Source organism: Crocuta crocuta, unplaced genomic scaffold (genome assembly GCF_008692635.1).
Source record: "Crocuta crocuta isolate KB4526 unplaced genomic scaffold, BGI_CrCroc_1.0 scaffold44, whole genome shotgun sequence".
Classification (NCBI taxonomy): Eukaryota; Metazoa; Chordata; class Mammalia; order Carnivora; family Hyaenidae; genus Crocuta; species Crocuta crocuta.
In genome coordinates this window covers 7,393,164-7,463,009 of record NW_027530179.1, presented here as the reverse complement: position 1 = coordinate 7,463,009, position 69,846 = coordinate 7,393,164, and the positions used below count along the sequence as shown (strand labels likewise).

At 48.7% G+C, this 69,846-nt stretch overlaps 4 protein-coding genes across 10 annotated transcripts in view; 2 read left to right on the top strand and 2 right to left on the bottom strand.

Moving 5' to 3' along the window:
* Positions 1-25,660: 25,660 nt before the first annotated feature.
* On the bottom strand, positions 25,661-31,809 carry UNC5CL (unc-5 family C-terminal like). Its single transcript, XM_077764807.1, has 8 exons — positions 31,410-31,809; positions 30,586-30,886; positions 29,626-29,888; positions 28,900-29,001; positions 28,545-28,612; positions 27,622-27,722; positions 27,334-27,447; positions 25,661-25,865 (listed from the first exon to the last, which is right to left on the bottom strand). The coding sequence occupies exons 1-8, from the start codon at positions 31,804-31,806 to the stop codon at positions 25,661-25,663; spliced, it is 1,551 nt and encodes a 516-aa protein (XP_077620933.1). The 5' UTR covers positions 31,807-31,809.
* Positions 31,810-39,305: 7,496 nt separating this feature from the next.
* On the top strand, positions 39,306-40,434 carry TSPO2 (translocator protein 2). The gene is made up of 3 exons (XM_077764806.1): positions 39,306-39,475; positions 39,847-39,988; positions 40,234-40,434. Exons 1-3 carry the CDS (start codon positions 39,306-39,308, stop codon positions 40,432-40,434), a joined length of 513 nt encoding a protein of 170 aa, XP_077620932.1.
* Positions 40,435-50,149: 9,715 nt separating this feature from the next.
* Positions 50,150-61,391, top strand: APOBEC2 (apolipoprotein B mRNA editing enzyme catalytic subunit 2). The gene is made up of 3 exons (XM_077764805.1): positions 50,150-50,289; positions 58,058-58,618; positions 61,022-61,391. The coding sequence occupies exons 1-2, from the start codon at positions 50,150-50,152 to the stop codon at positions 58,596-58,598; spliced, it is 681 nt and encodes a 226-aa protein (XP_077620931.1). The 3' UTR covers positions 58,599-58,618; positions 61,022-61,391.
* Positions 61,392-63,613: 2,222 nt separating this feature from the next.
* The window catches only part of OARD1 (O-acyl-ADP-ribose deacylase 1), a 6,958-nt gene continuing 725 nt past the window's right edge, over positions 63,614-69,846 (bottom strand). The window contains exons 1-7 of one of the 7 annotated variants that reach the window (XR_013335336.1): positions 69,130-69,605; positions 68,419-68,498; positions 67,781-67,925; positions 66,797-66,855; positions 65,639-65,751; positions 65,018-65,085; positions 64,215-64,276 (exon numbers count right to left, since the gene is read on the bottom strand). Coding sequence is in view for 6 of the 7 variants with exons in the window: in XM_077764999.1 (XP_077621125.1) it covers positions 64,174-64,276; positions 65,639-65,751; positions 66,797-66,855; positions 67,781-67,925; positions 68,419-68,457 (459 nt within the window). In the remaining variant the exon portion in view is untranslated. Of the gene's footprint in view, positions 64,277-65,017; positions 65,086-65,638; positions 65,752-66,796; positions 66,856-67,780; positions 67,926-68,418; positions 68,499-68,591; positions 68,734-69,129; positions 69,622-69,846 lie in introns of those variants that run through there. The other 6 variants (XM_077764999.1, XM_077765003.1, XM_077764998.1 and 3 more) reach the window with 6 other exon arrangements.

Genomic DNA, 69,846 nt, shown 5'->3' with positions numbered 1-69,846 from the left:
ATGAGTTCTCCCTACCAGGAGGGTGAATGGGCTGCCTGTGGTTGTGGCCCAGAAACATCCCTGGAGGCAGAATAAAAGCCTCCTTCCAGGAAAGGGGTCTCATCTTTGCGGTGAGGGGCCTTAGAGACAGAGAAGGCACTGGCCCCCACAGGAGCAGGCCAGACACTTTAGGGTCCAACCTGGGCATAAATCAAGGGTGAGCATCAGCTGAGCTCATAAATGGAAGGAACAAAAAAAAAAAAGTACCAAACAGGTCCCAGGTATTTATTTTATTAAGGTGCTTTCGTAGCTTGGGTTTTTAATCATTTCTTTTCTAGCCAGATGATTTAATAAATATTAAAATTCTTTATTTTTTTTTAATTTTTTTAAATGTTTTTTATTTATCTCTAGGAGAGAGAGACAGCGTGAGCAGGGGAGGGTCAGAGAGAGAGGGAGTCACAGACTGGAACAGGCTCCAGGCTCTGAGCTGGCAGTCAGCACAGAGCCCGTCACGGGGCTCGAACCCATGAACTGCGAGATCATGACCTAAGCGAAAGTCGGACGCTTAACCGACTAAGCCACCCAGGCGCCCCTAAAATTCTTTTGAATGATGAGAAAAAAGCATGCTAACCTCTCTCAGCGAATCACATTTATGGTGGACATTCAGCTCCTCAAACAGAAGGACCTCCTAAGATCCCATGGCTTTGCTCGGCAAACTGTAGGAAAGTGCCGGGAGTGGAAATGACCAGCCTCTTGAGAGAGTTTGTAAATCCTCAGTGACCACAGAAGAGTCACTGTCATCTGGACTTCGAAGCTCAGAGAAGTAATGAAGTGAGTGAAAAATAAGGGTTGTGGGAGCTGGGGGGAGGCATCAGGGAGACAGAAATTGGGAGAAAACTCAGCCAGCCAGTAGGTGCGTGTCAGCGAGTTGTGCAGTGATGAGACTCGTAGCTGTGTGCCTGGACAGCTTCCCTTATCAGTACTTGCTGGACAGCGAAAGAATTTCAGAAGATGATGGATCGAACAAGATGGAATCATCTTTGGGGAAAAAATGCAATTCCCCACATGGCAGCTTCTATCACATCTCCTCTGACGATCTTGTTTGTCAGACATCAAACAGCATTCAACTGCTGTGACTTAGCCTCCCATGAAAGACTGCCGTGTTGTCCTCAGGATCCAGAGTCCCTCCCTGTGGGAGCAATATACGCCGCCATTCTGGCCTCCACGTAGCCATTGCCATATGATTCAATTTGGCCCATGAAATGTGAGCAGAAGTCACACATGTCATTTTCAGGCAAAAGTTCTAAGAACCAGTAGTGGTTTTCTGGCTTTTCCTCACCCTGCTGTCATGAGGCCCAGGAATGTTTTAGTTTAATGCCTTATCCCATAGATGTGGTCCCCAAAAGAAGCGCAAACATGGAGCAGAGCTTCAACTGGACTTCAGTGGACACACAGCAAGGGTAGGAAAGAAAGCTCTGAGGAAACCATAGAACATAACCTATGGGACTAATTAACGGCCTTCTCATGGAACTAAAACATGGCGGGAGCTGTCCTTACCCAACCTTTCTCACTACCTGGCCACAGGCTCACCATTAGAGAAAAGTCATTATGTCTCAGACAGCCCACTCAGAATTCAGACATGTCACCCTGTGGATTCCCTTTTCTAGGAAATGGGGGCTGGGGGCTCTGAGGCCCTGTTGCTCAGTGTGCTTCAGAAACCACAGAGCCTCGGGGTGCCTGGGTGGCTCAGTCAGTTGAGTGTCTGACTCTTGATTTCAGCTCAGGTCATGATCTCACCGTTCGTAGAATCAAGCCCCATGTCAGGCTCTGTGTTGGTGGTGCAGAGCCTGCTTGGGATTCTGTCCCCCTCTCTCTCTGCCCCTCATTTGCTCATGCTCTCTCTCGCTCTCTCTCTCATAACTAAATAAATACATAAATAAATAGATTAAATGAAACCACAGAACCTAAAAACAGACACAGACTGTGTCTCTCTTTGTCTCCTTCCTCCAAGCTCCAGCCCACACCTCTTATCCCACCACCTACTCTCCCATATCCTTTCTCCCCAATTCTCTTTCATGAGCCCCCAGATTCAGCTCATTCCCATTCTCCTTCTTACTCATCATCCCAACCAGCAGAGGAGGTCAACCGAGCTGCTAGGCCAATCTCAAGGAGGAAGAAAGCCTCTCAATTCTCCCCTATTTTGTTCCTAACAAGCTTGGTGTGCACAGCAAAGTGAGGGAGCTCCTGTTACCAGTGGCAGAAGGAAGTGAGGAGAGATACTTTCTGGGAAATTGTGGAAAGGTGCAGTCTAGAGCAATCCCTGAGCCCACAACCTGTGACCACTTGAAGGGATTGCCCTGAGCCAGAGGTTAAACAAGCTTGGCAAGCAGGTCTCTGGAAAGAGGCCCAGCCGACGAGGAAGTTTGAACACTCAGTGGGGTATTGGATGGGACTTTTCCAGTCTCAAAATTTCTGCCTCTGCTTCCAAAGTGGAGGACAGTAGGCAAAAGTGCCCCCCACACTCTAAAGAGGAAGAAATCAGAACATGCTTGTAGGATTTATTCAAAGGTGTATGATTCAGACCTACCACTCCACTTCCAGCAACACAAAAGAACATGAGAAGTTCAGAGAGCATCCAGTGAAGTCAGAGCGTTTCTTTCTTTCTTTTTTTAATGTATTTATTTATTTCTGAGAGCAAGCATGAGCACAAGTGGGGGAGGAACAGAGAGAGAGAGAGAATCCCAAGCAGGCTCCACACTCATAGCACAGAGCCTGATATGTGGCTTGAACTCATGAGCCATGAGATCACAACCTGAGCCCAAATCAAAAGTTGGACACTCAACCAACTGAGCCACCCAGGTGCCTTGAAGTGGGGGCATTTCTAGTAGAGAGTTGTCAGTCTAGTGAGAAAGGCTGGGATATTTCTCCAGCCCTCCTTTTGCCATGAAGGAAGGGAAGGGATGCTTCTTCCAGCCCTCAAGCAAAGCACAGTAATCTAGGTGAAGTGCTTGGAGGATGGCAGGTCTCAAAAGGGGAAAGTGAATCCAATGCCCAGCTGGATGCTGGTTGAGCCACAGAAACCAGTAGGCCAACGGGTGTTCCCACTGGACAGCAGCTTGGGGAGCATCCCTGTCCTTGCCCCCAGGCTCTGGAATAGGGAGGCTAATGCCTGCTTCTTGCCCAGGGAACTATAAAGGTGTGTGGGAAGCCAGTTGGAGAGGCCAGCAGCAGCAGAGGAACAGAGAGGACATGGGGGTGGCTTCCCTCTCATCATGTGGTGTGATGACATGGCAGCAAGCCCTCCACAGAATGTACCCTTCCTCCAGGGGAGTCCTCCACCCAAAAGGGAAGCCCAGAAGGACAGGCAAGATGGGAGAGAAGGTGGTAAAAAATAAACAATGTCCCCTCCCCAGGGAAGGTCCCTACCTCAGGCAGGAGGTGAGGCATGGGGTGGGGAGAAGCCTGGGGTTGGGTGTGAGATTGAAGTTTTGATTTAGTCTGAGCTAGACCTTTCGATGTCTGAAGGAAAGTTGAAGCAGCCAAAATAAGGCTAGTTATTATACCTGATGGTATATAGAGATGGTATATGTCAGAGCTATAGAGGCTCTGAATGAGACAGTGTCAAAGTGTGAGGAAGAGAACTCCAACAGAGAGCTTGAAAACAAGAGACGGAGAAAAATAAAGCCAGTTCCCAGTTGTGCAGCAATGTATCAAATTGGTTAAAAACAAAACAAAACAAACAACAACAAAAGCTACATCAGGAGGGGCAGTTCAACGAATACAGAAACACTCTCTAGAGAGCGCGCACCTTGAGCATCTGTTGAGTGTTGAAGAGGACTGTCAATGACAAGTGGTCCTTCATCCTTGTAGAATGTGCATTCTCAAGGACAGTAGGGTCCCAAGGGGGTGAAAATTGGGGGTTGGGGAGGGCAGCAAAAAATCTTAGCTATTTCAAAGATTTATGATCCTAAGCTCAACTCTCCCCAGTAAATGTTATACTTAGCGTTTAATTTATGTAGGGGAGGGAGAAATGAAATGAGATGAAGTGAGATTGCCACCCACCCCCACCTCCCCGGGGAGAGATAGTGAGGACAAGTTCAGAAACACTGAGTTAGAGAGGTAGACACTGTTCTAGGTCTGGTGCTGAGACATTTTTCTGGCTCCAAGGAGAATTACTTTCACTGTTGCTTTGATATACTGCCTTTTGAGGACTCCATCCACTGCCTCACAAGGTATTCTTTTTATAAGCACCCAGAAGAGAGATCTTTCTCTCAGCTCTGACTATATAGAAAAGCAATGCTTCTACTGGATAAATGGTTTGTTTGTCTTTTATGTGTGCTAGAAAACCTCAAACAAATCAAGTTTCCCTTTTTGCCTCAGCCACAGGAGAGCCCTCGCACGACTTGTCACATCTATAGGATGTGGTGATGTGCATGTCTGGGGATTGGTCTTAACTGTGCTTTTAGTATTTTGCTACTTCTAACTCTTCCTGCAATTCTCTCAACTATGTTTTAGCTGTTTTCCATTCCGTGTAGTTTTACAAGTTCCCTAAGATCCTTTGTGGAATAAGTGGGGTGTAAATATGTAAAGAGGAATACTTCCTCCTTCTCCTTCTGAAATTTTTTCTCCACCTACCATTTTCAAGTATCATTATGCAGTTGCTTTTTTTTTTTTTTTTTTTTGGTCTTAACTCAGTACAGAACTAATGCATATTCAATTAAGTTTTATTTTCAATCCTAGTTTTCTAGGATATCAAGATCATCTTGAAAACTGATTCTGGGACCTGACGCTTCTTCCAGTTCTCTTAGCTTTGTGTTACTTGTAGTGTCGGTATCCAAGGTTGGTATCCAATGTTGACTGGACGGGACTAACAGAGATCCCTGTGGTATATACCACTAGAGACCTCTTTCCAGCCAGTATTGACATATTAGCCACCTTTTCCCTTTGCTATGGTTGAACTAGGGATTAGTCTAGCATTTTTCCACCATCTATCCACAGGGATGGCCAGGAGACTTGGTCAAAAGTCTCTCTGGACTCCAAGGATCCAATGCCCATGACTTTCCTCAGTCTGTCACACTTAATGCCTCCCCCCTAAAAAAGAAGTAGCTTGGCACTAGATACGAGGAACTCAACCCCTCTGAAGCTATGCTTCTCCCACCTCTATGTCAGGAATTTACCATAATATCTACAAAATAAGAAGCCTGGGCTGCTAGCAGCACCAGTAAAAGGATACCCCATGTTTTGCTCCCATACAGAAGTACCATATAGGTTCTCTCACCTAGTACAGCCTGAGTCCTATGGCTGGTCCCAGCTACAAAGGATGCTCAAATCTTCAGCTCTCTGGGTTCTGCCTTGGGCCAACAGCTCCTATACATCAAGAATTCCAGCGAGCTTTAGAACAGTATTCAAAGGGTACTGAACAGTCAGACTCTATGACAAATGTCCCTGGAGCCCCAGTGATGGAGCATGGCTGCCCCCCAAAGCCCAGACTCCACCCTGCAGATCTTGTGTCCTGCTCCACGCTCTCAGGAGATGGAACCTGATTGGCTGACCTTAGAGAGGGTGCTGTCCCCAGGCTCTGCTAGCTGGGGCAGGGCTGTGGTAAATCAGGTATCACTATCCAAGGGGCCATGAGAACATCCCCAAACTGCCTCTTTTCTCCCTGATTTGACCCTTTGCAGACCACCCAGGTCCTGAAAATGGGGAGCTAAACTCCAAATTTCTGCCCTGGTCCCATCCCAGTCCAGGATTGGAGCTGGGACTCAAAACCAACTTTCCTGAAGATGCACACACCTTCTTGTAACTGTACTGGTGAGAACAGCCCAGCACACCTCACTGTAACTTCCAGAACCTACTCTTTGCCCTTTTTTGAATGTCAAGAGCACATGTGCCCATCTCTTGTCTCTGAGCACAATTCCCCTCCTCTATAATTTATCAAAGATTAATGACAGTGGCTTTGAAATCACATGTCAAATCCCTCCAGGACTGCAGGATGTAATTCATCAGGCTTAGGGCTCCAAGTTCATTACAGCTGCTTAGGCTGACTTTCCTGTTTCCTCACCTGTCCTTGACTTCAATTTCCTCTTTGTAATGTTTACCCTACCCTTTCCAAGTGGAAGACCACTTTCCTCACTGGAGAAGAAGGAGGTAAAATAGTCATTAGGAAAGCACTGCCCTCAGAGTGACTTCAGCCTTGAACATTAGATCATTTTCTCTAAGCAATGTTTGCCCTTAATCCTTACATATGCTCAACAGATAAACAGGATTCCTCTTAGTGTTCAGAACCCATCACTCATTCAATACATTGGACCCCCCCACCTTTGTTCTTACAAACAAGGACACACTACTGGATTCAGCTCTTGCCCCAGGTCATACAGGGGACCCGGCAGGGGAGGGGCATCCTTTTACACAAACCTAACCTCCACAGATGTTTCTGAATCCCAGGCCAGCTCTTTTGGGACCCAGCCTGCTGTTTTTCTTGTTGACAGCTATCCCTCCTTTATCCCTGTCACCTCCCTCTCTAAGAGGCTGACTGAAATGTCCTTATCCTTGGCTCATACTTCCAATCCCCTTTGCTTTTATTCCTGAGGGCAGGGCTCAGGGAATCACCTGCTTCCATCACTTTGAGGGGAGGCACCCCTGACTCAGGAAGTACTCACATCCTACAAGATTAGCCCCCAGGTGATTGTCTTTAGGATCTTCTGACTCTTTGAGACTCTAGCCTGAGCTACTCCCTGCTTCCTTGACTTCTCTCTTGTACACCTACCCTCCACCACCCCTCCCCCTACTCCCATTTTCCTGCCAGACTATAAGGGAGATTCACCTGGTTTCTTTAGCTAAAATCCCCTTTTCCTCTGCAGCTGGATCAATGCTATTTTGAAATAGCAACAACAATGTCAGGAAGAGGAAATGAGAACCTAATGAAAGCGGTTATCTGCAGGAGGTGGTGGAAATGCAGTGGAAGTGTTAAGAATGAGACTTCCCCATGCATATATGCCTTTTACTATACTTTTTGTTTTTCAACCATTTAAATATTTTACATGTTCCAAAACTAAATTAAATCAACAACTAACTCTATATAAAATCACATGGGAAAAAACCATTCAAGTAACTTGGGCCACAGTACCCTGACTATACACCCTTAATGGGATATATTCGAGAGAAAGAAATGAACTACACAGAACGCTCATATGTGACTTAGCAGGCTTGTTGTTAGTAGCATTTCTGGTGCAGTAATTCTTTTTATTTTTTAATGTTTATTTATTTTTGAGAGAGAGAGAGGGGCAGAGAGAAAGGGACAGAGGATCCAAGGGAGCTCTGTGCTGACAACAGTCAGCCCAATGAGGGGCTCAAACTCACAAACCATGAGATCATGATCTGATTCAAAGTCGGACAATTAACCCATTGAATCACCCAGTTGCCCCTCTGGTGCAATAATTCTAAAATTACTTTGTGAGCATTGCAGGATAGAGACAATTAGTAAGTACAGTGACATTGTTGAGAAGAAAGTTCTCGCTGTGTAAGAAAAGAAATGTCAATATGGAATGTGGGAAGAAGACGAAGGAAGAGCCTCTGGTGTTCAATTAGAATTGGAAGTACCAAAGTGAACTCAAGGTTTGGGTTTTTGTTTTGTTTTGTTTTGTTTTTTAAGTACATTTAGAGGCATCTGGGTGGCTCAGTCGGTTAAGCATCTGATTCTTGATTTTGGCTCAGGTCATGATCTCAACATTTGTGGGATCAAGCCCCACATTGGGATCTACGCTGACAATGTGGAGTCTGCTTAGGATTTTTTCTCCCTCTAGCTCTCTCCCTGCCCTTCCCCCCTCAAAATAAATAAATAAATACATATTAAAAACAAAATAAAACTCAAGGGGTGCCTGGGTGGTTCAGTCAGTTAAGTGTTCAACTTCGTCACAGGTCATGATCTCGCGGTTCATGAGTTCCATTCCTGTGTCAGGCTCTGTGCTGACAGCTCAGTGCCTAGAGCCTGCTTTGGATTCTATGTCCCCCTCTCTCTCTCTCTGCCCATTTCCCACTCATGCTATGCCTCTTTCTCAAAAATAAACATTTTTAAAAAGCTTAAAAAATAAAAATAAACACAAGCATTTCCATGCCCAGTCCACTGAAAAGACTTAGAAATAACAATATCCCAACAATAATGAGCACACTGAGTCCCCAGATCTTGGTTTTTAAAAACCATTCTCCTTTAAAAGGAACCAGGCAGGGCTCCTGGAAAAAATGCCTGATTCAGTGCTACAGCAGAGAAAGTACAAGGTGAGCTTAGAACCTCAGGTTATGCTAAAAATTCAGAAAGTGCTTAACCTCTAATGAAGATACATCAAAGGAACCCAGGGGCCAGCTTTAAGGAGCTCCCCCTGGCCAAATTTGGGACAATTTGAGCTTCAATATTTGTAATGAATTATGAGATATACAATTTAAAAAATCTTTGAATTCATGATGATACTCAGAAGGTGCAGAAACTCTAAAAACACAAAGTCTGTCCACGAAGTATAAGGAAAGATAGAATTAGAAAATTATCATTTACAGTGTTATCATCTGTTTGACCAAGGATCATCAATGTACTATCTTACCATTGGGTAAGAGGTTGGTAAGATATTCATACAATCAAAATATAATCCCCTCAGATTACTTGTTAATTTCAAAGGTACACTGGAGAATTATGGTGGACACCACTTAAACAAACGATAAATTTAGCATGACTCATAGCAGGACAAACCGGCATGAAATGGTTCCCAATAAGAAGTCCACTCCACCCATGTAGTGATCTTACCAAAGTGTATAGCCTGAATTCAATCCGAGGAAACTAATCAGAGAGATTGTGGAATACAGAAGGTGCCACAACAGAAATGGCAGAGATTCTTCAGAAATGTCAATGTCAAGAAAGACAAAAAAATTGGAAAGAACTATTCCAGATTCAGACAACGTTGTCTCTTCGTCAGTCAATGTTGTCTCTTCAGACAAAGAAGAGACTTGCAATGAACAATCCTTGAATGAGGGGTGGAGGGAGCTACAAAGGACATTCTGGATGGTATGTATATTACATAAATCCATTTGAATATGGATGGTATGTATATTACATAATATTTCACTACTATATTTCTCAGGTAAGATATGGTATTATAGTTATGTAGAAAAATATCTTTGTGGAAGTATTGCACAGGTATGGAAGTATTTAAGGGGAAGTCTTATGATGTCTACAACTTATATTCCAGTGATCCAGATTATTTTAAAGTGCATATATGCATATATATAAAGTGCATATATATATGTGTATACCCATACACACACACACACACACACACACACATCACACATATGCATATAAGGTAAGAGAGAGATTGGTAAGTGTGGCAAATACAAGTGAAAGGCACTAGATGTTCTTTACTCTTCTTTAACTTACCTGTAGATTTGAATTTTCTCTACATTAAAAGCTAAAGTAGGAAATGCTTAGGCCCCACTTAGTTCTCCAGAAGCATTTAATGTGCAGCCAGGATTGAGAACCACTGACCTTACATTATTCATGATGACATCTTTCACCCCCACCATCTGCCCTCAGCCTCTGGAAATAAATCCCTCAAAAGCCTCAGATGCTCAGGCAGAGGAGGAGAGCATGAATGCCCTTGTAGAAGTTTCTACGTCGCACAGGAACCCTGGCCACTTTTAGGTCCTTCTGGTTTCCTGTAGGTGAAGGCATCTCCTCTCAGGGAGCACCCTCTCCAGCACCTCTGTCCTCTGAGGGCCCCTCATGCTGCCCCTCAAGGCTGCTTTTGAGAACCCCAAGGCTCCTGTGCTCCTGTGGCCTCCGGCAAGGGCCTTGCCTGGCACACCTTCAGTAAATGTGTACTAGGCAGGCCCCCTCTCACTGCATCCCCCAAGTGTCACACTTGCTGGAGTGCAGTGAGAAGCACATTAAAGGCTTTTGCCTTGTTGGGAAAAACCCAGAGGCAGAGGGTCAAAGGAGGTAAGAGGGGAGGGAGGGTGGGAAAGAAGAGGGTCTTCTAGAGTGCAGAGTCACACTGGCTCACTGTGGGCCCTTTATAGATGAAGACCCTGCTGTAAAGCTGTACCCAGGGTGCCTCATGAAATCCATCTAACAGCCCAGCCCCATGAGGTGTGTACTACTGTCATCCTCACTTTATGCCACCAACTATGAGGCCCAGAAAGGTTGATTGCCTTGCACAGCAGCACACAGCTCCAACCCTAGCAATCTGGGACCAAAGCCCACAGCCTTCACCACTGTGCTGTGCCTTACTGCCCACACAAGGAGTTGTAAAGGAAGGGAAGGCAAGCAAGAGCTCGTGCTTATCACGCACCTGCTAACACATTATCTTGTTGAATCCTCTCTGCAGCTCATTGAAGTAGGTCTTATCTTCTTTTGATGAAGCTGAGGAAACAGACTCTGAGATAAAGCGATTCATATCAGTCCTGTTGCACAAGCTGAAAGGCACCACCATTTGCACTGCACACTTTGCAAATGGCACTCAGATTCCGTTGAGGACCAGACACCCGCTGGAGGTGTGTAGGACCCAGGGCGAAGGGAAGGGAGAAACGGAGAGAGTGAATGGAGGCAGCTCCCGGTTCTGGGGTCGTTTACCTCGGCCCCAGTGAGAACCCCCAGCTGGCATGTCTGTGTTCCTTTCATCTCTGGATCTCCCCAGCACATAGCTGGTTCTCAGCTAAAATCCACTGACTTGAAATAGGTCGAAATGCCCATCTGTTTATGGCTGAGGCAAGGGCTGGGGATTTCCTGGCTCCTCAGTCCCTGGCTCGGGACTCCACAGACTCCAGCCGCGGCGAGCCTAGCATCCCGAATCCTTCTCTCTCACAGTGTCAGTGTCCAGCAAGGTTTCTGATGGCTTCACCCGACAGGAGGGTCAGCTGGGCATTCCAGGGTCCCCTGTTAACCAAAGGAAAGGAAAGAAGATGTAAACGTCCGGGGGCAGGAGAAGGACGTGGCTCAAACCCGGGAAGGAATTGAAGCCACTGGACCATAACAAGGTGACAACAAATATAACAGCAACCGTGATCACGACACTTACTGAGCCCCTGTGCTTACTGGGCCGTGTGCTGACATTGTCTCTTGGCTCAGCGCAGCTCAGTCCACCCTCCGTCATCCTGTGGGGACGGCACCTCAGACCCCACTTACAGTGAGCACCCCGTCTGCTGGACGTCGTACAGTAAGTTCCAGAGCTGGCCTTTCTCAGCCACCACGCAAGGCTTTCTCATGGGTGGGAGGGCAGGACGGGCGGGGGGATGTTAGAAGCACCCCAGCACCACCTTCTCCTTCCATGCCTCCCACTTCTCTGCCACGAGGCTGACCTGGGCCTTCCCCTCCGCCCCTCCCAAATCGCCTTTGCTGGCCGCTGGGATGCTCAGGCCAGAGGGTGGAGGGCTGTAGCCAGCAACCAGAACACTCTCTCCCTTAGCCTGCGCTGCTACAGAGTCAGAAGTTCCTGAGCTAACTCCTGACCCTGTCGGCAGCCTCTCAGCCAACCTTCTCCCAGAGGCAGCTGCTCATGCAATGTGATGTTCGAGCACAGAAGGCACACATATGCACACACACATACACACATGCTCATATCCACACATACATACATGCCCATATGTACGCACACATGTACACACATGCCCGTGTGCACACGCACATACACACATGCCCATATGTGCACACACACATGCCCGTATGCGCGCACACACATGCTCATATCCACACACACACAAGCCCATATGCACACACACATGCCCATATACACACATACACATGTGCACACACACACACACACACACACACATACACATCCCATCTCTAAAAGATCACCCCCACTGGCTCACCTCAGCACCTGAAAGTCCAGTGGAAGTCCGGGTTAAGGTCCAGTGGAAACCTGTATAGTTGTTACTGTTTATTAATATCAACACTGCACCGGTGGGAAGCTGGGATCTAAAAGCTGGGATACTGGAGCAATGGAGGGATCAAATGTGCTGGTGGAGGGAGAAGGGGCTAGGGCAAGCTGAGTCCTTCCAGAAAAAAGCATAGTCCCGGAGAGTGGGCCAGGGGAAAGGTGGAGGATCTCTTGAAAGGGTGGAAGTCAAGCATGGGAGAAGGGAGGAGTCAGGATGATTGTTCTCGGCTCTCCTAAGAGCTGTGGTTCAGTGTAGTGATTGAGTGTGAAATCAAACAATGAGGGCTCAAATCCCAGCGGTGCCATTTGCTAATTATGTGGTCTTACAAAACTTACTCAATCCCATTAGCTCCATTTCTGTATCCTTAAAACGGGTAGAATGACAGTACCTGTTGTCTGGAGGCTTCAACAAGGTAATCCATGTAAGGTGCTTAGCACAGTTCCCAGCACTGAAAAAAATGCACAGTAAATGTTTAACATTATTAATATTTAACTGAAGCCTGCTGCCTGCCTCCAGCACCACCGCCATCTGTGAGCTTCCCATGGGGTCTGCCAAGTATCTTAGGGTTCATTGATGCTCTGGGCGTGAGTCACTTATAAACAGATACACTTGTGTCTTCTGTTTGAAGGAAATATCTCCCCTCTTCCCAGTGGCAATATCTAGTGACCCTCTGAGAGAGGGAAGGGTGGGGTGCAAGAAGACCTGAAGCCTAGTTATGCCTGCGGCACGCAGGGCAGAACAAATGTATCCCAGCAGCACACCTGGCTTTCCGAGTTTCACACCTATTCTGAGATGGTGTCATGCAGAGGAAGGAGCCCTGGGGAAATGTAAATCGATGCAACCATTACAGAGAGCAAAGTGCTCTAATAACTCAAATTTTTAAATACACATCCCCTTGACCCCAAATCTTGGCTTCAGTGATTTTTATTTTTACAGATATGCTCACATATGTGCAAAATGACCTAAGTGTAAGGTTATTCGCCACACAACAGAAATTGGAAACAATCTAAATATCCATTCATCTGTTCAAGAAATTATGGTCCATCCACACCACAGAATATTAGGCAACTATAGAAACAGATGAAGATGTTTCTATAAACTAATTATGAAAACACCTCAAGGTCGATTGTTAAGTGAAGGCAGCAGAGTACAGAAGACTGTGGGGAAAGTGAGGAAAAGCCATCTACTCCCATATCTAGTTGAAATGCTTGGAATAACTCTGGAAGAACACTGAAGAAATGATAATATTGTCTCTGAGGAAGAGAACCAAGAAGCCAAAAGACAAGACAGTCACCACTGACTTCCTTTTTATATATTTTGAATCTTAAAATGTTGAAAATATACAGACTTTTGTTTAATAGCACTGGACCTGGAGTCAGACCTGGGTTCAAAACCCAAATCTGCCAGTTGTGAGATGTTAGGCAGGTCACTTTACTCTCTTTGAGCCTTGGTTTTTCCATACATGAAATAAGTATGAGAATAACACCAATATCATAAGGTTAGTGTGAGCATTCACTGAGACTGTGTTTAAAATTAAATGCCCTGTGTGGCTGCAACTAAGACAGTTCTCGACAAGGTCAATATGAATATATTTCCTCCTATTTGCCAAGAGAGCATTGCAGGATGGGGTTAGGGACTGACAGCATGTGGGATAAAAGAGAAGTAAAAGTCAAAGGTGTCTATCTCACAAGGAGTGGAGGGTGGCAGTTCTCTTCACATGTGTTTGCTGTTTACAGTGCATTGGGGGCAGTGGGCAGTCCCCATCAGTGGGTCATTGGATCCTCAGTAAAAAATCCTGTGATGTGAACAAGACAGAGGTGCATAACATTATTTTATATTATCCCATGGAGCAGGATAAAGGGTTTCATGTTATTAATCAAGCAGATGTGAGTGGAGAGGCCACATGTCACAGTGAGAGCGCACAGTTCTGGGAAGAACACAGACCTGGTTCTTGCTGGTCATTTAATCATGCTGAACCTCACCTTCTGCATCCATGAAATGGAGATCATCCTAATACTTACGGGGCAGGACATTAAATGAATTTGGGTTTTAAGTACTGTGACAAGGACACAGGAGACATGCAATCAATGGAAGCTGTCATTATTTGTGTGGAAGATTAGCATGGGTGGGTGCCCAAAATGTGCCTCAAGAATTTAAAGAATCTTTGCCCTCAAAGAACTTACAGTCTGATAAGACAGACCAACAGGGACAGAGAAATAGATGTCCATATGGGTACAGTTATCTCTCTCCAACCAAGTTCCTCTTAAATAAAATCCTGGTTTGCACATATATACTTCCATATATTATGGTCTCATTATACACACAGCATGAGTTGCTTCCATTGACTATAATTTAAAAAATAAGGGGGAAGGTAGTAGAGCTGATATACAAGGCAGGGGAGAGTTTTTGCAAAGATCCTTGGAAAGATAAGGGAAGTTGAGGCAGAGTCACATGGTGCCTCTGAGGCGCTCCCCTTCCATGGCCTCTCTTTGGAGGGGCACAGTGGAACATGAGTCAGCGATGCCGATGGCAGGGACATTGACGTGGAGCTATCACAGGCAAGTGTCCTAGGGAGGGGAGCTGAGAAGGATAGCTGCGTACCTCACGTGCAAGTTCCCCTACTTTTTTTCTTTATTAATTATTACAGAAGCTGAGTCAACAATCCTGAGTTGTAAAGTCAAAAGGCACCGACACGAGGATACTGATCATGGCAGAACATAGTACACGTACTCTGCTAGGAATGAGCTCATCTAATCTTTAAGACAATCCAGGGAGCAGGTAATATTTTTATCAGCCCCATTCTACAGATGGGGAAACTGGCTCAGAAGGATGAAGACATTATTCCTGCCTGGAGTCACGTAGCTCCTCAGTGCAGAAGCCAGGATTTGCAACCAGGTCTTTCTGAAGACAGGCCTCACGCTCTTCCTCACTGCATGGTAGGTTTTAAACCTTCTCATGCCTGCTATGAGGCAAAAGATATTTAGATGAGGTGGGGGTGGCATAGAAATCTATACGTGGGATAAAATATCATTGAGTTATGCACAAAGACATACCAAAAATAAGTATTTGCACAAACAGTTGAAATCCAAGGAAGGTCCATGGTGTGGTTGATTGTATCGGGCCAATGTGAATTTTCTGATTTTGATGATACCCTATAGTCAGTAAGGTGCCATGACTGGAGGCAGTGAATCTGTTGTAGTTCTCTGGATTCTTTATGCAACTTCTTATGTCTATAGTTTGTTCAAAGTGAAAAACTGAAAATATATGCATGCATGCATACATACATATGTATGCACATACATGTATATAGAAATATCCTCTTNTGACAATAAACTATTTGTAAAAAAATAAATAAATAAATAAAAGCAGAGACTCAAACAAAAAAAAAAAAGAAAGAAAGAAAGAAATATCCTCTTGAGAGGCACCTAGGTGGCTCAGTCAGTTAAGTGACTGACTGTTGATTTCAGTACAGGGTCATGATCTCACAGCTTGTGAGTTCGAGCCCCACATGGGGCTCTGCACTGACAGTGCAGAGCTTTCTTGGGATTCTCTCTCTCTGCCCCTCCCCCACTCATGCTCACTCTTGTTCTCTCACTCTCTCTCAAAATAAATAAATGAACTTTTTAAAAAAAGAAGTATACTGTTGAAAATATGGGTGGGAGGAGACTCTAGATAGTTCCATGCCAGTAAGGAACGGCACAAGAACGTTAAGAGCACAGTAGTAGCCTTCCTCCCAAACATAAGATGGGTAAAATACCATAGCTGCCCCTTACATAGGAGACTTTTACTTTGGGGTAACTTTGTTTTAAGGAAAGCCAAGTTTTTCAGCCTTACTTGTCTATAGAGGGGCTCACAACTACAGGTGTCACCCATATTTCACCAGTGTTTGCCCCCACTAGCTATTACAGTGCTTCTTACCCAACCCAGAGTCCTACCGAGTGATTGCTGGGGACCCCTAGAGGCTTCTCGCACAAGCCCCCTTGTGTTGTCCACTGGGTTCTGCTCACTGTCCTCCCATCTGCCTCACAGGGGCCCCTCCACCAGGTGTGAAGGTCTCCAGAAGCTGCCTCCTGATATCAGCAAACCCAACCAAGTCCTCCAGACTCCCCTGGCCTGAAGACTCTCAGCGTTTCATGAAGTAGTGGGGCAGGTGCCTGCTCCTGGTCTCACTTGGTCACCTGGGCACCAGAACAGGACAGCTCATGCCCAGTAGAGCCCTTCTGAAAATCACTCCTGAGTTCCCCACTGAGAGAGTCAGAGAAGAATGCAGGGTTCTGAGACACAAATACAGTCCTAGTAGGGACTAACATTTACTGAACATTTACCATGTGCCAGGCCCTGTGCTGAGCAGTTCCTGTGGGCAGACTCATTTAATTCTAACAGCTAGGTTGGCTGCTGTAACAAAGAGACCCCACAGTAACCCAGTGGCTTGAAGAAGTTCCAAGTTTCTTTCTTTCTCATAAAACATTGGAGACAGGCTTCCTGGTCAGGAGATAGCTCTGCTTCGGGCAGAGAGTCAGTGACCCAGGCTCCCTCCATCCCTCAAGACATGGCCCTCATTCTCATGGGGGCAGCTGTTGCTGTGTCTGTTTGCAGCCAATAAAAAGGAGGGTAGGAGGGGCGACTGGGTGGCTTAGTCGGTTAAGCGTCTGACTTTCGCTTAGGTCATGATCTCGCGGTTCGTGGGTTCGAGCCCCGCGTCGGGCTCTGTGCTGACTGCCAGCTCAGAGCCTGGAGCCTATTTCAGAGTCTGTGTCTCCCTCTCTCTCTGACCCTCCCCTGCTCACGCTGTCTCTCTCTCTCTCCTAGAAATAAAGAAATAAATAAAATATTAAAAAAAAGAAAAGGAGGGTGGGAGCATTGAGGTGACATGCTCATCGCCCTCAGGTGGCCCTGGGCTTGGAAGTCCCCTACGTCACTCTACCCACATTCAGATGGTAGGAACTTCATCACCCTGTCTCAGCTAACACGAGGGAGCCTAGGAAACAAATGGGTGCCCAATACAACTCTTTTAGAGTGAAAAAGGAGGAAATATATTCTGGTGGACAGCTGTCAGCCTGCTCTACCCTCCCTCACACTTACACCCAAAGATGCTCATATAGATAAATGCTCACCCTTAGGTAACAGCTATCTTATCTACAAACTAATTTTAGCCATTAAGTCAGAGGTGAATCCCTTTCAGATAAAATGTGTATTTCGCATGTTTTATTAACAGGGATCTAATGGAGTGGCAAGACTTAACCCAGACTTATAGCTCTAACTAGGGTGGCAATTTGGACAGATCTTTTCAAGTGGCAACACAATGCAGGTTTTAGAACAAACAGCTTCGATGTGAGTCCATCCAGGGCCTTCACTTAGGAAGAAGATCACTGAACCTCGCAGCCCTCAGTTCTCTGCAGAAGAGAATCCAGGAAGACAATGAACGTGGCATGGCCAATTGAGCTGAGAGGGGCTGCTGTGTCTAGGATTATTTTAGTCTGAGGGGACCTGCACATCTTACCACCAAAGCTGTTCTTTGGGAAGGCCACAGGTGTCCTTAAGGTCTCAAGGTCTGGACTTAGGATGAATAGGTATCCAAAGGTAAGCCTGAAGGAGTTTAGCAGTATTGCTCCCCTGAGTGTGCGTGTGTGTGTGGCTGCTTCAGCCAGCTGGGCGGCTAGTCATTTATCCAATTGGATGACTTGATTTTTGATTGAGTTAAGAAGTACTTACTGAACACAATTTCCTGAAGGCCTGCAGTAAATTGGATGCTATATAGGTATATGGGAACCCTATAAATTTTTACAACCCCGCATTCTTCAAATATTGGGATAGTATAAGATAGCTGAGGAGGAAGGGGAGGGAAGAGCAAACACTTGAGATAGAAGGGCTGTGGGGAGGCGGGCAGGAGGAGAGGGAAGGTTGGCCGGTTCTTCTTGTTTCCAAGCACCAATGTGTGTGTTCACCAATGAGAATGAGCCAGCCCATTGTGCAAATTACAAAGATACATAACCTGGCCTCGCCTGAGTGCTTCTTAAGTACTAGGCACTATATCAAGTGTTTTCTCTACACTATCTCATTTAACCCTGACAACCCTGAAGACGGACATAATTATTGTGGCACTATTGCTAGCCCATTTTACGGATGCAGAAATAGAGGCAGACAGATGTTATGCAACTCACTCAAGATCACACAGCCAGTAAATGGCAGGCTCAGGTTTGCAACCCAGGCCTGTCTGATTCCTGATACTGTACCCTAACCACTGTGGCTGACTTCTGCTTATCAGGAAGCCTCGGTCTTCTCATTGGTGAAATAGGACCCCTGCATCCAGCTCTGTTTGCCTTACAGTGTTGTTGTAAGGATCCATTGAAAATGATTGCCAAAGAGTTCTGTAAATTTACAGAGCCTTATGAAAAAGGATTAACCAGTATTGCTCCAAGTTTTGCTAAGATTATTTTACTACAGAGAACAAAACAGTCAGGAGTAGCAAGATTAAAATAAGCCTCCTGTACTCAGAAACAACTTTGGAGGACAGATGTTGTTGACTTGCCTGGCAGAGAACAGTTCCAAGCCCTGAGAGCTCAGAGTTGTTTTCAACCCCAAAAACCTCATCAGAAAATCTAGGAATCAGTGATACAGCCATCATGTTATGACAACTTTCAACAGGGCCTGTAGAGAGCCCCATGTGCAAAGGAACAGAGACCCTTGGCCAATAACCAGCCCCGACTTGTCAGCCACATGAATGGGTCACTGTGGAAGTGGATCCTCCACCCACCAGTCAAACCTTCAAATGATGCAGCCTCAAGAGAGACCCTGAACCAAAAGCTGCTCCTGAATCCCTGATTGATAGAAACTATGAGAGATAATAAGTAATTATTATTTTAAGCCACTAAGTTCAGGGGTAATTTCTTACTCAGTAATAGATAACTGATACATAGTCTATGCTATTTCATGGCTTAAGTATAAAGTTAGGGGATAGTAATCCAAGTTCTTGATTCTAAGCAAGAAAAACCAATTCTGAAAAATGTAAGCCAGGGAGGAATTTTTGGGGGGAGCCCATCGGTAACCTGGGCAACAGAACCCCAGCCCTGGTTCAGAAAAAGGAAGAGCCAGGTAGCCACACTTCCATGGCTCTGATAAGCCATTAACCATCCCACATATCCTGTGTTAGTTCAGGCTGCTGACAGAATACCAGAATACCCTAACAGAATATAACAGAATACCACAGATTAGGGGGCTTAAAAACATATATTGGACTCTCACAGTTCCAGAGGCTGAAAGCCCAAGATCAAGGTGCTGGCAATGTTGTGTCTGCTGAGACTTCTCTTCCTGGTTTCACATGGCCACCTTCTTGTGGTATCCTTGCATGGTGGATAGCAGAGAGAGGGGAAGCAAGATCTCTCAAGTCTTTTAAGGACACAAAACCCATTCATGAGGGCTCCGCCATCATGACCTAGTAACTCCCAAAACCCCACCTCCTAATACCATCACATTGGGGGTTCAGATTTCAACATATGAATTTCAGGGACACAAACAGTCCATAGCACATCCTCAGTCTGCTCTCTCAGGATTCAGTGTCCCGAGTGATAGTGGCATGGATCAAGTCCCAGCCCTTGGGGTAGCCCAAGGGCAGGTGAGAAAAGATTTGCCTCTTGGTATTATCTCTCTCTGAGACTACTCCTAGTGGGGAAAGATGATTCCTGAAAGGAAACTGGAGTGCTGTTGGAGAGGAGGATAGGATTCTCTACAGCCAAAATCAATGATTATCCAGCCCAGGGGTCACTGCATGGCGTTATAAAGAGGAAGGCCCCAAATATTGAACCAGACCCACATGCAAACAGTGGTCTGGGTGCTTTGCATCCATAGTTTCACTAATCCCTACAAGGGTGTTTCAAGGAGGCTGGTATTGTGCCCCTTATCTAGACAAGAAAATGGAACTGCAGACACGTTACGTGACTTGCCCAGGTCTTCATGGGAAGTGGTGTAGCTGGTTTTCAAGTTCAAATCCATGGGATTCCGGAGTCCTTTCTTTGCCCATATTACCAGGTTTCCAAAGACTGGGCCCTACAAGAATGGAACCATGTTCTGCTCTGATGACATCAACTAAGTTGAAAAGAGTTCGTTAAAGGAAAGAAACCAAGGCTGAAGTGAAGGGGCAGGGGTCACCTGATCTGTTATCAAGGGGGAATATACCTCTTTCTTTTTGCTGTGATTGAAGCTTTGATTTTTTAAGTATAATTTATTATCAAATTTGGGGGTAGATTCCCATGATTCATCACTTACATATAACACCCAGTGCTCATCCCAACAAGTGCCCTCCTCCATGCCCATCACCCATTTTCCCCTCCTCCCGCATCCACCCTCAGTTTGTTCTCTGTATTTAAGAGTCTCTTGTGGTTTGCCTCCCTCCCTCTCTGGTTTGTAATTATTTTTTCTCCTTCTCTTCCCCCATGGTCTTCGGTTAAGTTTCTCAAGTTCCACATATGAGTAAAACTCATATATCCGTCTTTCTCTGACTGACTCATTTCACTTCGTATGATACCCTCCAGTTCCATCCACATTGCTGCAAATGGCAGGATTTCATTTTATCTCATTGCCCAGCAGTATATAAGCCACATCTTCTTTATCCATTCATCAGTTGATGGACATTTAGGTTCTTTCCATAATTTGGTTATTGTTGAAAGTGCTACTATAAACATTGGGGTACATGTGACCCTATGAATTAGCACTCCTGCATCCTTCGGATAAATTTCTAGTAATGCTACTGCTGGGTCATAGGGTAATTCTATTTTTAATTTTTTGAGGACTCTCCACACTGTTTTCTAGCGCAGCTGCACCAGTTTGCGGTCTCAATATATCTGACTCATATCTGAGCAGCTTGACCCAGAAAGGAGGAGATAGTCATAGGCAGAAAGGACAGCACAGACACAAAAGAAGATCTTCCAAAAATTGAAGCTTCCTGAGAGCTCAGCTCATGTGGCTGAAAGTGGTCCACTTCTTTCACCTACCCATAGATGGCTTCCTCAGCCAGAGCTCAAAAAGCCCACCTTTGGGGAACTCTCCCATGGGTAGGTATATGATGGGCACAAGCAAGATGGTAGACATTTTCCTGATAGATTTCCAAAATAACGAGTGCCACCACCAGGTCCCCTTCTCTGTCACACACTCTCCTTATGGTTTTGTGGGATTTCCAGGGACAAAATGGCTGGCCCTTCCCTGGATCAGGTGTTAAACCCTTCCTTATCCCCATCTCTACTTTCTACCTTACTAAGGAACTTTTCTACAATCCCATATTTACCCACTTTAGCATTTCCTAAATATTCTTCTCAATTTTATGATTGCATCTTTCCTGGTTTGTTAGGAAAACAAATCTATTCCCACCTGGCTGATAGCTAATTTAAAGCATATTCCTGTCCTCGGGCTAATGTCTTTATGACACTATGACACTAACCAGCTACTATTGATGTTAGCTTTTATTGGCCAGGAGCCATACATCTCTACCAACAAGAACTTGGCATAGGCTAGAGTAAGGCCAGTATGAGAAAGATTAACTACAAATAGGAAAATAAATGAGGGACCACCATGATTCAAAGCACATAATAACTAGTCAAATATGTACTAAGTAGGTGAATAAACATACCTGTGTAAGACTCTAAAAAGGATGAATAAGGATGACAGTTCTCATAAAAGAGTATTCCAAAGCTTTTGTATTTCAAACACTAACGAACATTTTTGTTTTGTTTTTTAAATTGGGAAAGGAAAAATCAACAAACGATTGCTACCTTTTTATTTTTCCAAGTAAGGACATTTTAATAAAACTATTATCTCCATTACTTCTCACTCATGAGACAATAGACCCTTTGACACCAGCAAAGAAGGAAGGATATAATCACTGAATGAGGGACAGTCTTTCCAGAGACAGGTTCATTGGCACATTAGATAGGGGTCTTAGTTGTACATTATAGAGTCTTCTTCTAGCTCATTTAAGCATAAAACGATGTATTACAGAGTCTAGATAGTCCACAGACTCATTAGAGGAGCTGAAGGACTTCCAGTATTGAAGCCCCACACTACACCAGAGAACCAGGCCACTGAGGAATCTACCAAATCTACCAGCAGCTGCCACAACAGGTGAGTCCTGGTCCCCTCAGTGCCTCAGAATAACCACCATCTCCATATCCTATTCAACTCTCAACATTATCCAATGGCATATCAAAACCTTGAATGAGCTCAGCTGATTGGCAGAACCTAAATGTACCACATCTCTGGATCTCTGTCCTCCAAGGTGTCTGGGAAATGTATGTTCAATTTTCAGCCTCTTCAGTTATAGGATAGCACATGGGGCTATAGAAGGTATGGAATGAATCAGTTTACCACTGTTGGTGAGCTTTTGCTACATACTCATGAAATGTGTCAAGGTCTGATGCTAAACCACAGACTCAAATTTGGGCATGAAAGCCATCCTGAGGGATGTGTGCTGTCATGCTTTATTGAGAAGGCCCTTGAGGTCAACAGACTCACGCAGGTACCAGGACTCTTCTCATGAAGAGAGTTTGCTGCCTGGAACCACAGCATTAACCACACCATAGTGGATATCTGTTGTATTCGCAGCTGCCCGTCAACTTTCGTGTAGCTTTTTTCCACATTTCAGAATATTTGCTTGTAATGAGTCCTACCTCTCCAATAGGAAAATCAGAATTCAAATTTCCAGACTCCTTTGCAGCTAGGATTCAGCAAACAATCTGAGTTCTGACAGCCTGATGTCCCCACTTAAGATTGAAGAGCCTAAATAATGCCATTTTAAAATTAAGACCCCCATTAAAAGCAACCTCGGGCTGCACATAGCAGCAGTCTATAAAAAAAACCTGCAGATTGTTCAAGGCTGAAACCCCTCCCCAATTAGCCAATGAGAGGAGGATAGTAACATTCCTGCGGGCTGAGACAAGGGTTGCTCCCCCGTGCCTAACTCACCTCATAATTGGTCATTTTCAAAGGATTCTCAGAGGGCCATGATTGGGGCTCCACCAAAAGTAACGGACACCTCACAGGTACTGAATGGTCGAAGCTGTTGCCAGGGTGTTATACAAATGTGATTGGTGTACAACATATGTACTGTAACACCCCCATCCCTTACCCCTTAAAAACCCTGCTCGCTATTGTTCGGGGCTCCCCCCTGCTGCTGCTGCTGTGTCGGTAGGCAGGTGAGACCCTGCTCGAGCTTGTAATAAAGACCCTTTTGTTCTTGCATCGGTATTGGCTTCTGAGGTCACTGGGGACTCGTGATTCGGGCACAACAAGATCTGATGCAGAAAAGAGTAGCGTGAAGAAGCGAGTAGCACGTGAAGCTTCCACGTGTACTGACATGAACAGCAGTGGAAGCTCAGCCTTCTGAGGCAATGATAAGGTCTGGCTCCCAACTCAGAAGTGGCGGTGGTGCTGGCGGAAGTGGCTGCTACCTAGTGCTCAGTGGTAGTAGCCCTAGAAATGCCAGTCTCCCCCTTGGGATGGTCCTACAGCACAGTTTAGGGTATGGTTCCTGAAACATTACCTCAGTCCTATTGCTTGGCCCTCCAATGACTGTTTATCCCTTAGGATAAAATCCCGCGTCTATAATCCCCAGCCAGAGTGGATGCTGTTGTTAGCAACTGTGGAGGGACCTGATGTGCTGGGTGAGCCAGGAACACCTGAGTTGGAATTCAGACCTCTCTACCATTCCTGCAGCAGACGGTGTCTACCTAGGCCTAAACTCCCATCTCCTTCTTGAGTCAGGTGCAGATGGGGGTGGGGGTGGGAGATGTCCTTTCTCTCTGACTCCCCCCATCCCAGGGGCTCCTATGGCACAAGCATGCTCTTTTTCATGTTTATTTTGTTTTCATGTTTATTTTGATAAACAACACTTTGTGCAGGGAAGGTGTTCAGTAAATGTTTGATGGATGAATGAATGAACAGTTAAGTACACTATAAAGTTATGCCCAGGTGATTCTATAATCCAGACCCTGTGCTATTCATTACAGTATCCACTAGCTACACATAGCTGCTAAGCACTCTAACTATGGTTAGTACATCTCAGGAACTGAACTTTAATCTTATTTTATTTCAGTGGATTTAAATTTCAAAATGTATATCCATTTCCATTTTTGGAAAACTTTTAGCTTGTTGAACATGTTATGTAAATGTACTTTTTCAGCAGTAGATTTTATGAAGGCTAAATATAGATCAAATATTTCCAACAAAAATTTAGCACATGTTCAATACGTGTTGAGATGCGCTGTGATTGTAAACTACCTATTGGATTCCAAATACTTTATGAAAAAAAAAGAATGTAAAAGATGCCATTAATATTTTAATATTAATTACATGTGGAAATTATAATATTCTGGACATATTAGGTTAAAAAATATATTATTAACATTGATTTCACCTGTTTCTTTTTACATTTTTTCATGTGTGACTATTAGGAAACACAGAATTAAATATGTGGGTTTCATTAGATTTCTGTTGGACTGCACAAATCTGCACATTGGTGTGAGTGTCACTCAGCAGGCAGATGGGGTGTTGAGGACAGGTTACCTCTGAATGGCGTGTTCTTTAATCCCTATCGTTTATTTCTTGACACTAAATTGGATCTTGACTCACAGGGTAAAATCCACCCCCATTCGTAGGATAGCCCAGGGTCCTTTCATTGCTTTTGATACAGAACATTGGCCCAGAGACACTTGTCTGGGGGGGCGGGGGGAGATGACTGAGGGTTTCAGAGGGTGAAGGAAACAAGTCAAAGGCAGGCACAGCGACTCCGTAGAGGCAAAAAAGATGCTAAGACAGAGACTAACAGGCAGATTCAGGGATGCAGCGACTGCAGAAAATGGTGACAGCAAAATGGAGTCAGAGACACTGAAAACTCACACAGTTCCAGATAAAGAGGTAAAAAGCTTGGGCACAAGTGTTAACCTTGTAGTTTCTTTTCAGCTTTGATGTTTTGTGACGGAGATAATGGCAGAGAGAGAAGACAAGGCAAGGATGGGAAGACAGAGAGAGACAAAAGGAAGACAAAGGAGACAGGTGAACAGCCAAGCATGACTGACCTTGAACCCTCCCCTCACACCCATGCTTACCCTTGGCTCCTACTGTAAGTCCAGCCACCATCCTCCTCTATCCCCACCCAAAGACGGCTGAACCACTCTTTGCTCATCCCAACCCTTTCTCCAGCATCCTCCATGAAGACTTCTCCAGCTCCAGCCCACGCCCCGCCCCCTCCCCTCTCAGCTCCTAAAGCACGCCCACATGCCCTAACCACAGAGCACTACCGATTTGGAATTGGCCCTGAGTCCATGAGCACATCTTGACACCCACAAGAGAGCTGTGGGTCTATCAAGCTCCAAACCCCATCTCCTCCACCCCAGGATTCCCCGTGATGCCCAGTCTGATGCTGAGTATCACTAAGTGCTCAGCGAATCCTTGTGAACTGGCCAATCCTCAAGGAGTGCCGACAGGGCAGCCTAACAGTCCACTTGCTTAAGCAACAGCTTCCAGGAGGCCGGCCACGCCAGGGCCATCTCCTGGGCTCCTGCGCCCCCTGCCGGCCAGGATGGGACCTGTTTACAGGACGAAGCGGGTCGCTGGGGTTCCGCCAGGGAAGCTGGTCTCATGCACCATCTGAGCGCTCGGATGAGGTCGGTGGGCACGGCCAGAAGCACCTGCCGCGTGCTCCCTCGGTGTCGCGGGGAAGGGGGGGCGGGTGCCCACAGTGCTGCGGAAAGTCCCCACCCCGCCCTGGGGGCGCTCAGAGCTTCTCGTCCAACTCCAGGCCCTGGTTCTCCTGGGCGCCCCCGCCGCCTTGCGTCCCACCCAGGTAGTTCTGGATCGCGGAGGCGCAGTCCAGCCTCTCCATGACGGTCATGAGGTAGTGAAGCTCCTGCAGGCTGCCGTTCTGCTCCTCAAACAGCTCCAGGATGGCCGCGGCCGGGCTGCGCTGGCAGGACAGGAACCTGGGGCGATGGAGCGTGCACTGGAGCCAGATCCAACCCTCCCCCCTGCCCTGGCCCTCATCCCACTCTGGTCTGCCTTCCAGGGCACCCGGGCGGTGGGAGGGCCCCCGACCTTGAGATCCGAGCTTGTCCCGGCTCAAAGGCTACTTCTCTCTGGGCCCCATTTTCCTCCTCCTTCACCGAGGGCTTGGACAAGAGGACCCCTAAGGTTGCTTCCAGCTCTGACATTCTGTCATTGCCTTCTCCATTTCCCCCCACCCCAAACACGCTCTCCCCTCCCTCTCTCCCAGGTCACCACATCCTGCCCACCACTCAGGAAACAGTTGCTCTAAACCATGGCTTCACCATGACCCTCCCCTGCTCCAAAGCCTTTCAGAGTCTCTCTCACGGGTACTAACCAAGCCCATACTCCAGACTCTGGGCTCATCCACAACGTGGCGCTGCCCTTTCCTTCTGCCCTTTTCTCCCAGCCCCCATCCTGAACCTTCCTTCTGTGGGTCTATCCCCTTCCCACCTTGCACACACCACACTCACGGCCAGTTATTCTTTCCAGACAGAAGGGCTGTTCCCCCCTTGCCTACCACCTCCTCCCAAAAGCCTTTTCTAATTCCCACTTGCTAGGTAGCGGAGACGTTCTGCACACATACACACCCCCACCCAGTGCAGACTTCTGGTCATGGCTGCTACATGTTTTTGTTATTCCTGCTTTAGCTATTTTGTGTCTCTGCTCTCAACTGTGCTACGCAATGTTGGACACATACGATAAGGCCCAAGGAACCCTCGCCTTTATTTTGTTAAACTCTCTGTATCCCTTACTGTAATAGGAGTTCCCGGGTGCTGGATCCAGGTCTCCGTCATCTTGTGTTCCAATGCTTAGCGTAGTTTTCCAGGACAGAGAGGGTACTTGATAAGTGTTTAATCGATAGGTGGTTTTTAAATCCACTCAGCTTTCAGCTGGGTCCAATTCTAGTCCCATCTCCTGGGGGAAGTCTTTCCTGACCACTGCACTCATAGTCTGGGTTCCAGAGCTTAGCTCAGAATTGTTCTCCTACTGATTGCCAGTGACAGACACCGTGGTTGCATTGCCCCCCATTACTACAAACACTTATTGAATCAACATGTGCCAGGCACTCAATTACATGCTTTATATACATTACCTTATAGACTGTATTCTGCCCCTCAGGGCACAGCATGTCAAGCACTCAGTATGTACCCAGTGATTTATGTATTAATTGATTCATTTTTAAGTACTTATTGGGCACCCACTTATAAGCCAAGGCATCATTCTAGGTACTGAGAATACAGTAATAAATGAAAAGAACTGCTCTATCATGGGGAACAGGGTGGGAGTAGCCATTCTCCGACCTCTAGGTTGCTCCCTTATCTGTGCCGCAGTCCTCAAGGTATCCTGGGAGTCTCCCACCCCAGCGCCCCCTCCTCTCCCATCCACAGAGCCTACCCATCTTACCGGATTTTCATGCCACAGAGCCCCAAGTGGGAGGCCAGGCGACGCCAGTCATTGCCTGTGATGCTGTTTGGCTCCAACAACATTTGCAGCTGCTCAAAGAGCTCTGGAGGCAGCCTGGGGCAGAGAGCATCCTCAGAGGGGAGGATCAGAGAAACCCATTCCGTTACACAGACACACACACACACACACACACACACACACACACGAATTGTGTACGCGCCCCCTGCGGGCACTGGGGCAAGAATCCCAAACGTCCCCCAGCCAGCAGCCCAAGCGACCCCACCTCACCTGTTGCATGGGGGTGGTTGAGAGACAGGGGGTGGCGCCGCCCAGGATTCTTCCTCTGATGCCTGGAATCTGAGGATTTCCATGTACTTGGCCTCCATGCCCTGAGCCAACAGAGGGTCAGGGAACCCATTTAGGGATCATGAGACATCCACTGAATGAACCTGGGGAACCTGCCTCCATTCCTCATGTTTTACCATGAGACCCCAGGACCCCCTATCCTCTGCTTCCCTGGCCCCAGAACTTTCAACTTTAAGTTTCCCTACTGAGCTCTTTGGGAGCTGAGACATGGAGACCCAACACGGTACATCCTAACATACCAGGAGAAGTCTGGGTGAGGTCATGGGGCAGGGGAAAGCCTTCCAGAAATAGGGGCCCTGAACTCAGGCACATGTGTCTCCTTCCCTCCAGCCTTTGGTTCCTCCTTGCAGGGGACGACCTGAGAACCATCTGCCTACTCTCCACCAAGATGCCACCATGGTTCCCCAAAGATTGTCAACCCTGATTTCTTCAAACCTTCCTCCTTAGAACAGTGGGATATTTAAGTCCCATCCAAGCTACTCGAGATCCTCTCCCTGGCCACGGTCCACAGCGAAGATACACAGTATCATCTCTCAGATGCATATAGTCAACCTAGAAAGAGACCACTTCTCCCTGATGCCCAAGTCCCTCTGGGCCAAGAGAAGGGGTTAATCTAGGGTTTGGTTCTTTTACCCTCCTACTGGATTCATCCATGGACAGACAAGAGAGAGTCAGGGATAAAGGGTAGCTTAGAGGCCAGGTGGTATAAGCCCCTGGAAGAATGCCAACCACCTGCTGAATTATGTGATTGGGGCCATACTTACTGGGCACCAGACCCTTCACCCGCTTTGCCCAGGACTCCCCCAGGCCCTGCCCTTCCCCTCTGCCCCTCAGCTCCAACTCACGTCCTGGAAGGTGTGCATGGTGACAATGATCTCATTGGTAAGCGCTGAGCAGTCCTCATTCTCATTGGCTACAAAGAGGGGAGGACATGGCAGGCATGAGAGGGAAAGACCTGGTATAAGAGGACAGGGGACCTGAAGGGGACCTGAAGGGGACTCCACAGTAAGGCTTTGGAAATCTGGAGACATTGGGCAGGACGCTCCATCTTTCTCTCCACAAAGATCAATGTGGCTCTTCACAGACTTTAGAGAAGGTCTGCATGCATGCCTGACCAAATGGGGAGCTGCAGAGGCGTGAGGGCAAGGGGAGGGGAGGGGAGGGGCCAGGGCAGGAGCTGGGCCAGGGCCCCTGAACTACCTGCTTTCCTCCGGAAGCAGAAGGAACGGAAGGGGCACTTTCCATGCCAGATGTGGAGACGGGGAACCAGCTGGTAACTGCTCTCATCCACATTCTCCCAACCTGGGGAGGAAGCAGAGCGGAGGGCCTCAGAAAGTGAAGTCTTCCACAGGTATTTGCCCGAGTCCTAGTCTGTGGCACGCGCAGGGTGCCGTGGCGAGGGACGAGGAGGGAGCGAAAGCAGGAGTGGGGCTCAAGTGGATGGGGGTCCTCCGAGCCTGGACAGGGACCCTGCGAGCAGCCTTCCCCTGGCACCACGCACCTCCTACACACACAGCACACAGGCCTCCCACCTCCCACAGAAGCAGCATCTGTCCACAAACCACACAGACGTCCCAGGCCCCGCGAGCAAGTGTACCAGCAGGTGCCACAGATGAAGGAGGGCAGAGGAGGCTAGGACTCCTCCTGAGATACTGGCCCCAGCCAGGTGGGACAATAAAAGCCACCCCTCCCCTCGCCCGGCCCCTGCCTCATCTTATCTTCCCACGGTGGGGCCAGGGCTAAATGGGCCACAGAGGGCGGAAGTGGGCGGGGCCTGGGGCTCCTGGAGGCAGCTGCAGACACCAGGGGTCCCCTGGAAGCTGTTGCCTGCCCAGGAGTCTCTGAAAGGAACTTGTGGGTCCTAGATTTCTACCCAGCGGGAGGTCCCGACCCCTCCCTCTTAACCCCCCAACCTCCCTCCCTCACCCTCAGAGATGTACTTGAGCTTCAGGCACTGGTCCCCTCGGGCCCCCGTGAAGTCGAAGAGCTGGCAGGGCCCACGCAGGCGCCCACCGTGGGGCTGCTCGTTGGCCATGGCCCACTGCAGGGCGCACGGCGTGTTGTTGAGAAAGTAGATGCGCAGCTGCAGGTGGGACTGTCCCGGCGCCAGCGGTGAGCAGAACACGGCCAGCTGCAGCCATTTGCGGACTTCCCGGCCCGCGGGGGCCTCCAGCACACAGGTGTAGAGGCTGCAGAGAAAGACGGTGACGGGAGAGGCTGGGACCCCAGTGCATCCGCCGCCACGCTCCTCCTGCGCTAGGAGCCAAGGAGAGCAGTCTAGGACATGGATAGGGAGGAAGTGGCAGGTAGTCGGGCAGGTGGGGGGATGAAAAGTGAGTCAGGTCGCAGTGAGCATCTCCAAGTGGGGAGAAGAGCCAGTAAGCATCCTCCAGCCCTGGAGAGCGGGGAGGTGGGATCCAGGCCACAATGCTTGTGCGGGGGCCCACACACAGCTGGCCCTGCTCTGCTCACGGGTGGGAAGGAGCAGCAGAAGAGCCCGAGATTCTAGAAAGACAGAGCTAAGGACAGACATGAAGGTCTTCGAGAACTGGAGAGGATAGGCGGCCCTGATGGGTCAGGGACAGTTGTGAGCAGGGATGCAGGGTAGAGACAGTTTTAGAGTGACAGAGCCGGGGATGGGTCAGGCCCCTTCCAGACGGAGGGCTAGGGTTGTGGTTTTAGACAGGCAGAGAGACCCCGTAGTCCTGGACAGGGTTTGTGTGAGACAAGCTATGCTACCCACTAGGACAGAGGGACCAGGATGGGATACAGGGGCATAAGGGATTTGTGGGCCATCCAGAACAGATCAAGGGGCTCTTCTATACAGAGAGATAAAGATGAGGCAGACAGAGAAAATGGGCAGGAAGACCAGGCCGACAGGCCTACCTGAAGTGAGAGAGGTGGATGCGACACTCGTCCCTGGAGGTGTGGGCCCCTGGCCGCCCCAGGGGCCTCCAGACCTTGGCATCGAGCAAGGCCGTGTTGCTGCTGTAGGTGCGTACATGGCTGGGCTGCTGGGCACAGTGCTTGAACGTGAGGGTGCAGGGCTGCAGGAAAGAGGCCCCGTGGGGGCCACATGCCACCACAGGGCTCACCAGCCCCTGGGCTCGGGACAGCGATGGGGCATCCAACAAGTCCCACACCAGGATCAGCGATACCCGCTCCTGGCGGCCCACAGCCACAGCACCTGGGGAGAACAAGAGTTGAGAGATGGACCTGACAGGCAGGCACACCGCCACCCCAGGAGGGGCCAGGCCACAGTGGGAGAGGGGGTGGACCAGAGCCAAAGAGCGGGGGTGCCTAGCCAAGACCAGGGTGAGGCAGTGTGGAAGGAGAGAAAGACTGTGAGCTGGCCTGCCGTGTAATCCTCAGCAAGTCACCCTCCTTCCTTCCAGGGTTGGCGCTAGCCCACACGGGACTTATGGGAATTTGCACAGTTGCAAAAGGTGCTCTTGCTCCAGACACTTTCCTTTATTGAGAATTGTCATAACACACCGTTCATTACTACCAGGCACTTTGCCTCTACCTGTCAGGCAGTTGTCATAAAAATATGTAATCTATCCATCTTTGGAGTCAATAAAGTCATACTAAAGATATAAACAATTTTCAAAATTACGGAGATGTCTATGAATGATGCTCCCATAGGTGCGATGCTCTTGTACAATGCGCATCGAACAACTACATGCTGAGAAGGGAGAGGGTGCTGTTACCTGGCGGGATGAGCAGAGAGATACCCATGTCTTGGAGCATCAGGCAGCCGCCACGGTGATCCACCTCTCGAGCCGAAAACACCAGCAGCTTGTGCATCAGCTGACGGACGACGGTCTGGCCTTGAGTGGGTGTGTGCAGTTCCTGGTAGAAGGCAGCCATCTCCGGCAGCGTGGCTGGCGGGCACTGCCTTGGGGACTCATTTTCTGGAAGAGGAGTGGGATGGGACGCTGGCTCCCCTGGGTTATCCAGCTTCCAGGAGGCCCTCAGCAGCCAGTGAGGGCAGTGCCATCGAAGGCACTGGACCAGAAGGAGGGCACTCGCCACTGGGACCCCCACCAGCAGTAGGAACTGGACGGGTTGGACGGAACACTCATGGGAGCACATCCACCTAGTCATTCGATGCTGCCAGCCCCTGTGCACCCCTGTGCCAGCCAAGGCCAAGGACCTGAAGGACAAAGGAGGTCAGTGCCAAGTAAACCTTTTCAATGTCATGGAGGCCAAGACTTGGCCTCCAGGTGGCTGCGATGAGGGAGCAAATTGTCTTCATTGCAGTGACTCCTCCATCAATTCCTTTAACAGAACCTCACCCATCTGTGTCTTACTCAAGAACCTACCATCACTCCCCATGGCCTACTACGTCAAATTAAACTCCTCTGAGGCAGAAAGAGCTTGGGTTTGGAGATACATGATGTAAATTTAAATGCCGCCTTGGTCACTGGCTGAGAGAGTTTGCCATATTGCTTAATGTGCCTTAGTTTCTGCAACTGTCAGAATATCCATCTTGATCCACAGAGAAATCTTTAAGTGGAAAAGCAAGTCGCAGAGAAGTAAACGTCCTCTGATCTCATTAATGTAGATCACAGAACTATACACAAGTACGGATACATATTTATGGGTGTATATATGTCAATTACAGAGAAAGGTTTGGGGCAGTGTTTTGCAGTTAAGACAATGTAAGCCACAAATGTAATTTTAAACTTTCTAGGGGCCACATTAAAAAGGCCAAGGGGTCCCTGGGTGGCTCAGTTGGTTAAGCATCTGACTTCGGCTCAGGTCATGATCTTGTGGTTTGTGGGTTCGAGCCCTCCATCGGGCTCTGTGCTGACAGCTCAGAGCCTGGAGCCTCCTTCAGATTCTGTGTCTCCCCCTCTCTCTGCCTCTCCCCTGCTCATGCTCTGTCTCTTTCTGTCTCTCAATAATAAATAAAAACGTTTAAAAAAATTCATAGGCCAAAAAAGCCCCGGAGGAATTAACATTAATAATATATTTTATGTAACCCAATATATTCCAAACATCATTTTGAGAGGAAATCAATATAAAATTATTGCGATAGTTTACATTCAGTTTTCATACTAGGTCTTTGAAATCCGTGTGTATTTTACACTTCCAGCACATCGCAGTTGAGACATGCTCTCTTTCACGTGCTCAGAAGCCACATGTGCTGGTGACTCCTATCTTGGAAAATGCAGGGCTAAGAGGATACACCCCCAAACTATTCCCACCCCTCACTACTGAAAGAGACAGGAAGTTAAGAGGGTGGAAGGTGGAAAGGAGGACCTTCCATTTTCTCAAACTCTTTTCTTCTGTATTTGAATTTCTCACCCCGAGCCTTTTATATTAACTTTGTAATTCTTTTTACAAGCTATCTAAAGTGAAAAAAAGAATTACCTCTGAGAGCAGAGCCAATTGTGAGGATGGCATGAGATCATGTGAAAAGCATTTGGAGATGACAAAACACTGCCCAAATACATTTCCTTATTTACGCCCTCACCCCCACCACCCCCCCCTGCTACCGGAAAGGTCCAAAGGTGGCTCACAGGGATATGAGAAATGCAACAGGGGTAACAAAGTCAAAAGTGGAAGTAAAAAAGAGACAGAAAAACCAAAGTGGGAGCCTCCAGTGAGGCTGGACTGAGGCTGGGCCAAAGCACTTAACTGCCTGCTCACCTGGTTACCAGCAAGGGCCTAGGATTAGGACCTGGGCCTTCTAGCAGCTTCCCCATAAGGATGCCACGCCTTCAGGAGGCTCCCCAGTATGCCTCCTGCTCATACTTTGCCTCTTCGTCCCTTAATTTCCAGCACCCTGCCCTCCTGCAAGCCGGTGAGCCTCACACCTGGCTGGTTCCCGCCTCGGGTCCTTGCTCCCTGCTGCTGCTCTCCCCACCTGCCTCTGCCACCCACCTAGACACCCTCTCCAGCTCCGCAGCGCCTCCCCCTGGCTCACCCACCCTTGACAGTCTCACCCCTCAAAGGTTCTCCCTGCTGCCATCCCACATTACTGAACAACCCTTGACTACGTGCCGTCACGCGTGGCTTTCCCACCCCTACCGGGTTGGTGCTCAGAACACAGGGACCACACACTGCGGGAAGTTCAGTCCTGACAAAGAGGACAGATGTCTTACGCAGTTCTCAAGATGCTCCTGAGAAAATGTGATTCATTCACTCTGTAGTTGAGTTCTGATATAATGGCTTCTTTCAAAGTCCTGGAGCTCCCTGTGGTTGATTCACCAGGGTCTGCGCAAGAAAAGTCTCTGGCATCCATTCCTCCCCAGCCCAGCACTGGCGCCTTGCCTCCAGACCCCAGCCCCTCCCTTGCCCCCCTTCCTTCCTTCCTCAGGGCCCACGAAACCCAAGCTCCTTTCCTTAGGTTCTCCCAGACAGGGGAAGAAACTCCTCTGTATTCTCAGGGTTAAGGACTGGGGTGGGATCTACCCCCACCCCCCGTGTCCTCATTGAAAACATGGACAGGGAGGAAGGTGTGACGCTGTTCCCTTTGCCTTAAAAGTCAACCCTGCAGACAAAGTGCTCCAGCTAAGCCTCCTGCAGGGCACACAAGTGAAGCGGGCGAGCTGGCAGGGCCCCCAATCTGGTGGGAAAGGGGGGTTGGAGCAGCCAGCCTCCCCTTATGGCGCATCCATTCCTTTCGGTTCTTACGCATTAAAGATAATTGGAATTATAACTGCAATAGTAACAGCTAACTTTTATGGAGCTTTACTCTATACCACCGCGTTAGAGCGCTCTGTGGGGCCTAACTCATTTGATCCTCACAGTAGCCTGAGCTAGGTGTTATTTTTATCTCCATGTCACAGATAAGGAAGCCAAGTTTTCTCCCCACGGTGAGGATGTATGGGAGGTTATTAAGCTACAAGTGAATGCAGAGGGGAGGATGAACAAGAATGACAGCCGTGTTCCAGAAATACTACCTCTCTCTCCAGGCCCGTTCTTTTCCCCCAGGGCCTCTCTTCCTTTCCGCTTCTAGACGGCATGAAGTTGCAAGAGAAAGGAACACAAATAAAGTCAAAATAAATAAAAATACCGAAAGGCATATCCTCGGTTCCATAGGGAGCAATGCTCCTGCCGCCCCCTGCTCACGAAGGGCCCCATGGCAGGTGATGGGCTAGCTAACATGAAAGAAAGGAGGGGCTCTGCTTTGTTTCTGTAGCAACAATCTTGCCGGGGCCTCCAAAGACCAGAGTCCAAACCCCCTCCGCCCCATTGGGTCGCACAGTAGCGTCTCCTTGCCCAGGCTTCCAACCTGGAAAAGTTGGCATATTCTCCCCAAAGCCTGGAGAAGCCTACTCATTAACTGTCCCCCAGATCAGCCACCTCTCTCCCAGGCTCGTAGCTCTCCAAGCTGCTGGGCCCTCACTCCATCCTCCCCCTAATCCCAAGAGGAGGTGGGCTCTGAATCTCCAGCAGGGTAACCAACTAAATGCAGCCTGGACTTGCCCAAGCCAATCCCTGACTCCTTAGTACCCGTGCCTCCAGCTTGCCTTGCTCCTGACCCCAGCTCGTCCTGGGTAGCAGGTCCCCAAGATACAGGTCCTTTAGAATGCCGCCATCACCTGTCTCTAGGGAGCTTCCTCCTCCCCTACAAAGATCTGGGGACTCCTGCTGCAAAGCTTTCCTCATTTCCCTCGAGGAAACTCTCAACCCTTCTCCCACATCACTGGCCTTGACCATGTCTGCTCAAGCCCTGATAGATCTCATTATTCAAGCATGTCAAAAGTGCCAGGATCGATGAGTCCACACCTGTCACGGGCAATGTTCTTCAGCGTAGAACACATTTCCATAGTGCATATCTCCCAGGTCTTCACACCCACCGGGCACTTGCCCTCTCCCCTCTCCCCCTCCAGTGGAGGCTCTCCACACTCTGCCAGGGCTGGCTCAGCTGGCCTGGCTCCTCCCTCGTGCCCCCGGTGGCTCCCCTGCAATGCCCACCCCACCCCCGGCGGCCTCGGGGGTGCTCACCTTACTGTGTGGGTGCTCCCAGAGGCTGCCGGCTCATTCAGGAACAGCAGTTCCTTCTCTGAGAAACAGAGCAGACTCCACGGGGCCAGCAGACAAGTGGAGGTGGGCGGGGAATCCGGGCAGGAGTGGCCTGGAGCTTCCCGGCAAAGTCCTCCCTCCCAGTGACCTAAAGAAGGGTGGGGGAGTCTGTCCCCGTCTGTTGGCAAAGTCCAGCCAAGGTGGGGTAGTAGCGTAGCTGAGGATCCCAGAAGTCAGAGTACTTAACCGTCTGGGTCTGGGAGGGAGGAGACAGAGAAAGAGAAAACCTGGGTACAGGTGAACCCCCCCCTACAGTGCCCTCTGCTGGTGAGTGGCTGCCCCGGCCAGAGGCTATTGACTGGGCTGAAGGTAAGAGGAGGGAGCCCTAACAGGAGCTTCTCTAACTATAGTGTGCACACAAACCACATGAAGCATCAGGTCAAATGTGGGTTCCGATCCCATAGGTCTGAGCTGGAGCCTGAGAGTCTGCATCTCTAAGAAGCTCCCAGAAAACGCCAATGCCGCTGGTCCGGGAGCTTAGACAATGTCTGGTTCCACCCGTTTCCTGCACGGACATGACAGAGGAGGCACTGAGAGGGTTAACGACTCACGAGGTGCTGCCAGCATTGGGGTGTTCCCCTATCTGCTCCCTGCCCACACTCAGAGTTGGCAGGAAAACTGCACTTGGGGGGGAGCTGTCTTTGGGCTATTTGCCAGCCTGAGTTCTTTTATAGAAATTCTGCTTAGGAAAGATAGTGCCACTGGAATGAAGGAGCCCTGTGAAGATGAATAGGTTTTTTTTCAGCTGTGTGCTGTTGTACTCTTAGCTCCTGGTACATCCTGGTCCATAGCAGGTATTTAAGAAAGACTTGTTGGGGCGCCTGGGTGGCTTAGTCGGNAAAGAAAGAAAGAAAGACTTGTTGAGAAGCTCTTGGGTGGCTCAGTGGGTTAAGCACCTGGCTCTTGACTTCGGCTCAGGTCGTGATCTCACGGTTTGTGAGTTCCAGCCCTGCATTGGGCTCTGCACTGGTAAGTGCGGAGCCTGCTTGGGATTCTCTCTCTCCCTCTGTCTCTACCCTACCCTGCTCGTGTGCTCTGTCTCTCTCTCTCTTTCTCAAAATAAATAAATAAACTTAGAAATAAAGAAAGACACACAGACAGACTTGTGGGATGAATGTGTAGACCAGTTCAAAGAGAATATGCTTTGGAGCCAGTCTCCTGACACTGAACACAGGTGACTCGCCTGTCCGCTGTATAGTCTTAGGCAAATTACCCAACCCCTCTGAGCCTCCCTTCCCTTGTCTGTCAAATGCAGACAATGATATCTACCTCGTGAGGGATAAGCATTGTTATTATTGAGCTAATAACTAAAATGCTCACCCCAAAATGGGCACTCAGTGAGTGGTAACTCTTGTCACCGAGGGCCGGCCTCCTGCAGTTGAGGACCATGGTAAACTCCCCAGCACCCCCCCCCAACACACACCCAGTTATCTCATAGAAAATAAGTAACCACCACTGATTTAATCTCAGTTAATGATTTTCCAGCCCTCCTGTCCCCAACTGCAACCCCCTCCCCTCTGCCACCTTCCCCAGGGTAGAATCAAGAGGATGGGGTAAACACTTCTCAGGGGTGCCCAGGGCCCCAGAAGTGGAAAGATGAGGCAAAGGAGCAATGGAGAGCAGCCAGTCTGGGAAGGGGTCCTCATGAGCAGAGGACTAGCAAGAGAGAGGTGCTGGGAACTTTTATAGGGATGAAAAGAGCAAGTGTTAGTCTTTGATGGACAAAGCTCTGAGTCACACAGGAGGCTGCTTTCTCCTCTGAGTCATGAAGTTATAGGGATTTGTGAAAATCTGTCAAGCTCAAGTTCTGAGCCGGGAAGGCCCCTGCCAACTAGGCTATAACAAGAGGCTGCGTCCACATATCATGAACTCATTTCCAAAGCTGGTGCTTGCCTCACTTGGGGATAACCCCAGTTACAGGAAAGTCCTGGGGAAATGTGAGGGTCCCCACCACCCCTGTGGACACAAAGCCGCCTCATGGAGTGTGCAGACCACAGGTTTCAGGAGGCTTGTAGGCCTGCGGCTGACCCCGCCCAGGAAGTCGGGGTCTTACAGAGCCTAAGCCTTCCATCAAAGGGTCCACTCCAGAGGCCAAGTATAGAAGACCGGGGGGTGGTGGGTGCTCTGCTAAATGAAACCCTTCAGGACCATGCAGGCAGTCAGCCACCCACCCCAGCCAACGCCACCACCCCTGTCATTGGAGAAAGGGAGGCCAGATGGGAGCCTCACTCCGCCCTTCTCCCATCCCCCACCCTCCTCTGCCTTGCACACAACATATAGCATCGAGCACTTGGCCCCAGAGGTGTGCTGCCTGAGGTAAGGTGAACACAGGCCTGGGAGTGAGGAGGCACCAGGAGGGTGGAGAACAGGATTTCTCCTGATGTGGGAGGGTGCGGGAGGTACCTCCAGTGCTGGACAGAAAAACAGAAACAGGGAGAGAGCGAGAGACAGGAAGGCAGAAGACGAACAAATGGATAGTGAGGACCAGAGGAATATAAACACAGATGCACAGACGGGCAGGCTAGTCAGCCCTGCTCTGGAACCTCCAGAACATGGACAGGGGCCCTCGACAGGAAAGGATGGAGTAGGCAGTCACTCCAGAACACTGAGAGCCACTGTCCTTGTTTTCCTTCTGGTCCAGGCAGACATAGGGAGGAGGCTGAAACAGCAACAGAAGAATGATATGGGTGGTGGCCTTGGCTGGAGGAGGGTCTGTGTACTGCTCCACATGCCAATGAGGCACAAGAGGCCACATGCAAATGAACATGGCGGCCTTTCAATCAAAGACCAGGCCATTGCTTCTTTGAGAAGTCAGGCCACAGGAAAGCTGGGCACTTACGTCTGTAGCTTCATCCCTCTGGAAGGGGAAAGGTGAAGGAGGGACCTCCCCAGCCCTGAAGGGCAGGCGAGACCGAATCCTTCGGAGAAAGGAGCCCGGTGTCACTTGGCTGAGTTTGAATTCGGGCAGCCGCTCAGGCTGGGTGGGCCTCCCCGAGTCTGCCAGTCTGGTATATCGAGATAAGCCTGGGGGCGGATGGCCTGGCCCGTTCTTGACAAGTAAAGACCCCCAGGGATCCCTGGCTCCTGCCTTTCTGAACATGGTTGGTTTTATCAGCTTGGCTGAGTTCGGTATTAAGGCACCATCCCTGTCAAGGGCCTGCTATGTACCTGACTGAATGCCACCCACTATGGGAGGCAGGAAGAACAGTCATACATAGACCTGAACTCTAGGAGTCAGACACATGCTGGGGGAAGGGAGCCTTTCACACGGAAGGGGTTATCAACACTGGACAGTATCCTCTGTGTGCCAAATGGGTGGCGTGGAAAAGACAAGTCCCCAGAGGCCAGAGGAAGGGCAAGGCAGTGTGAGCTCACAGGAGCTGACGGGAGTTGGCCCAAGGTGGGGAGAATGGCCTCTATGACTAGATTTCCTATGAGGGGCCCTGGCCAGGAAACAGCATCAGGTAGGAGGTGGAGACAGGCAAGCAGACACAGGGAGAGGACTGAGGGGGAGGCCCATCACCAGCGTGTCATCTGCCGTCCTAGATCTGGTCTCTGTGAGGAGAATGCAGCCTCAAGGAACCATCTTTATGGCTCTTCCCCACCTGGGGCCCATCCTGGTCTGGCTGCTCACCCATCGAAGGTCTGGTTGGTACGACAGCCCGAAGAAGCCGCCCTGGTGCCCGCCTCACAAGGTCTTGATGACAGGGTGGATAACCATCTACTTTGTGATGGGGTGAGCACCCACTTCTCGTATCGTGGGCCCTGGACCCAAACTACTCCTGTCTTCTGGCCTCCAAAGGGATAGCACGCCACCTTGCCGCTTAAGTGGGGCGCGGGGAGGGGACCCCTCTGTGCCTGCCTAGGATTCCAGCCAACCTTCTTCTTCCCCCTCTCCGAGTTTCCCCATTGCCTCCCCCACCTCACCATGCCCCGGGCTCCTCCCACCACCTCCCTGCTGGCCCTCAAGCGATGCCAAGATACTCTTGCCCCCATCGCAGCCCACGGGGTTTCCTTTTGGTAACCAAGAGCCTTTATGCCCAAGGGCTCCCTTCATTTGCCATAGAACACCCTCCCTCTGAGCATCCTGCCACCATCTCTCCGCAGCTATGCCTCCTACCTGGTGTGGAAGGACCTGGGAGGGGGCTTCGGGCGGCCCCTGGCCCTGCCTCTAGGCCTCTACGCTGTGCAGCTTGCCATCAGCTGGGCTGTCCTGATTCTCTTTTTCGTAGCCCACACCCATGGTCTGGTAAGGCACGTGGTGTGCGTCAGTGGAAGTGGTGTAGGAGCAGGGGAGACCACCAGGCCCCAGAGCAGATAACACAGACCAGTGCAGGGCAGGCCGGGAGTGGGCGGGCACACTTCTCTGGGCTCCGGCTGAGCGTCCAGACCTCAGGAGCTTGGCTCACTGGGCCCAGGGTGCAGAAAGGTTGGGGGCTCAGCTCTCAGGGCTGCCTGCCTGACTGCCCTGCCTCTACTGCCACCCCATTCCAGGCCCTGCTGCACCTGCTGCTGCTCTACGGGCTGGTGGTGAGCACAGCGCTCATCTGGCATCCCATCAACAAGCTGGCTGCCATGCTCCTGCTGCCTTACCTGGCCTGGCTCACCGTGACCGCTTCCATCGCCTACCGCCTGTGGAGGGACAGCCTCTGTCCAGGCCAGCAGCCTCAGCCCATGGGGGCGAAGAGCGACTGAGGCCCCAGGGACAGGAGAGGAGGGAGGAGGGCCAGGGTAGGAGCGGAGAGAATGGCAAGTAGGGCTGTGGGGCTATTCTGGAGAGAGGGGAGGTGGGGGGCCAGGGAGTGATGAATCCCTGACAACCACTCGGCCCGCTGTGGTCACCGTCCTGAGTCCCCTGGTGCCCGTTTCCATTTGATTTCAGAAATGGGGAAAAAAGGGAGGAAACTTATTTTACACTTAATATGAATGAACTAATCCTGTACTAAGAAATTATTTAGTGACGTCAATTAATAAAATCCTTTACTAACTTTGAGGGTATGATGTGAAGTGGATATCCGGGTACATGATGTCAAGGGCTGCAGAGCAGGGGTGGCAGCATCCACGCCTTTGTGGGAGCGCATGCCCGGAATGAACGCGGGAGCGCAAGCACAGGGAGGGCAAGGGGGCCATCCAGGCTCCACGCCACTCACACGCCCTCCTGCATCGAGCAAAGACGTTTAGGACTTAGATTTTCAGTTGCCTGGAACACAAAATCTTTGTGATAAGTTCTATAATAGCAAAACAGAAAAGTCACTAAAGTAGAAAAAAGGAAACTAGTGATACATGCCCGGTTTATAGATTACATGAATAGTTTAATTTTATTTCAGTGTATTTTTTTTAAGGTTTATTTATTTTTGAGAGAGAAAGAGAGTGGGGGAGGGACAGAGAGGGAGACACAGAATCTGAAGCAGGTTCCAGGCTCTGAGCTGTCAGCACAGAGGCTAGCGTGGGGCTCGAACTCACAAACCGCCAGATCATGACTTGGGCTGAAGTCGGACGCTTTACCAACTGCGCCATCCAAGTGCCCCTATTTCATTGTATTTTAATAAATATATATTAATAACAATATCATAATATGTATAACATATATCATATTCTATTATGCTTATTATACTATTATATAATATATATAATATATGTCATATTAAGATCTTGTGTGATTATCTTTGTTCAGGTGGATTATAAGTCATTTTTCATTTTTGTTTTCATATGCTTTTTTACTATTAATTTTCAAAATCAACAACTATTGTAATAAGAGAAAACATTAAGAAAAAGAGATGAATGCCTCAGTGCTGATGAGTGATTTCAGCAGGGACTTCTTGTCCAGACTTCTGTCTTTCCACATCTTCTCATTGGCTTCTTTATTTTCGCCTATTCCTTTTTTTATTTTTCGTCTCTCCCCTCCTATTGTTTTCTTCTCCTTTTGTTTCTTTTTTTTAATTGATGAAGACCTGTGAACTTATTTTTTTTTAATGTTTATTTATTTATTTTCAGAGAAAGAGTGAGCAGGGGAGGGGCAGAGAGAGAGGGAGACAGAGAATCCCAAAGCAGGCTCCGCACCGTCAGAACAGAGCCCAGTGTGGGGCTCGAACTCAAGCACCATGAGATCATGACCTGAGCTGAAATCAAGAGTCAGGCACTTAACCAACTGAGCCACCCAGGTTCCCTTTCTCCTCTTATTTCAAGGCCCTCTTGGCAGCAAAGAGTGACTGTCCTTAGGGTTACTCCCCAAATTCCAAACAAGGTCAGCTGGAAGGCCTAGACGCCTTGCATAGGAGCTTTTAAAAGTATTAACCAGACTCTCTAGGGATGGACCTGGGCATCAATGTTTTTAGAACTCCCCAGGGCCTCCCCCAGCCCTCCTGAGAACCACTGCTGAGTGTATAGCAGAGCCATCTGGGAGTTTATGAAAAATGCATATTCCTTAGCCCCCCCACCCATGACCTAAGAATCAGAACTTTTGGGGTGGGCTCCAGGCATCTTGAGATTTAACAAGAGCCCAGCACTTGTGTCCACTCTCCCTAAAACGGGAGAGCGCCACCTATGGGTGGTCTCTCAGGGCTCTATCCTCTTCGACAGCCTGTGTTTCTGGGAGCTGAGTTCTGGGTGGACAACTAGCTATGACCTCTCACGTGAGGGCGAAGGACCACACAGGGGAGAAGCCAGAAGGACTTCACATTCGAGGGGAATGGCTCTTTCTGGAGCTCACCAGAGGAGAACGGGCAAGAAAGAATCTGCAGCCTCCCACCCTCCAGAAAGGGCACACTGTGCCCAAACAGGCAGGTCGGGTACCTGGGGTCCTGGAAGGCACACACAGTGTCCCACCCACCTTTGTATCCCCAGCCCCCAGGCAGCACAGGGCACGGAGCAGGGGTTCAGAGGTCTTACCGATTGGATAAATGAACACTCTGTCCCATTAAAAGACAGTGCTGACCAGTACATCACCCACACCCGCTAGGCAGCTCCAGACCTATTGAAAAAGCCTGTGTTTGGGGAAGGGAGTGGTATTAACAGTTTCTGAAACTTCTCAGGTCGTTCTAACGTTCAGCCTGAATAAAACGGCTGCCAGAGTGGTTCTCAAAGTGTGGCTGGGCCAGTGACCTCCTGGCGCGGTTGTGGAAGGCCTGCTCCAGACCCACCCAAATCAGATCATCTTGGGGAACAAAGGCCGTAGGGTGAGGTGGTTTGCGGTTCTGGCCCCCGAGACAGGCCAGCCTGGGTGTGGATGCTGACCTCCATTTATGAACTCATAACCCGGCACAACTTACTTCACTGTCCAGGCTTCAATTTTTCTCAGCCGTGCATGGGGCACTCATAGAACTGTCAGGAAGAAGAGAGGCGATAATGAGTAAAAAGTCATCTGACACAGAGGAAGTGCTTCATAAATGTTAGTTTTCCAGCAGGGGACCCCGGAGGCCACCTGTTTACCAAGCACACGTGGTTCTGATTCCCACCACAGTTGGAGACCCTCTTGCTCCAAGACTCTGGCAATATTTTCCAAACTTCTCAAGAGCCAGGACAGTGAGTGACCTCCTCCTCCTCCTCCACCTATGGACTAGCCTGACCAGTGTCACACGCACAAATGACTGGCTTTTTATGTCACACATTCAGGTGGATTTTGTCTTCACCTCAATCAAATTTTCTAAAGCTGCTTTTAGTTGAATGTATAACTTAATTTATACGTGGAACTGTTTTAAACATAGAAACATGATCTATAAATACCGACTGCCAACACCGCCTGGGTTCACATCCCCACTCTGTTATCGTCATGGGACCTCAGATGAGTGAACACCCCAGAATTATTTCTCATTGTCATCATCTCATACAGACAGCATAGATACCGGCTACTAATTTTGTGCTGCCAGCTACTTCTAAAAGTTTAACTGATCCTCCAAGAAGAGAACAGTCCATCCAAGCCTACTGCATGGCTTCACCCTCCCCAGTGCAAGTCAATCCACAAACCCAGGCATCCAGATACCTCTAGTTTGGGACACTCTGCCCTAGAAGAAAGCAGATTTGGGTGGCGTCCCAAACCCTGGAATAACAAGACTGCTTGATAGGATGAGCCAATCTCAGGGGCTTCCTGGCTTTGAGCAGAAACAGCCAGAAAGGGCAGCACTCCAACATCTAACTCTCATCCTCTGTCTTTGAAGTCACCCTTAAAATTCCCTCCTGCACTGCTCCTTGGCTCCTGGGTGGGAGCCTTTAATCTCTCACTCTCCCAATCTGTCTGCACTCCTCGACCTCACTCTGCCCCACCTCCCAGTTCTGAGCACACACTGCCCTTGGCTCCTCCTAGATCACCAGAGTCCCCTAGACTTGTGCCTGAACAGGGTCAGAGCTGCCTCCTGTCTTCGCTAGGTGTGTCCTGGGAGCCCACTGTCCCAGGCATGCATGTGTACTTCTCTTGTCTCTGAGTGATGTTTTTCCATTTGCCTCTGCAAATGCACACAGCATGTGAGTATGAGTCATTGGGTGGGGGGCAGGGGTGGGAGGGGGAGATGACCTCCTCCAGGGCTGTGCAGAGCCGCCCTTCCCCCGAGTACCTGGAGAGGTGGGGAGCTGCACCAGGTGAAACAGCAACCCCAGGAGGAGGTACGTCTCTTTCTATTGTATCTCCACCCCTCCTTCGCTCCCCAGAACCCCGTGTTCTTCCTCCCTTTTCCAAGTCTACAGAATGGAAACACCCAGGGGCAAGGTGAGGTGGGTAGACCAACAGGTGTATGGTATGTCCAGTGGACAAAGTTTGGTCAGCCGGGCTTAGAGGGGGCGGAGTGCAGGAAGCGTTTGCTCTGTGCGTCTCTGGCCCCTCCTAACTATGGCAGGTAGAGGTGATGCCCTGGTGACAGCATTAGTCCCCCTGAGTGTCGTCAGGCCTGGGCCAGGGCTCCAAAGTCTTCCTTTGTGGTGGCCACATCCACCCTATCTCCTGGAATTCCCCTGCACCCCAAGCTGAGCTGCAGGGTCCTCTTTCTTGTAGTTCTGGAAAACAAGCACAAGACCCTTGCTGTTTTAAATACTTATTATTGATTCTCTTTCGGAGCACATGCAAGTTATATCCAAACAGTGCCTGGCTTTGGTCAGGAACCCCTCAGATCAGGACCTCCTTCTCTTCTCCTCAGGTGGGGTCCCCCAAAGCCCACTCTTCTAGGGTGCCAGCCGGGAAAAGCCCTCTTTGTCACACCAGGCTCCTCATTCCTCCCTCTGCTGCCTTTATCTCCAAGATCTCCCAGCACACCCAGAAATTATCTGTGCACAGGAGCACCAAGAAATCCCCTGTCCCTTTCACCTGCACCTGCTCCACACAGTGTGCATTCGAAGCGCTGAAAGACCCCTCTCAAACGCTAATTAAGGTTATCGCTTTCCCCTGGTACGTTCTTTGGCCCTGCAAACACCCCTTCAAAGAGGAACACTATTAGTCACTTAATGTGCATGATTCTTATCAGATCACTTTCCTCAAAGACTCAAAGCGCCAGCCGCGGGAGCCTGGCGGTGCCGGGAGTGGCTGCTTGAACGGAGGACCACGGTGACCAGGACTAAAGTCCCCGGGAGCGTGTTCTGCAAGGCAAGCCAAGCATTGCATCCTGCACAGGAAGATACTGAAACCCCTGCCCTGCCCTGTGATTCTAGTGCCTTTTCTGATCTCAGCCTTAGACCTCTGGGAGACCCTTGGTCCCCTCCCCCCACCTGGCCAAAGCTATGAACACCCCGTGTTTATGTCAACAGAGCGGTTGCCAGAGGGTGCAGGCTTCTGCCCGCCAGTGGGGTGTCTGGTGCCCACAGCCCGTTGTTTGTGTACCTCGTCTCAGTAGTGACCGAGAGACAGGCGCGCCTGGGCTGGGTCTCTGGGGCAACGCGCTGTTGGGGTCCCAGCTGTCCCTGCACATAAAGCACCCACTCCATCAACGCGCTCCCGAGGTGTCTTCTTTCACAAAGTGAGAATTTAAACCTTCCCCTGGTGAGGTTTCTATTTTCCACCAGCCCCCTCCTGGCCTCTACTCCCTTCCCAGGGAGGGCAGCTCGGCAGCAGGCTGAGACCCAAGGAAAAGCCGTGCCTGGCCCTGTCCCCTACTCCTCAGCCACCTCCAGAAACCCTGAATTTTTTTCTGAAATGACCCTGGGGAAAGGGTCAGGGAGAGGTGGCCTGCACTCACCTGGGGCCGAATCCAGCTCCTTCCAGTCACTGCCACCTGGAGTGGGGGCACTGCAGGGACAGATTGGGAGAATTCCTGTTTTGGTTTCCATCCCCACTCACCAGCTGCGTTGTCTTTACAGCTATACCTCCTACATACATACACACACACACACACACACACACACCCCCCACATAGACACACACGTGAGTGTGCACCCCTCCTACACCAACCACTCCCAGAGCCCAATCTCCCTAAAAAACACCTGTTCCCCCCCTAGTTCCCTTCTTGTCCCTCCTTCCTCACAGCCTGACCTCCGGGGTCCTGGCATCCATAGGGACTGAATGTTAAAGAAGCAACAGCATGACTCTGACAGCACGTAGCTCTGCTGTCACTAGTTGCGTGACCTTGGCCAAGTCACTTAAGTTCTCTGGTCTCAATTTCCTCTCCCATAAAATGAGGATAGTAGTAGTACCTACCTCAACATCCTGGTGAGGAAGAAATGAGTCAATTTACATGACCTGCTCAGACCTGTGTCAGGCCCCCAGGAAGGGCTGTGCTAGGGTGAGCTCTCACTATTACTGAATCCCAGGCAGCATAACACACTGAGAAAAGCCTAGAACTTGGAGGCTGACAGACCTGGGTTCAAATTCCAGCACCCCACACACAGCACAGGCCCCTACTGTGATCTTGAACTAGATAACCTATTTCCCAGTCTCTTCCCCTGCAGGAGGTGCAAATGGATGGAAACCTACGGAAGAGTGTTCACAGGGGGGTTGGGGAATGCCTGCCCTAAAGAGTAACCTGGCAGCTGCAGGAGACAGAGCCAAGCTGCTGGCCCTGACCCCCAGATTAGTGGCTGCATTCTGGGGCCTGCAGGGGAAACTGGTCCGACTTGGAAAGGAGAGCCAGGGACCAGCCAGGAACGAGGCCTCCAGGAGGGGCCATAAATAGCCAGAGGGAGCTCAGAGGGCCTCCAAGGATGGCCAGTAGGGGCAGGGGCGGGGATGGAGCAGTGGGAAAGGAAGCTGTCAGTTAGTTATCAGTCCAGGGGAGGGCCCAGGGCACTCTCGAAAGCTTCAAAGGAAAAACTGTATGTGGGTATGGTGGGAGCGAGGGGTGCCCTCTTCAGAAAGGGACCAGCCTGGGTCTACCCCTGCATCAGCTCCTACCATCACTCAGAGTCAGGGAATTTTCACCACACTGTTGTCTTCACCCCATGGGTCTTTGGGAGCCAGCCCTGTCTCTTCTTCTCACTTCCATCCATTTGACTGTCCTGGAAGAGAGAGCATCACTTAGCTGGCATCACAGATGGGAACACTGAGGCCCAGAGATGCTTAGTGACTTGGCCAAGATCACGTAGCGAATCAAGAGTGGGATGGGGACATGAATATGAACTTTCCTTCCCCCCTCCCCACTTCCCAATCCTGATACATGACAACCAAAATAGGAGACCCTGTTCTCAAGGGGGAAGTCTTCCCCACAGGGGGAATAAGGCGCTGAAAAAAAAATCCCTCCTCCTCGCTTCCGTCCCCCCAGACTTTTGACCTCTTCCTTGGTTGCTCAGAGTCCCTCACCTTAGCTGTGACCTGGAAGTGGAGAGAGACACATGCAAATGCGGATTAAGACATGTATTCATCAGAGCTGGCTGGGTGCAGTCCTGGGGATAAGAAGTATGCTCAGAGAACCCAGACTTAAATCCCTGTGTGATCTTGTACAAATCACTTCACCTTCCCGAAGCCAGGTCCCTACTTGCAAAACGAGGCCAATAATACCCACCCGTGTGAGACCGGAGTGAGAACACAATGAAATGATGCATGCTTGAGTGCCTGCCAAGTGCCCCCAATGCAACGGATCCGGGGAGCTCCCGGTGAGGCTGCACCTCCTGTCTCTGTGTTCTTGCTACTTCCTATAGTGCCTGGCACGCAGGAGCCCTTGATAAGTGCTGGTCAAATAAACAAAGGAAGTGAGCCCTTCACATTTAAACGGTGTGCGTCTGTGTGATGGTCATAATAGTAATAACATGCGTTTGCTTTGTACCTGCAATCACTGCCCTTTCTTTGTGGACCAGCCACTTCCACCACCACCCTGTGTTTTACATGCCTGGGAAAACACCTGAGAAAAATAATCTCTGGGCAAGTGCTTTCAGTACTAAGCCTATAAGGTTGGGTGACCATAGGGTTGATTGTCGATACCAGAGCACTATGGGGAGAAAAAGGGGCATGAGTAGTAATTATGCCTGGACAACGCATAGAAATTGACCATCCAGGGAAACCACAATGCTTGGGCATCTTACAGGGCACCGTGCTGCTCAGGATTCTCTGGGGAGAGAGCCCCCAATACTCCGAACTGACCTGACTCCTATTCTCTAGTCAGACCATGGAAAGGTACCCTCCCTTTCCATCACCGCCACTCAACCCCACTTGGAGCTTGGTTCTAACCAGTTACAGTGTTCTCAGTGTCCTCACTTTCAGCCTCTAGGTGACCGTGATGCCAGCCTTCCGCTGCCCTGAGAATGTCCTAGAGTATTAGCAATGCCCCAGACATGAACACCTGTGGTTCCCACTAAGCACCCATGATGTGAACCTACAAAAAGTTATCTGTCCATCTTCCAATGCTATTTCAGCTCAGAGATTTTTCTAGGGGCCCCAGGTCTCATTACTTTCAATAGGCTTATAACTAGTCCCTCTACTTCTGTTCTTTCCTACCTTTGGTCTATTCTCAACCCAGCAGCCTGGCTGATGCTGTAAAAATATAAGTCAGACCATGTTCTCATGTGTTCAAAGACAGGGGCTACCCATCTCACTCAGAGAAAAAGTCAAGGCCCTTATAATAGTCCATAAGGTCGCACCTATCTAGCCCATATTTATCTCTCTGGCCTCATCTCCCAGGACTCTCCAGCCACCCAGGTGTCCTTGCTTGTTCCTTGAACACACAAGGAATGCACCCTCCCCAGGGCCTTTGCACCTGCTCTTCCTCTCCTTGGAACACTTTCCCCTTAGATATCCACATGATTATTCCCCCTCAAAACCTTCTGCTCTTAGTTGTCTCCTTTTCAAAGTCCTTCCCTGGCCACTCTATAAAAATATAACCTCACCCCTTGACACTTCCGTCCCCCTCACCTGCCTTTTCTCCTTAGCACTTTGCACCAGCAAATAGCCTATATGTATATAGCTTATTGATTGTCCAGCCCCCTCAAGCTCTGTGGGGGCAAGGATTTTCATTTGTTTTGTTTTGTGCCATGAACTAGCACCTGGCATATAGTAAATACTCAATAAATATTTGTTAAATGAATAAAGAACTGACCGAAAGGGAACATAGCATGGAGGTCAAATGTTTGGCCTCTGGGGAACAAAGGCCTGGGTCTGAATCCTGACTTACAACTTTCAGGCTGCATGGCCTTAGGCAAGTCCCTTTAACCAGCCCTTCCGTGAGTCCAAGTTTCCCGACGTGAAATGTGGGATGCCTCCCAAAGCTGTTGACAGCTTGAAGTCTGATTTCACACATAAACCACGAAACTCACTGCCTGTCTTCTTTCAAAACCTCTGAGCTCGTAATCAGCAGTATCGCTAACTATTGGAGACTCCCAAATCCACACACATTATGGGTTCATAACAGGTAAATAGGCATCTGTTCTCTTTAAGTAACAGCTCACAGTTTCTTTCCAAATCGGCAGCTCTTATCCTACCCCTTCTCAAGATCCTCCTTTCCTGAACCCGCATCTCCCCTCCCCCACTGCTGAAGGGGTGGGGGCAGGGAGCAGGGGGGCGGGTCTCTGCAAGCACCCCGTTCAACACAAGCCTCCTCCTACTTACACTCTGACAGCATNCCCCCCCACCCCTCCCCCAGTGAAGTTGGAAAGGTTGCATGGGAAATGAAAGATGTAAGGTGCAGGCAGAGAGCATGAATACTTGTGTGAGCTGGTGGGGTAAGGGAGGGCAGGCCTCGCCATCCCCACCTGCCAGCTTCCTGTCTTTGCCTACTGATAAATAGGGGATACTAACGGCCAGAGTTTCCATTCCCCCCATCCCGGCACCCGCTGTCACTCAATTAAAAAAAGATAGAGGGCGAGCGCCTGGGGGAGGGGCAGAGGGCTCTGGTTATAAAGCCTGTGGCCAGGAGGTGAGAGCACTAAGCCTGGCCTGCCCAGTCCTCTTCCCGTCATCCCCAGGCAGATTTAGCTGCTGACAGCTGCTTGGGGCTCTGCTGCCAGGCCCTGGCCCGGGAAACTCACCGCCTCTCCCCTTTCTCAGTGACTGAGGAGCCACAACCCCTCCATGGCCCAGAAAGAAGAGGCCGCTGCGGCCACAGCGGCCGCGGCGCCTGCTTCCCAGAATGGTGAGGATCTGGAAGATCTGGAGGACCCTGAGAAGCTGAAGGAGCTGATTGAACTGCCCCCCTTTGAGATCGTCACAGGGTGAGAGCTGGGTGTGGGCCGGGGTCCTTCTCGCTAGAAAAGCGTGGGCTGGGGCAGGCTGGGGGAATCTAGGATGGGAATAGGAGGGGTTGGGGTCACAGACCTGCAGCCACGTGGTAGGGGCTGCGGGGGGACACAGCTGCAAATCTGGCTTGGTCTCTCCAGGTGACACTTTGGATCCTCTAACCAGGGGAGGGAGGGCAGCTCCTTGGAGGCAAGGGCCCAGAGGATGAAACCACCGCCGGGCCCTCCTGGTACCAGGATGCCACCTACCTCTCCAGATACAGGCTGTCTAGTCCTAAGGAGTTTGGTAAAGACAGGGATGACACATGTATATTTAAATATGGCCCCAAAGTACCTCCTCCCCTGACTTCTCTCTGGGGCTGAGAGGGCCCCTCCTCTATCCGTATAGCTCTCACTCTTTCTTTAGAGCTTCTCTCTGAAGTGGAAGAGCCTAAAACAGGAAAACAGATCCACCCTTCCCCAAGGCTGAGAGAGGCGCATTTTCTTCCTTACTGAATTGAATCTGCCCACGGGTTCTCCACGTCCACCTCCAGGGAAACAATAGTTACAGCACAGGTAACAGTCAGGGGGCCAGGAGCTTCTGGGCAGAAGAGGTATTCCACCCTCAGCCACAGCCCGGAGGGACAAGGACCCTGAGCAAAGGGTCTCCAGGCCCCAAAGAGAGACCCACATACAGGGTCCCTCTGCCTTGTCCAGATCATGCCATCTCCAGGAAAAACACCAAGTGGTCCTTCCTCCTCTTCCCTCTCTGTTTCTTCTGTAGAAGATGCGGCAAAGATCGTAGGCAAAGGAGAAGGGGATACACAGGGCCACATTTCACCCCCCCACCCCCGGCCCCAGGGCTTCCTTCATGGGAGTTTCCGGCAACGCCCACAGAGTGGGGTCCACACTAGGAGAAATTTCAGGAAAAATGGAGGCATGATGTCCTCAGTGGGACAGAGGAGCCCTAGGTGGCCATGTGGACTTGCTGTTTGAAGTTTGGCAAGTGATTTTCCAGTCCTGGCCTTAGTTTTCTCGTTTGTAACATGAGGAAGTTACCCTAAGTTGATCCCCAAGGTCCCTTCCAGCTCAGAGATTTTCTGATTTCTAAGAGAACCTGAGGGAAAAATGCATCCTAGCTCCTGAGAGAATAATTCAGGCAAGAGTCGAGAACCTGTGCTCACCCATGCTCAACTGACCAATGTCACCCTCCCCCTAGGATTAAAGGAACAGTGGAGCACAGACTAATAAAGACCTAGGGAGGGCCTAGGGCTACCAGGCGAGGAGGCCGCAATCCCAGTGGCTCCCTATGGAAGAGATCCACTTTCTAACCCCTAAGAGCGCTGGTCCCTGCTGCCCTGGGTCACACACAGGCACGTGCGCACCCACTCTGTGCAGTGCTGTGGTCTCCCTAGCACAGAGGCAGGAAAGGTCCAGAACAGAACTGGCCTATGTCTGCTTGGGGTCCCAGGGCAGTTGGTCCTAAGGGTTAAATCCTCTGACGCAATTTACATCTGTCCAGGGCTTTATAATCACTGTATACTTCCATGTGCTTGAGCTCATTCAACTCTCAGCACAGGGCTGGGAGAGGGGGTTATATCATTGCCACTCTACAGATAGGAAAACTGAGTCAGGGAGATCGAGTGATTTGTTCGAGACCACAGAACCAGCAGGTAGCAGGACTTCTTCTGACTCCAGCCAAGTGTTTTTTCCAAGGTCTCTTACTCATTCTGGGTCCCAGATTTCCCAAACAGGGCTCCACCTACCTCCATCTGTGAGGTCTTGGGACTCAGAGCCTTCTCTGACTGACCCAAAGCTCAGAAAGAGAGGTGCAGCAAGGCAGTTTTCTGGGTGCTCTGAGAGCAGTTCAGGAGGGAGGTAGAGCCCTGAGAGTTTCCTGGCCACAAGTAACAGCTGTGGAGATCTGTCTCCTGGGCCCCTCTGGGTAAACAGATGGCTTAAAATAGCTCAGAGGTGCGGCTGTGTGTGCAGGGACATGATGAGGGAAGAGCTTTCCCCACCTTTCCTCTCCAGATACCGTGGCATCAAGGAGGTCAGCAAAACCAGCTCCTCTCCTACCCGAGACTCCCAGAGGAGATGGGTCTGTCTACATGGCTCCTTAGATTTGGGCCCCAAACTAGCAGAAGAGGGAGCAGCTTTTCAGGAAACAGAGGTGAGGAAGGTGTACCAGGTAGGAATAAGGAGGTATGCCCCACTTGTCAACGATTCTGGCTTGAATAGGGCACTCAAGATAGAAAGCAGACCTAAAAACATTAACAAAATAACATGGCAGAAAGTACTAGAAAAAGGTCAAAAACTGTCGTGGTGTGCCAGGGCCAACTCATGATAAGAATGGACTGTATGCATCTCTCTCCAATTCTGCACTCAGTGACTTCATGTTGGTTTCTTGAAACCTCCATATTGGGAGTGTTTACAGAAATCAGCAAATGTTAAAAATCAGGACTTCCTTTCTTTCTCTCTTCCTTCCTTTTCTTTCTCTCTTCCTCCCTTCCTTTTTTTTCTCCCTTCCTTTCTTCCTTTTTTCTTTCCTTCCTTCGCTTTCTTTCTTTCCTTCCTTCCTTCTTTCCTTCTTTCTTTTCTTTCCTTCCTTCCTTCTTTCCTTCTTTCTTTCTTTCTTTCCTTCTTTCTTTCTCTCAAAGAACTGTGTGTTGAACCTGCACACCAAGAAAAGAGAGAACCCTCTAAACACAAGAGGAAGAGTAGAGAGGGCTCAGGTTTGGTTATGCTTAGGATTGAGCTCTGAGGGGTACGATTTGAGGCCCAGAGAAGGCACCATTCCTCAGTACCAGGTTTAATTTCTTGAGTGTTGACCATTGTCCAAACTCTATGAGGATGGACCACTCGACCCATCTTTCAGATCAGAAAACCAAGCCTCAAAGGGATGAGTAATTTACCCAGTTAACGGATGGAGTTCGGCGTAACCCCCAGGGCTGTCTGACTCCAAACTGCCACACCGCATCTAAAAAAGCCATAAATAGGAGGCTTTTTATATTCAACAAATATTTACCTAATAGGAATCATTTATTTACTGCCCATTCCCCCACTGGTATTTAATTCCCATGAGGCCAAGGACTTTGCCTTTTAACTTCTTTATCCGTAGCACCAAAAATAGTGCCAACCTCCTCATAGACACTTAATAGGTATTTGTTAAGTAAATAACTGGACTAATGAACAAGCACCTATTTTATGTTAGGCTCTCTGCCAGGTGTCGGGATAAGGAACTAATTGTGGGGACAGCTTCTGGAAGGAGAGCAGTTCAGGATACGTGAAGACCCAGCAGCGCTCTGTGTAGGGGAGAATTCCACGGGTTGGTGCCTGCCTCTGACTCGGCATGCTTGAGGGAAGCTCTGGGGCATCAGAATTAGTTGTCTCCTCATCTCTCCATCCCAGCGATGAGCCACTGTGGCTCTGCCTAGCAGGCCTCCTGGCTGTGTGTTTGTCTTTGTTGGTCTCTAGTTGTGTTGTGTACGGTTTTGCATAAAGCTGAACCTGCTATCAAAGGGATTAGCACGGAACAGAGACAAAGGGCACCGGCAGTGACTCTCCTTTCAACCACTTCTTTAGCTACCAGTGGTTGGCTCTGGCCACGCAGGGAACACAGAGAGGACAGGCAGGGTTCAGAGGAGAAGGGATGGCAAGCCTTCAATTCCGCTGTGGATGCCACAAGCCCCTCATGCCTCGCCCCGGTTTCCAGAGCATGTTGGGAAGGCTTGTTGCAGAAAGAATAGGAGACAGCCACTGATTCTGGCCTCCCTGGTTTCCACCAAGGCTGGGGGAAGGTCAAAGCTCCAGCGTGAGGACAGTGCCTCCCAGGAAAAAGGCAGGGAGCTGCTCAGGGCTTGCCAAGGGCAGAATCCCATCCAAAATTGCAAATCAGGAGCCAGCCGCCCAGCAAACCCGGTCTGGGCTCTAGGAAGTCAGGCTGTTAGAGCTCTCTGCTTCTCGTCTCCTTCTGACCGTGCCCACTCCTCAGCATCCACTTTGAAAGTGGTCTGGAATAGGGAGAAGAAAACCCAAACCAGCAACTCTTGCCTCTCTTGAGCAGGGCATGAAAGGTCTGGCGAGGGAAGCTGAGACAAGTCATCACTCAATGACCTGTGAGTAGATTTTCCACTCCATGGATTATTTTGGAGCAAATGTTTAATCTGAGACCAGCCTCTGCTGCCTTCCGGGTTGCTTTCTTTCACCATATAGATTTCCGCTGAGGAAACGCAAATATTTTTAAATGTGAACGTGAGAAACATTCGTTATAGAGATATTACGTTTGATCACATCCCTGCTCCCTCCATCAAGCTGACCATGCTCCAAATGTTCTTTCCCAAATATTAGGATTCTTGGTTTTCTGCCTAGAGAACTGCAATGCCCAGTAGCCTGGGTCTCTGCAGAGGAAGTGTGACTGACCTGTCTGCAGAAAGTATGAGGATGTGGTGCTTGAAGAAGGGAGAAAGAGGGAAGGAATAACACTCTTGGTTTCTGTGCCTCAAGCAGTGACTGAGCCCAGGTGAAGAAATCTGCTACCCACATGCTTCTCCTGACCACCACGCCAACAGACCCATGCACAAATCCCGCCCCCCCAACTTCAGCAAGAAAACACCTGCTGGGGGCGACAGCAAGGGCTATAAGGAAATGTAGAACTCAGGCATCATGCTACTAGGAAAAAAAGATGTTTGTGATTACCTTAGAAATTAGTGTCACTAGTTCCTTCCTTCCACGAGCAGGCATAACAGTGTTGACTTATTTTGTGATTCTATAAAATCACTCGAGATGGCCATATTGTCTAGCTCCCTGGAGAGACTTCAGACCTCTTCCACCTCTGTTCCCCTCCAGGGCCTGGCTGTTTCAGCCTGTGCAAAGCCCAAAGAACCTCATTTGCCCCTTATGCTCCTTCTGGAAAACCAAGAAGCCCATTGAGAAGCCAAGCAAGCCCAGTTTTTGAACAAGCTGAAAGGAAAGACTGGGACCCAAGATCTTCCTTGACCTTCCCCCCCACCCTTTTTTTAACGTTTGTTTATTTTTGAGAGAGAGAGCGAGAGCGCGCACAGGGGAGGGGCAGAGACAGAGAGGGAGACACAGAATCCAAAGCAGGCTCCAGGCTCTGAGCCATCAGCACAGAGCCCAACACGGGGCTCGAACCCACGAACCGTGTAATCATGACCTGAGCTGAAGTCAGAAGCTTAACCTACTGAGCCACCCAGAGCTCCCCGTACTCCCCCTTGCTTTTATATTAATGTTGACTTTCGTTGGCCTCTTGAAAGCATTTCCCTTCCTTAAGCACCTAGTCCAGAAGGCCCTGTTGAAACACAGAGTAGACTATTGGGCTGCTGGCAAGAGGGGTGGGAAACTGATATTTATAGAGAGGTGAACTTTCTTCCTCTCCCTTGGGTTTCAGGTTTCTCTGGGTCTTCTCCTCCTGCAAAGGGAAGAGGAGGAGGGGAAAGCATCAGGGCTTAAGAGAGGCTGAGAGAAGTAGCAGCCTCAGACTAGCTAGCCAACTTATAGCTGCATGCTGGGCCAAATTCATACTCTCGCTGGGCTATATTTGGTGAACTTGGAGCAATATTTCTCGGGGCTCCAGAAGGAAACCCGAGGGGCCATGCAGGCAGCTATGGGTGAAGCCCCCAACCAGCCACACAGTTGAGAATACTTCCAAGGGTTTTGCCCGAGAATCCACCATACGGGTGGCTCTGGATGAGATCTGAGGGTGGAGGGGGGTGTCTGGCAAATGGCCTTGAAGAGCATCAAGTGTTTGGACAAGAAAGGTACATCCTGTGCTGCTCAGGAGGGGGAAAAAAAGCCACTCTGGAAAGTGAAGGGACCATTTAGCAACCAGTAAAATCCAGGAGTGATCTTGAAGGGTGACTTTCATTGGGGAGAGCTCATTATAAGTGAATTTCCAACAGGGATGGAAACAGGAGAGGGGGACCATCAGGCCATCCATTCTCCCGAAATGTTAAGTAAATAATAAACACATTCAACTAGGGACACAGGGGTTTAGAGAGCTAAGTATAGTACCCGAAGGAATCCTGGGACCAGGTCCTCAAACACATCCATCTCCACAGTGGAAACTGAACTTGACAGCAAGAGATATGGAAACTTGGGTGGATCAACTTTTGCCATGGGGGCGGGAATACGGCAGGGAAACAGCTCGTGTTTACTCAGCTCTTTGGCACCTGGCTGCTTAAGAAGACAAGGCCCTGGGACATCCGGGATTTCCCTGTAGCCCTGGGAGTTAGAAAGGGAAGGCTTGTAGGGCAGTATCAGCGGAGTTCATGGTTGCCACAGGGTATCTTCTGGGGCAACTGCAGAGATTAGTTTTGTTGTTGTTTTTTAAAGAAAACATTCAGCCTCTCCAAGCTGGTACGCAATCCCCTCCTCTCCTGACATTTTCCATCTCTCCTGTTAAAGGCTCCTCATCTCCTTGGCCTTCAAACCTACAACAGTCTTCCCTATTCTAGAAACACATGCAGATGCACATAAAGATAAAAACAATCAACTCTGATACCCTCTCTAGCTCCTTTCCTTTTCTCTCTCCTTCTTCTAACTACAAAACTTCCCCCAAACCCAGTCTTTTTCTGCTGGTTTCATTTCCTACTCATCCGTCTCGCCCTCGAAGTCCCTAGACATAGTCATCACCAAGTCTGGCGTCCTAAGATACCAGGTGGGCTTGTTTAACTTCAAGCTTTTCCCCAGCCTCACTCTATCTGCCTAAAGCCACCACGTCATCCCCCACGGACGTCACTTTTATTCCATCTTTCTTTACTCAGGAGCCTGCAACAATTTTCTGTTGCCACCTAAATCAAGGCTAAACATTTAAAAACCTTCATGCCATGTCCTCCATGTCCTCTCTAGGCATTTAAAATTAAAATGCTCTCTCTGTTTTAGCCAGAGTGGGGCTGCTAAATTATAAGCATCTGGAGGGCAGAGGCCAAGTCTTTTTTGATTTGGAAATGACTCAATACTATATGCAAGCTAAATCTTATCAAGGTACTCTTGGCTGGTCTGACGTCAAAAATATAAACTTCTCGGACGCTTACTGTGTGCCAACTCCTCTTTCGCCCGAGGGAAAAGACAGACTTGAGAAACAGTCACCAGGAGAGCGGGGCACTGTGAATGGTGGGCCAGCCTGTGCCTGAGACGCAACAGCCATGAGTGACAAGGAGGAGAAACAGAAGCAGGGAATGTTCTGCAAAATCTACCTCTTGCTCTATCATGAGAGATTTCACATGCTTGCTACTTTGTAAAACTACTATTTGAACAGGGCTTTTCCAACCTGGCCACCTATTAGAATCATCTGGAGGGTTGTTGTTGTTTTTTTAATGCTGGTTCCTGGGCCCCCTCCAGACCTTCTGATTTCATTGGCTTGGCGTGCGGCCCAGGCACTGATATTTGTAGAGTCCTCTGGGTGACTGGGCTGTATCGCCCCTCCCTCCCCCCGAGTGACTGATTTAGAAATGCAGGAGTGTGCTGTGTGTTGGAGGCACGGTGGGGCGTCTGGAGACCCTCCCGACTGAGGTGACCTGAACCCTCACCTCCAAATTCTCTCCTCTGCTCCAGATACACCCTTCTGGATTCTTCCACGCCGCGCGGTCGCCGCCGCTAGCCTGGGCAAGGCCGGCTTTGACAGGGAGAGCCGACGTGTCTCTGACGCACCGAGGCTGGAGAGCCACCTGCCCCGGGCTGGTCCGGGCCGCGGGCGCTCACCCTTCTCTCTTCTCCCCTGTCCCTCTGCCCCCTCGCCCCACAGGGAGCGGCTGCCTGTCAACTTCTTCAAGTTTCAGTTCCGGAACGTGGAGTACAGCTCCGGGCGGAACAAGACCTTCCTGTGCTACGTGGTGGAGGCGCAGAGCAAGGGAGGCCAGGTGCAGGCCACCCGCGGGTACCTGGAGGACGAGCACGCCGCCGCCCACGCCGAGGAGGCCTTCTTCAACACCATCCTGCCGGCCTGCGACCCGGCCCTGCGCTACAACGTCACCTGGTACGTGTCGTCCAGCCCCTGCGCCTCCTGCGCCGACCGCATCGTGCGGACCCTCGGCAAGAGCAAGAACCTGCGCCTGCTCATCCTGGTGGGCCGCCTCTTCATGTGGGAGGAGCCCGACGTGCGCGCCGCGCTGCGCAAGCTCAAGGAGGCCGGCTGCAGGCTGCGGATCATGAAACCCCAGGACTTCGAGTACGTCTGGCAGAATTTTGTGGAGCAGGAGGGCGAGGCCAAGGCCTTTGAGCCCTGGGAGGACATTCAGGAGAACTTCCTGTACTACGAGGAGAAGCTGGCGGACATCCTGAAGTAGGCCGCCCGGCCCGGCCTCACGTGAGTCCCGGCGGCCCTGCGAGCCCCGAACTCGGGTCCAAGCTTGGAGGCAGGGCAGGTGGCGCGAGCGCGGGAGGTTGGGCCTGGCCCGGAACGGATTTCCTTTCTCTGCCTTGGGGTGGTTGGAAACACATTTTAGAAGATCCCCGCCTTTTCCTTTTCTCTGAACTCCACGTTCCTCTCCCTAAAGCCTTTTCGCTCCTACCCTTTTGTAGCAAACGAACTTTCCAACACTCAGAGGTGATAGGAATCCGCAAGCTTTGGCGAGGCTGAGTGACCTGCGTGGTCAGATAGTCCCCCACGCATGCCCCCACCGACATGAGTCCAGACTCACTAACTCTGGACCTCTTCTGGATGCCCTGTGCCCACCCCTATTTGCAGTCTCCCCATTCCGCTGTCCTGTAATGTAGGCTTTTCGTTCCTTCAGATGTCATTTTTTCATTTCAGGTACTTTTGAAAGTCCCCAGATGGATTCGTATGCCACTTATCATTATCATTATTATTTTGCCAGAGAAGCTTTCATGTTTTCAAATAAATGGTTCGGCCTTGAAGGAGGCCAATAATTTCTGGGTGAATGTGTAACGCAAGAACTTTTTTTTTTTTTTTACTTTGAGAAGACCTCAGAGGAACTCCTAGAAAAATGCCATTTTCAGGAATGGGGATAACACAGCAACAAGTTCTTGTATGCAGGAATAGCAAAAGGGTTAAAAAGATGTCTGTAAATGAGACAGCAGCTCAGAAGTAGCCTCCTACAGACATCAAGATGTGATAGAACTGGAAGTAAAGATTAGCTATTTAAGCAAATAATTAGGACACAATTAAGGCCAATTTGGCCTCTTGCTGAGGGTAAATTAGACTCTCACAGAAACAGGCCAATTACCCTCAGGAAAGAGGGTAAAAGATCCTTCGTTAACTTTGTTTTGGAGTTTGGTCTGATCTAGTTTGCTCCTGCAGAAATGCTATAACCAAGTCCGTTCACAAGGCCTGAGTTACTGATCAAAATCTTCCAGGAATGAAGAAAGGGTCTTTTACCACCCTCTCCTCCCAGCTTATATTCCGGAACAGTTCACCTATTAATAAAACACGAATGCAGCGCGTTTCCATGAAGCTATTCAATTTCTTCTTGGTGGCTCTCGCCCTTAGTATTCTTAAGAGAAGATGTGGCTTCAAAGACACGTTTTTGGAAATATCAATGTTCTGGAGCTCAATGTTGCCAGAGGGCTACTCTTAGACATGCACACAGGGTGCCTGATAATTCTCCGGCTGAGCATTCGCCAGTCCAAGAGGACATGATTTTTGTCCGTTTCTTACAAAAAGCAAGGTCCATTCATTGAATTCAGGGAGAATATGGTCAGGTAATGCCACGCGGTACTCTGCTTACATAAAATAAGACACCGCGCTAGTGGTGGTGAGGAGTGATAAAAACAGATTTCCAAGGGTGACTTCTGACAATACCAAACTGACTTTTAAATTCCTGAAGACTATATTAGTGTAGGTGCTATCTCTGTGATTATAAACCCTTCGCTGACTCCAGAGTGATGATGACTGGTAGCTTAATTTTTACTAGAGTATACTTTCTTCTTAGATCCCTCTCCGAGTAACAGTCCACCTCTCCCAGCTGCCTAACCAGCTGAGTCTTCAGAGGTGTGTGTGTGTGCATGTGTGCGTGCGTTGTTTTTCCATTAAGCCAAATAATTAGATAGCTAAATCTATAAAAATTAAGCATTTCAAGGCAGATTAAAAGGAGCTTTTAATTTTGGATAATTGAGGGTTGTATCTAATGCTAATCTAAACGAAGTTAAATAGATAAATCAGTTTGAGGGGAAAGTCCATTTCCAAGTCAAATTATTTTTAAATAAAATATTATTGGACATGTTCCACATTATAAACCTCTTTCCATTAGTGCATAACCGTATTATCTGGACCCATTAACATACTTCCCTGTACTCTATTTGAGTTATTCATGTTCCTGAAGAGAAAGGTTAAAATGTACCGAGTTTAAAAAAAAAAACTGGCATAAAATCGAGTTGTAATCTAAAAGCCCTAAAGAACAATTCTCCTTAATTAAAATACTAAGAAATGGGAATTTGCTAAAGAAAATTTGCCTTACATTTCTTATTCCATCTTTTTTTTAAAAAAAAAAATGACTGAATAGGATTTAACCATATATCTAACATAAGAGAAATGAATTAAAGTAGGGATCTTCTGGGGTTTTCCTGTGTGAAGCACCCAAAAACATGAGTGCAGCAAACCTAACGCTGGGAACAATGGAAATCACAGGAGACTCCAGGGGAGAAATTCAGAGATTGCTGGAGAGGGCACACAGAGACCTCAACTCAAAAGAAACTCTTCATTGGGGCCAGCAGAACTCTCAGTAACATGCTTTCTTGTTTTTTCACTAAGGTCTGCCTGCTGCCACCAGAAGACAGCAGTGACATGTATGGCCATCTGGGACATGTCTGACTTCCTGATACCACTTGAGCTGGACAACACTGGACACCAACCAATCCTACTGCACAGGCCCTCCAAGGACTCTAAGTATACTGTTCATGCTGTAAATCATTTAAGCCATGGCTCTAAGGGTGCTCTTGGGAAAGAGGAAAAGTGAGTTGCAAGGAAAGAAATGACAACCATATATGGGCACCAGGCATCTGTCGGTCTGAAGGGCCTCATTATTCCCCACATGGGCTGCTTAAGGTAAAGAGCCTCAGACCTAATGTTTAAACCTAACGTCTGTGCAGATCTTTGAAATATGTCTGGATATGCATTTAAGATGGTGGTTTTTTTTTTTTTAAGAAAAAAAAAGATAGCAACATTAATAAAAGAAGTGGTGTGGTCTTTCTGTGACCAGGTTTTTTAAGGAACTTGGACATTCAGAGGTTACTATGCACAGTGAACCAATCCTAGGAATAGGGATGTTCCCAGGCTCTGAGCCAAGCCATGATATTAGAAAGTGGAAGGGAGGCTTAATCCAGGGCTCATCCAGGCAACACAGGATACTGACTCTCCTAGACGGACTTCCCACCCCAATCTTGACCTTTATCAAGTATTTTCTTCTGTGATTACTTGTAAATGAGTGCCTTTTCCCTTCTCTGAAGACAAGGGATATGGCAGAGGGTGAAACAAAAGGCAGGGGAAATATATTTATAAGATATCCATGTTCTGTTTGCCAATTAATAAGTAATTAGTATCTTGATTAAGGAGAAGATAAGTAGGATTTCAATTCGGATACACATACTGTAGGAGTAGTTGGTATGTGGTACTCGATGGTGTTGTCTCATTTCTTTAAAAGCTAGTGTCTTTTGGAGAAGCAAAATTTCATAGGTGAATTTCTGGATGTTTGCCAAACTCTAACTAGGTTTCCAGGAATAATGTACTCATTCTGTCAGGCCATGCCTCTTCTTTCCAAGCTTCAAGTGCGATAAGTCATCAGAATTTGACCCCAAGACTATCTGCAAATGACAAAGCACTTTATCACATCCCTGCTGAGTCCCAGAACCCCACTTACAGGCAGTCCTCCACAAGACTAGTCTTTGTTCAAAGAATCATCAAAGCTCATAATCCATGAAAAATATATCCCAATTCCTTTAAATGTACAAGCCTACAAAATCCATGTGTGGAGCCAAAAGGGAAGATTTGCCTAAACAAAATACTTTGATTCTAAGTTTGCTCTTACCATCCCACTCTCATTTACTCACTGTGTTATGTATTTAGATATTTCTTTTTCCCTCCTTCCGTTTTACCATATGTGGACAGAAGTGAAGCTTCAAGAAAAGCCTGTCTAATGATGAACTTGGCCTTGCACCACCCCTACCACAACATGAACTTGTGTGCCCCAGAGATACAAAAGTGAAGTACTTTTTGAAACTGCTGCCGATCAGGCTGCAGTGTGATAAGAACACACAAGTCTAAAGTACAAAGATTATATTTAACTGGTGTTTCCATAGTGTTTCAACAAGCCCCTTCGGAAACCCAGTTCTTTTACCCTTGGGTAAGCAGCAAGTCCTAGGACAGACCCAGAATTCCACTCTAGGGAGAAAATCAAGTTGGTCTCGCTATTTTAACTTTATTTAAAAAGCTTATTTATTTTGAGAGAGGGAGAGAGCCAGCACGCAACCAGGGCACAGGGGAGGGTCACAAGAGAGGGAGAGAGAATCCCATGCAGGCTCCATGGTGATGCGGGGCTTGAACCCACGAACCATGAGATCATGACCAGAGCCAAAACCAAGAGTCGGACATTCAACTGACTGAGGCCCCCTGGCATGTCCCTTTTAATTTTTGTTATTTCAAGTAGGATCCGTGCCCAACATGGGGCTTGAATGCACGACCCTGACATTAAGAGTCGCATGCTCTACTGTCTGAACCAGCCAGGTACCCTCGTTTTAATACCATACCATAGTAATGGTAAAATAGAAAATTCTACTAGTTTTCCCAACACCTTTGATACTGGATCCAGGAATATATCCTTTCACTGTGACCATGGGAGTGGATAAAGTGGTGCTCTCTTAGGAAGAAAAGGGAAGTAATATTTATTATTCTCCATCCCAGCTGTGGATCACAACCCTCTGCTGCTTAAAAACACAAAGGAACAGCCATCCCCCCAGCCGCCCCCAAGCTACCAAACTAGAATTTCTGGAGGAAGTGGGCCTTTTTCTTAAAAAGATTTGTAAGGATTTTGTTGAAAGCTGCTGATTTGTTAAGTCACTATTCTGCCCTGAGCAATTTAGCAGGCATTTAATGTATGTTATCTCGTCTGTTTCATGACTGAATTCAAACACGTTCAGTCACAGAAGCTATGTGGTGGAAGAAGAGAGGACAAGTTCGCCATGAGGGGATTCTAAACCTGCCTTTCCGGAAATACTGACCCACCGATCTGGTTTCTTCTCACCTTGCTGTTCTTCCCCCTGGACCCTTTGTCTGATTATTCCCAATTAGTTTTCGGGCGAATCTTCCATTACCCAGGTTCAGAACAACAGATGTGTGCACAGAACCTCATTGACCCCAAAAGAAAACATATTTATTCTTCCACTTCTGTCACCACAAATGTCTCGTTAACAACAGAACACTCATTTTTGTAATTTAAACAAAACCCATCACTCTCTCCAAGGATGAATGTGACATAAGGATAATACTAAGCAAACTTGTAAATGACAAAAGATGCAAAATTAACTGAAATGTTCCTTCCTGAAATTTCTCTTTAACAGCAGAGAAGTATAATCAATGCTGCCACCTAGTGGCAAGCCAAACAAGTCAGGCAGTATCCTGGAGCAAACGGGTCAGAGGCCCAACATCTGGTTTCCTTGCCTCCTATCAGGCCATCTACTCCTTACCTTCTTGCAGAAAACATCACAGCAACATTTCCCAAGCAATCCCTCCTCCAGAGTCCCAGTCCAATCATGAGAATACAGCAATCCAAGTCTCGCCTGTGTGTGACACAGACTGCTTCATGTGAAACTTTCCCCTGACCAAGGACTTAAATAGGCCAGTTCGTCCAGTGCTATGGTCCAGTAGGGATGATACAGGAGAATGTGGACACATCCAAAGCGCCCATCTGTTCACAGTGTGTACACAGTAATTCTGATGTCTGTTGCTTCAAACACCTCCTCAATCATTGCAGATACGTTTTCCCATTGCAGACGATCCAGACCACATCCAATCCTGAAAAAGACAAAACGTCTCCCCTGGTTGTGATGAAGCTATCTGGGAAGTCGCTTCTTTCCACTTCCCTTAGGCTGCACCCACTGAAAGCATAAAGACAAGTGATCTGGCCTCACACCTAGGCAGCTACAGTGGGAGTCTGCAAGTTCATTCCTATTGTGAGTCACCTAAGGCTGTTCCTAGACAGCCCCAACATCCAATAGCTGTCACTTCTCTTTTGCCTAATAAGGTACCACTTCTCAATTGTTTGAGGCTACATTTAGAAAATGTATAACTGCGGTGACATGGGAGACTCAACTCTCCTTCTAAATCTATAGATAAAAACTAGCTTGTATGTTTAAAATATGCTTATGATCAAGGAATTGGGGGAAGGTGAAGGAAGATAAAAAGAGGAACAAAGGACAGGATCTCTGCAAAAAGGAAATCAAAATGAAATGTTGGGAAACGCTGAGCTGATTGCAATTCAGGTCTTTGCAACACCCTGGTGAAAAACCTCAATCAGCCCATAAAACTCTGGCACCTTTCCTTCCAAGATGTTACCTTACTGATCCTCAATATCCCTACAGAAAAAAAGACTTAAAAGTGCTCATTTCATGCAGTCTGATAATTAAATCCCTGAAAAAAAACTGTGATAAAAACACCCAACAGTTCAGATACATAAGACACAAATACATTAAAGCCCAAGGTAAGATGATAGACCTTGAAGCCACATTTTTAAGTAACATGGAGCTTGGAACAAACCTGCATGCATGGTCAGCACTGACTCAAAACTAGACCGATGGGAAGAGAAATGACCCCAAGCCTATTTCCTAAAAAGAAAGTAAAGAGGATATTGAACCCCCAATGTCATTCCCCTTAGTTCCTAATAGCTAGGGATGTTACCTAAGTGACATATCCTCTGGCTACTACCCACACTAACTACAAACAAGCATGTATATTAAAAGGCAGTGATAATTTACAACTTTTTCTGAACCAGATTAACAGGTTTGGGATACCTGAAGTGGCCCAGAAGAAAATCACAATTGCTCAGACTTGGTTCTTGAGCTTTTACTGCTTCAAGAAGAGAGCCTCGGCCTTACGCAGATGTTCAAATTCAACAAAGGGGACTCAACAACATGTCCTCCCCACTAAGTAGGTAGTGTGTTTTAATTATCCTGATTCATTCAACACAGGCTAAGAAATGGGTAGAACATGGCCTGAGGTCTGACAACTGGTTCACCAGTGATTTTTAAAAAGTTTTTAAATTTGTCCACTTTTAAGCCTATATTCTGAGTAAAGCTTTTAAGTTCTTCGTCTTCCGGTAAGACAGCAAAGCTCTCCACTCGATTACAAGTATTCATTCGGGGCCCTGAATTTCCTTGCCTGGGCATAGAGAGGTCGGTGACTCCGTTCTTCAGACAGTGGGACTTCATGGCCTCTAAACTCTTCTGTAAGTTTTCATAAGTTGGCTTATGTGAAGCCCTTTTCTTTGTAATCTGAGTACAAAGAATGAATTTAAAATTGCCATTAGTCCAAAATAATAGTCAAAGAAAAGCCATCACATTCTCCCAACATACTGATCATTAAAATAATAAGTCCATAATTGCTTAGAACAGGATGACAGATCTCATACTGTCCCTTCCATTTACTGGAGGCCCTCAGGAAAATCCACTAAATAGGGCCCAAGAAACCCAGATAGTGCCATGTAATAACCTTTCCTTTTCCCAAGAAGCCCAGGAAATTAGTAGGCTGTGCCCTATTGTCTATTGTTTTTAAGCAAGGTAGGTCAAAGTCTTTGTGCCACTTCCAAGTGATAAGCAATTTATCTGTAACAAGGAAGAACCCATACCACCTGAAAACTTCCTGTTAAGTCTGTTTATTTAGAAACCATGGTTGTTTGCTTTTTGTTTCTCTATAAAGAACAGAGAAATGTATTGTTCCAAACAAGATTGGAAGTCACATTGACCTTAAGGACAACATCCCAAAGGCTTATGACATGTCCCCACTCAGCATGCTGTCCAAATCAGACTTGTAGTGGGCTGGTTACTCTAAGTCACTCAGCACCATCACCAAGAAGCCGTAACCCTTCCGGGACCTGAAGGCCATGTGGACAGTGAAAGAATCCCACGCTGAGGCAGAAAGCAGGAAAGGAGCTAAGTACTACTAGGCACTGCATCTGATAGGGAAGAATGAAAGAAAAACTCCTTTGGGAAATCCATCTTTTGAGATACTATGTTTCAATCTCACAGTAGAAAGAAAAGGAAAGAATTCAGGCATGGGTGACATCCGTAATTTTTCCAAATCTTAGAACACAGGTTTTTGATAGCTGTCACAGTACTCTTTCCAGCCAAGCTGGGATGCAGCCTCGTGTTCCTTTCTAACACAGTGCTCCAAATAGCCACCACCACTGGATCTAAGCTGGCATGCAATCAGAAGGTTTTTGCCATCTTTGTTTGTCTAGAATGGAACATCACGAGCAACACAAATGCAGCGGCCCACATCCAGTCCTTAGAACACAGTAAGAATTGACCCTTGTCTTACCAAATAATATATATATCGCCCATCTCTCTTCAGAACAGCCACTTCTCCAGATTTCTTTTCTATGAAAAAGTTATTTAATAGTAGAAAGGTATTTAAAAAAGACAACACCGACTTGCATTCTTCAATTTAAAATGAAATCTTTACAGATGTGACTTCAGAACCAAACAATAATTTCATTTCTGAAGAAACCTATTGTCTCTGTTAACACTTTGCTCCTTATCAGCCTTACTTAACTCCCAGCTTTCTTCTCCATTTTCTCAGTCTTGTTTTTTTCTTACCCCATCTTTTGTCCTGCCCATATTTTCAAATACGCCCTTGCTTATTCACTTAAAACACTTTTAATAACCATTTTTTACATACAAAGAGTTACTGTGTTAAGCATTATGGAGCACAGAGATGTGTAAAAGTTCCTAATTACTGAAGAGCTTTCAATGAAGGGAAGCTGTCCCGTTTACAAAGAACTACAATAAAAAGCAGTATAAACTGTTTTAAAGGAATCAGCAGTGAAGTCTCTGACCCGATAAGCCAGGACTGTGATCCGAGCAGCTGTTGCCAAGCTCTGCAGGTGATTCTAACCCATATCTCTGGTTTAAAATCACTGGTAGAAAGTGACAGGAAGGATCTGTAATGAAGAGGTTTCTAAATTTCTCTTTGAGAAGTAAAATATGGGTAACAGGATCTTGAATGCCAAATGGACTTGGTTAAGCACTTCGGTTGATTAAAAGTTTCGGAAAAGTGAAGTAATATCAAAGTTTTGTGATACAGGAAGAGATCAGAAACTTACAAGAACTCAAGTTTGGTGTGATAAAGAGCCAAACTGTAGGCCATTTTTGTAGAGGAAAACCTTAATCGGAAGAGTTAAAGTTGTCAGTGGTTAGGAACCCCCTCTCCAAATATATATCCTTGTCTAATAATTAAACTATAACAGAAGATCAAGATGTTCTAGCCAAGGCAGACTAGTTAATGCTGTTTTTCAAAACTCACGTTGATTTAACAGTTCCTGCACCCCTCCAAATTTCTTCTTGAAGAGGACAGCTATTCCAGCACCCATCCGACAATCCTCACTGATACAGTGGGCTAAAGAGTCTGTTTTGGGGCATGCAAAAAGGTCTCCTTTCACATAAGTGATCTAAAATGTGAAAAAGGGAAAAGTTTTATTTGATACAGAAAAACACTAAGACATTTCTTTCATTTTCCTTTTACTGTGCTCCCCACCACTGCCCCTCCTTGACTTAAAACCAAATCTGTAGGGGCACCTGGGTGGCTTAGTCGTCCTGATTTCCGCTCAGGTCATGATCTCATGACTTGACACTGAGCCCCAGTCATTCTGCAAAACAGGGTGGAGCCTGTTGGGATGCGCCCCGCGTGCTCTCTCAAAACAAATAAACATTAAAAAAGAAATAAAACCAAATCTGCAGAATTTAAGGAGTTAACTACATCAAATGTATAAAGGAAAGTGATCATGGTCTCTGCCTATTACTGTATCAGCCTTTCTGAAGCAAATCAGCTGGGGGGGGGAGGGCGGAAGACAATTCAATTATGTCTTTAATTAAAGTGTTTATGCTTTTGACCTTAATTATTCTGAATTTCAGTTCACCAATAAGTTAACAGTTGTTACGCACTCTGCTTCCTTCTGGATCTTCATTAGGGCTGCCGGCCATGATACTGAGTCGCTATTTCCAGACCTTAAGTGTTTCCTTAGCTAGGAGAAGGGAAAAGGAAAAATGCTTAGGCAGCCTGAACGCATTATATTCAAATTGCCCTGACCACCCACTTGGTAGTTTTCTTCCCCCACCATTTATCGCTGAATGGGAGTTCGTCCAGCCTCTAGGAAATAATACAAAACTCTTCTGGAGCAAGAATGAGAAAGAATGGCTAGGCCTGGAGGCGGCCAGGCCCCGCTCGCATTTCGCGCTTTCCTGGGGCGCCCCGCTCGGCCAGGGGAAGAAAAGGCGGTCCCTAAGACGCGCCTCCTCCTTTCTCCGCGCCCGCGCGAGGCAATTTAGGACTCTCTTCTCTGCAAAACCAAAAGTATCTCCCCAGTGGGTTTGGCACAGAAGATGAAGGGAGGGACTTGACCACAATCCGTTTGAGCCGCGACCGAGGAGTGTCTACACCAGGGGAGTGTACTGCCGAACCGCAGGCGGGGGGGAGGGAAGGCGGCCTCTCAAGGAAGGCTCACCCCCATCTGCCCTTGGGGGGGGGAACCGAGAAGGAGTCGAGAGAGACCTCTCGTTCTGTCTCCCACCCTAGGGCAGGTCAACGAGGGCGTAGGGCCTGTCATAAGGTCCCGTGGGAAGTAGCGGTAAAGCTCGCTCAAAGCCACAACGTACCGGGGTTACCCTTCACCTGGAAAGGAGTCGGCCGTTGCGAGGTCCCGCCCCGCGGGGAAGGGCTCCGGATCCAGCCCTGGTAGGTGGGAAGCGGCGGACGAACTCAGACGCAGAACCAATCCCGCCACAGCCCTTAATTGCACGCACCTAAAATGGCCGCCCACCACCCGGGAGCGGGGCGGAAACAAGCCTCTCTAGCAAGCTAGCCGAACTCGCACTCTTTGGTAATGTCCGCCGAACTTCCGGCGGTAAAATCCGTGGAATGTCCCGCCGCCGCCCGGGCATGCGTAACGAGACAGCCCACCGCGAGTGGGGAAGAACGGCGCTTGCGCCTTAGCCCCAGGGGTGTGTCTCCAGCCTCCGCAGAGAAGGGGGTGGGCAGTTGGCAAAGAAGAGAGTTAGCGCCTGCGTCGTACTATGTTTAGGGCGGTGTTTGAGTTCAAGGATCTGGCGCGTCCAGAAGGCGCCTGCGTATTCCTTCTACTGGAGATGGTGTCGAATCAGGGAAATGGGCGTGGCTTCAGGGAACGCCTGCGCGGTGCTCCCTCAACTGGGGGTGGGGCGAGCCAGATGCTGGGGTTAGGGGGCGTGGTCTCAGAGGCGCCTGCGCGGAGGCGGTTGGAGGGAGGCCCGATTCCCCTTTGTTCGGGTTCGCCATTTTGCGAGGCAGCGGCAGTGGCGGCGGCAGCGGCGGCTGGAGCCTCTGATTGGGTTTCG

What these genes read in the sequence shown, in the direction of transcription:
- UNC5CL (XM_077764807.1), bottom strand. Translation starts at nt 31,806, where the DNA reads ATGACTAGGTGGATGTGCTCCCATGAGTGTTCCGTCCAACCCGTCCAG. An exon ending in GCTCAAGTACATCTCTGAGG is followed by an intron (nt 29,002 to 29,625) that starts GTGAGGGAGGGA and finishes CTTCCTCCCCAG; the next exon opens with GTTGGGAGAATGTGGATGAG. An exon ending in CTGCTTCCGGAGGAAAGCAG is followed by an intron (nt 28,613 to 28,899) that starts GTAGTTCAGGGG and finishes CCCTCTTTGTAG; the next exon opens with CCAATGAGAATGAGGACTGC.
- TSPO2 (XM_077764806.1), top strand. Translation starts at nt 39,306, where the DNA reads ATGCAGCCTCAAGGAACCATCTTTATGGCTCTTCCCCACCTGGGGCCC. An exon ending in ACCATCTACTTTGTGATGGG is followed by an intron (nt 39,476 to 39,846) that starts GTGAGCACCCAC and finishes ATCTCTCCGCAG; the next exon opens with CTATGCCTCCTACCTGGTGT. An exon ending in TAGCCCACACCCATGGTCTG is followed by an intron (nt 39,989 to 40,233) that starts GTAAGGCACGTG and finishes ACCCCATTCCAG; the next exon opens with GCCCTGCTGCACCTGCTGCT.
- APOBEC2 (XM_077764805.1), top strand. Translation starts at nt 50,150, where the DNA reads ATGGCCCAGAAAGAAGAGGCCGCTGCGGCCACAGCGGCCGCGGCGCCT. An exon ending in CCCTTTGAGATCGTCACAGG is followed by an intron (nt 50,290 to 58,057) that starts GTGAGAGCTGGG and finishes CTCGCCCCACAG; the next exon opens with GGAGCGGCTGCCTGTCAACT.